The following is a 72,089-nucleotide window of genomic DNA, read 5'->3' on the forward strand; positions in this document are numbered from 1 at the left end:
CCACATTGCTAGTTTAGAGGGAGTTGGACCTCTATAAGGGAGGCTCTTTCTCCACATGTATAAGGATGAGAATAAGAGAGACATCCATGTGCGCTCCCTCCTCCACCGTCCGCCGCGTCGCAGGTTGCAGCGCTATTTATGCAACCTGTTCTACTATCTGCTTTAGACATGTTTGGTTGCAGTTCATATATTAGTCATGTTTTATCTAATATTTCTATTAATAAAATCATTTAGTAAATACAAGCTTTTTAGAAAATGGATACTCTGTTTAAGGCTGCTCTCTTGAGTGTTCTTGGTGAGAACATGTTGATACTTATGCGTCAATTGATAATGAAAAAGATATGTGCTAGAGAACTTGAACACTTCAATTGTATGCTATCGGACAAGTTTGTTGCCGAAGGTATCGTCACTAAGTTTCCTCCTTCGTGGAGGAACTTTGCTACCTTACTGAAGCATAAGAGGCAGGAGTGGCACTCTTGATGTGGAAGAAAATGCGAGAGCAAAGCACACACGTGCTCGAGGTATTGAGGAAGGATCTAGTGCCAATTTGGTACAGAAGAAGAACTTTCAGCCCCACAAGTTCAAGAATAAGGGCAAGTTTGATGGTAAAGCAAAGTTTGATGAAAAGAACAAGGTTGTGCAACACACGAACTTCAAAAAGAAGAATGACAAGAAGAAAGGTGTTTGTCATGTGTGTGGGGATCCTGATCATTGGGCTCCTAGTTGCCCTAATCGCTATGACAAGGTCATCCTGGGAAAGGCGGCAAGACCGCTAATGTTGTCGTTGGAGACATTGACATGAAGGATGCTGGGTATGGTATATTTCCCACTATTCTTTCAGTATGTCATTCTCCTGATTGGTTGATTGACACGGGTGCTAATGTGTATGTATGCGGTGATATTTTCATATTTTCGTCTTATCAGACCGCAGGGACTTCAACCGTGCTGATGGGCAACGGTTCAAGTGCTTCTGTTCGTGGTGTTGGCACGGTCGATCTGAAGTTTACTTCGGGGAAGATCGTGCGGCCGAAGAACGTGCATTATGTCCCCTCCGTCAATAAAAATCTTGTTAGCGGATCTCTTCTGTGTAGAGATGGCTACAAGCTTGTCTTTGAGTTGAATAAATTTGTAATATCCAAGTATGGAACCTTTGTTGGTAAAGGCTATGAGTCAGCAGGCCTGTTTCGTTTATCCTTATCAGACGTTTGCAATAAAGTTGTTAATCATATTTGCAACAATAGTGAATCAAATGTGTGGCATTCACGTCTTTGTCATGTTAATTTTGGTTGCATGTCGCGACTAGCGAAGTTGAACTTAATACCTAATTTCACCACTGTCAAGGGATCCAAGTGTCAAGTGTGTGTGCAAGCTAAGCAACCTCGTAAGTCTCATGTGACTGCAGAAACGAGAAATCTTGCACCACTAGAACTCATACATTCAGATCTATATGAAATGAATGGTGTTTTGACAAATATTTCATGACGTTAATTGACGACTTCACTAGATACTGTCGTGTGTATCTTCAGAAATCTAAGTATGAGGCTTTAAACTTTTTTTAAGATCTATAAAGCTGAAGTGGAAAACCAACTTGATCGAAAAATCAAGAGGCTTAGGTCCGATCGTGGTGGAGAGTATTTTTTCAATGAATTTGATGCTTTTTGTGCGGAACATGGTATAATCCATGAGAGGACGCCTCCCTATTCACCTCAGTCAAATGGGGTGGCCAAAAGAAAGAACCGTACTCTAACAAATTTGGTTAACGCCATGATAGACACATCATGTCTCTCCAAGGCATGGTGGGGGGAAGCGATATTGACTGCATGTCATGTTCTAAACCGAGTTCCCACAAAGAATAAAGAGATAAATACATTCAAGGAATGGGAGAAGAAAAAATTTAAAACTCTCTTATCTACGAACCTGGGGTTGTTTGGCGAAAGTCAATGTACCAATTTCAAAGAAGCGCAAGCTTGAACCAAAGACCGTGGATTGTGTTTTCCTGGAATATGCTTTTCATAGCATTGGTTGTAGATTCTTGGTTGTAAAATCTGAGGTATCTGACATGCATGTCGGTATGATCATGGAGTCGAATGATGCGACTTTCTTTGAAGATATCTTTCTCATGAAGGATATGGCTACCTCATCCAATCAGGAGATGTCTAGTTCATCAAATCAGGAACCAGTTACAATTACCAAACCTGCCATTTCGATAGAACACTTTGAAAGTCCTGTGGAGGAGAACAATGAAGTTCCTACTATGAGCAAGAGACAGAGGAGTGCAAAGTTCTTTGGTGATGATTTCCTTGTGTATCTCATAGATGATACTCTCAATTCTATTTTAGAGGTCTATGTATTTGAAGATGCTGATTACTGGAAGAAAGCGGTTCGCAGCGAGATGAATTTCATCTGTGACGCCCAAATAATTAGGCTACAGTAATCCTGCGTTAATGATGCCTCGTCACCTCGGTTACTATTGATAATCTCGCGTTAGTTTGAAACGAATTTAAATTCAAAATTTGAATTAAAGTTAAAACAATTAAAGTTTTCAAAAGTCAAAACTAAAATGTTCGATGTGCTGAAAATATTTCCTAACTATTTATCATGTAGAAACCATATTTTTATATAAGGCCTATAAATATAAATTAGCAAAAACAAAAAAAGAGAGAAAGAAAAATAAAACAGAAAAAAATGAGGGAGACCTCATGGCCAACTGGGCCAAACGGCCCAGCCGGCCCACCCCACCGCCTTAACCCCCACTCCCCCCGAAACCCTAGCACTCCCTCCTACCACTCGCTCTCCCCCCACTCCCCCAATCCAGGTCGGGATCGGGGCGACCACACCCCGCCCCCGACGACCACGCCGCCCGGATCGACTGCACCGTGCCGCATCGACCACTTCTCCTCGCTGGACGCCATCGCCGTCGTCTCCGTTAACGTGGCCGTCCCCGGCTTCCTCCCCGAGCACTGCGGCCACGATCCCTACGCCTAGAGTGAGCCCCCGCCGCGCTCGTCATCGCCGCTCCCTACTACTCTGTTGCTGCTGCGCGACCTCGCCGACGCCGTGGCCGCCGGTGCGCCTCGCCCCTGCTCCTCTGCACCCCCGCGCGCCCCTGTGCTCACTTGCGTGCCCGCGCGTGCGCGCCCGCACCCGCTCTCGCCCGCCCTTGCCCGCTCATCTGCCCCGCTGCTCTGCCACTACAGTCGGCCGCCCGTTGCGCCCTGGCCACGAGGCCTGCCGCGCCCGGACACGCCCCGCGCCCTCCACGCCCGTGCGCGTCCTGCGCCCGCGCTCGTGGCGCCCCACCCGGGCGAACCCCGCCCCGCTCGCCAGCCCCGCTGCTCTGCCGGCCGCCGCTCCCTGCTGTGCGCCGCCCCCGCTCGCCCTCGCCCGCGCTGCCCCGTGCCGCCGTTCGTCGCCGCGCCCGTGGTCCCCTCGCGCACCCCGTGCCCGTGCCGTCTTCTCCGGCCTGGTCCAGGCACCACCACCTCTGCTGGACCTCGCCCGTCGCGCCCCAACCTCGTCGCGCCTGCCACCACCGCGCCCTCCCCCGCTGCTGGCCGCGCGTCTCGCGCCGCGCGCCTCGCCTTGCCGCTGGCCTCGCCCCGGCCTCTCGCAGCCCTCCTCGCTCCGCCGCCCCCACCGCCCACTCGCACCATCCACCGGCGCTGCCGGACGCAGCTCCGGCCGGCCTAGCCACGGCCGGACCACCCAGCGCTGGCTGCCCGAGTTCGTTCGCCCCGGCACCCCACGCCCGCAACCGCGCCCGTTTGCCCACTATGCCCCTTGGGCCAATGACACGAGGGGCCCACCCAGAACAAAAAAATAAAATAAAAATAAGAATTAAAATAATTAATTAATTAATTAATTAATTAATTAACTAAATAATTAAGTTAATTAATTAACTAAATAATTAAGTTAATTAATTCTATTTAGATTAACTAATTAAGATTAATTAACCTAATAACTAGTTAACCTAATTAACTACTGTTAATTAGTCAAACAGTTGCTGACAGGTGGGACCCACATGTCAGGTTGACCAGGTCAACTGCTGATGTCATGCTGATGCCATGCTGACGTCAGCGTGCACTATTCTAGATAATGTTGAATTAAATAATTAAATAAATGTTAAAATGATTTAAATCTTTTAAAATTAATATAAAATAAACCGTAGCTCGGATGGAAAACTTTGTACATGAAAGTTGCTCAGAACGACAAGACGAATCCAGATACGCAGCTGGTTCATCCGCCACACATCCCTAGGATAGCAAACACGCAACTTTTCCCCTCCGATTCATCTGTCCGAAAACGCGAAACCCCGGGGATATTTTCTCGGATGTTTCCCCCTTCACCGGTACCACCTCATACCGTGTTAGGGCACCCCTAGCACCGATACTTGTCATGTCATGCATCGCTATGCATCTGTTTGCTTAATATTTATTGTTTCTTCGCCCTCTTCTCTCGTTAGACACGAGACCGACGTCGCTGCTACCCAATACGACTACGGTGTTGACGACCCCTCTCTCTTGCCAGAGCAACCAGGCAAGCCCCCCCCTTGATCACCAGATATCACCTACTCTTCTCTCTACTGCTTGCATTAGAGTAGTGTAGCATGTTACTGCTTTCCGTTAATCATATTCTGATGCATAGCCTGTCATTGTTGCTATAACTGTTGATACCTTACCTGCAATCCTAAATGCTTAGTATAGGATGCTAGTTTATCATCAGTGGCCCTACATTCTTGTGTGTCTGCCATGCTATACTATCGGGTCGTGATCATGTCGGGTGTTGATCACGGGTATATATTATACCTACTACACATGATATATGTTGTGACTAAAGTCGGATCGGCTCATTGAGTACCCGCGGTTGATTCACGAATTGGGGGCTGGAAGGACATACTTTCCCGATGGCCCTCTGTGTGGATCTTTGTGGCGGAGCGACAGGGCAGGTTGAGACCACCCAGGTGAGAGGTGGGCCTGGCCCTGGTCGGCGTTCGCGGTTACTTCAAGATAACACGCTTAACGAGATCTTGGTATTTGATCTGAGTCTGGACACTGGCCTATACGCACTAACCAACTATGCGGGAACAGTTATGGGCACTCGATGTCGTGGTATCAGCCGAAGCCTTCGTGACGTCAGCGACTGAGCGGCGCGCGCCGGGTTGGACTAGAACGCCTGCTCTTGTATAAGGGAGGCTAGGTCTGCTCACCGGCCGCGTTCGCAACGTGCAGGTGTGCAATGGGCGATGGGCCCAGACCCCTACCATAGAATCTAGACCGGCGTGCTGACCTCTCTGTTGTGCCTAGGTAGGGCTGCGACATTTTGATCTTCCGAGGCCAGGCATGACCAGAAAGTGTGTCCGGACAAAGGGGATCGAGCGTGTTGGGAAATGTGGTGCACCCCTGCAGGGAAGTTAATCTATTCGAATAGCCGTGATCTTCGGTAACAGGACGACTTGGAGTTTTACCTTGACCTTATGACAACTAGAACCGGATACTTCATAAAACACACCGTTCCAAGTGCCAGATACAACCGGTGATCACTCTCTCACAGGGCGACGAGGGGAGGATCATCGGTTAGGATTATGCTATGCGATGTTACTTGGTGAACTTACCATCTACTCTCTTCTTCTGCTGCAAGATGTAGGTTACCAGAAGCGTAGTCTTCGAAAGGACTAGCTATCCCCCTCTTATTCCGGCATTCTGCAGTTCAGTCCACATATGATACCCCCCTTTCCATTTGATACCAATGCATACATATGTAGTGTAGCTCCTTGCTTGCGAGTACTTTGGATGAGTACTCATGGTTGCTTTGCTCCCCATTTTCCCCCTTTCTATACTCGATTGTTGCGACCAGACGATGGAGCCCAGGAGCCAGACGCCACTGTCAATGATGACTACTACTACTCGGGAGGTGCCTACTACTACGTGCAGCCCGCTGACGACGACCAGGAGTAGTCTAGGAGGATCCCAGGTAGGAGGCCTGTGCCTCTTTCGATCTGTATCCCAGTTTGTGTTAGCCTTCTTAAGGCAGACTTGTTTAACTTATGTCTGTAGTCAGATATTGTTGCTTCCGCTGACTCGTCTATGATCGAGCTCTTGTATTCGAGCCCTCGAGGCCCCTGGCTTGTAATATGATGCTTGTATGACTTATTTTATTTGTAGAGTTGTGTTGTGATATCTTCTCGTGAGTCCCTGATCTTGATCGTACATGTTTGCGTGTATGATTAGTGTACGGTCGAATCGGGGGCGTCACAAGTTGGTATCAGAGCCGACTGCATGTAGGAATCTCCCTTCCACACTCCTTGGCCGAAGTCGAGTCTAGACATTACAAAACTTTTACTAACATGGTTGTGTGCCTTACGGGCCCACGTCGCCATCTGGGTGGTATTAGGATCTTTTACTCCTTGATCCTTACTCTCGGACTCTGGACTCTCTTCTACTCGGGTCAAATGAATTTTGCTAACTCTAACACTAGGATCTCGTGATCACTTCCACCCGGAGAACCCCTTATTACCGATGACCGCCTGCTGCACTAGCAGATGCCGAAGATACTCTCCGATGTTCTCTCGAGACGTTATGCCCGTTGCTCTTGCAATTCCTGACTACCAATAAATCCTTATGGATGTCATTCATACCTTCGTTCCCAATTTCCCTCGTTATTATTTGATACCCTGAAAAATTCTCCGATATTCCGAGAATCCTTTCAGCTTACTACAATGTTGTTGTTTGCCACATGAATACCCCTACGGATAATTTCTAACACTTATCGGGGATTCGTTCATCCCTAGTTGTTCAGGTGTTTTCACAAAATCTTTAAAAATACCATTCGATCTTCTGAAAATCCTCAGCAGCTTATTGCTCTTGAAATTCTTGCTTGCTTGCATTATGGTTAATCCCATAAGTATAGCAATCTTATTGTCATCCTTTGTAACTGTCATTTTGAGTACATTGATTCAATAAGTTGCGAATGCTCGCAATCCTAAATCAGATCCTATGATTCATCCTTTCGTCTCAGGCGTTGTTTGAACAGGAGCTGGTTCTCGACCAATCAAATAAAATTGCCATCGATTGTACCCCTAAGCCTACTCAACTTATTTGTCCTTGCTCAGAGTGTCAGCTTCTGACCCCTTGATTGTGGAATCATAATTCCTTTGCATTTGAGCTTTGAGTTAGTCGGTTGTTTCTATTATCTGATCTCCTTGCATTCTTTCTTCCTCTGGTCGAGTACCGATACTCACATCAGATCCCTTGTGGACCACCAGACCCTTCATCCGATTTTATCCAACAATGTCCTCCATATTCAATAAGCTTGTGAGCTTTCCCTTGGATACATAATGCCTTTGGTAAATTTTACCCTTTGCTTTCTCAAGCCTCCTCTACTATCGAGATTGTATAAATTACTCCTAAAAGTTTGTGGTATATGTTCCTAAGAGGCCCTGATGGGTTGAACCTATGCCTTTTCTAATCTGTGTGAACCCGGAAACTACTACGGGCCATACTCTACTGTTGATATGGCAGATAAAACTTCAACACTACAACTTCGTCGAAGGCGAGAAGTGAATGAAAGGTTATGCATTACAGAAGTGGGAGTCGACCTTGAACTTTGTGTTCATGCCCATGGACACGATATAGATCCTATCATGGACGCTTCTTGTAATAATAACCATTTTATTGACATAATATCCATTGGTATCGGTGAATTGATCCTTTACAATTGTGGTTTCGACCATATGTTCTTCTTTGATCCCATTTCTCGGGCAAGTTTAAGCACTTGTCTTGTGTGGGTCAATACACCAATCCAACCTTTACTTTGATCTACCGTCGAGTATTACACCCTAGTATCTCAAGAATATCATGGAACATCATAACTTCTAATGGGTTCTTCATCAACTGTTATTTCTCACCGGATCCAATTGTTCCTAGGTTCTGGGTTGTCGTCAATCGAGAACACTGAATAGTGAATCGAGTTCGCACTCTGATTCAATAACTCTAAATAATTTTCGTTACTTACGAGTATAATAATCCTTCAAGTCATTCCTAGCCTGATCGGCTGTGTCATTATCGTGCAACTTTTTAACTGTGCTACCTGGTCCTTCTTCCTGGAGCACAATTTTCGACGATGAGCTAAGCTTACGTTGACTTTCCTCGTCATATCATTTTTTGCCTTGAACAACAAGCTTGATTTCGATTTTATGATATATCCATGGTTCCAATAACCTTTTGCTTCTACATTCCTTTGACTTGATGTCGTCGCCAATCGGTTACATCTTCTTGAAACCACTCGACAATTTTGTTGTGATCATTGTCAACAATTTGACTTCTTCCAAGTTGTGCGTCAAAATTCATGATGATAAATGCCATCCTTCTCCCCTCGATGATTTTTATTAACATCGACAACATTCTTGCATTCACTCTGACCCAAAACTTGTTCATGTTTTGTGTTGTACCTTGAGTTCCTTGCTATCCAGCATTTCTTCTTCTTTACATTGGAGTATTACCATCTTTTTATGTCGAGAATGTCGTGAGAATTTCATCACCTCTTAAAGAATTCTTGATACAGGTGATACTTCTTACCATATCCGTTCCTTCCTTGGTCCCCGTGTCGTTTCTAACGGGAAAAACCGACAATTGAACTATGCTGTGCGACTTCAAAACTTTTAGCAACCCTATTGATTTGAAGTGAATGGGCGATTGATTCATTCTAATTCTTTTGTTCATTAAGTCATCGTTCTAACCTTTATTGTACAACCCCTCCCATATTTCGGGTGCACCTGTCAACCAATGTTTAATTGTGTATGTTTTTATCGAGCATACCACATTATATCATTTGATCTGACAAATGTTATCTCCTTGTTCACATAAGTGTGGAAATCCATCTTTTGAAAATCTCGGTGAATTGTTGCTGAGTTCATCAACCACACCTTGTATTTTCCTTGGTTAAATGATGAACTCTTGTTTCGAAACTTGCTTCCATAGTTCAATTCCCGAGAATCTTACAATGTCATCTCGACAATTTGTGTTGCACCTTTCTTCTCAGGCATCCCGAGTTTGAGGTATCCTGACACCAATCAGATCCGAATCTCGGTCAGATGTGATGGTTGGGACATATTTCCAAGAGTTATAACACTGGTCTTTTATGATCCAGTAAGGTGATGTCATGCCTAGCGCACATGGCCGGAGGACCTACTGTTATAGTTTTCCTTTTTAGCAAGGTTAGACATTCTTCCATGAGGAAATTGTAAATCTTATTTTATAAGTTGTTCCTGATGGATCCTTTGTGTATCCAAAGTCTGATCTTTACCCAGAGACCATGTCAATGCTATCTCGAAGCATGTCTGTGGTACTCCCATTTTTAACAAGAACATTGAAGCTCAATGTTAAATGTTTCCTACTCAATTATCCAAACACCGTTGTATGGGTAATGTCATGAAATTTCTCTCCCCTTACCTACAGAATTTTCTACATTATATCATGTCATGGATATCATGCTCCGCTTGTCCTTGGGAAGGATATACCCTTGAAATAGGTGTTTAAACACATTTTCCTTTCCATTGTTCTGTTTAATCTAATGATCATATTTTTCTTTCCGTTGTTTGGTTTAGCCTTTCTTGTGATCTATATGATCTAAGCAGTAATATTCTCCTGCTTATGTAAACACCTCGGTGTACAATTCTGTCAGCAAGACCCTGTTACTATTGTTGATGACATTCCGGTAGCCACCGATGGACGAGAACTTTGCCTATTGGTCTGCCTCGTTCAACGGGCAGGAAAAATGGTTCTCTTTGTCCCTCGCCCTTGGTACCAATGTTGTTGCCGACATAACTGACAGGCTACCCTCTGACATGCCTTGCTATCCTCACCATGCAAGATGTCACCGCTCCTCCTACTTTTAACCCACATGGTGGGCCCATAACCCACAGTTCCACAGGATCGAAACCTGACTCTCTTGTACACCCCAGCTCCTAAAGGTTATTCCTCATGCTTGGCTTCGTATGTAATTCACGAGCCACCTTCCAAGAGATCATCAATTCTAGTATCAGACATAATACTTATTTCCGTTGCTCTAAAACCCTTTCACACTCTGTTTTAGGAAACGAATGATTAACTAGCCACTTGAAACTTCTTACCGTACCTTCTTGCTTGGCTCTCGATGTGTTCCATTTGACCAATTCGAGAGTTACTCATGTGATCATTCATGGGATAACCCCCCAGAAGATTTCCCCTGATAGCATTCTATTGTTGCCGGGCTGTCCCTTTCTTATTGGTAAGTACGATGAAGTTCACCAAGAAAGGCTGATGACTTATCCTGATAACCCGAAGCTAAGGAATGACAATATCAACGGAAGCGGTCAACTTCTTCGAGAAGAGCAACCATGACCGAGAACATTCGTTAGAATTTCGTAACCTAATCCCTTCCCCTTACTCCCCCTCCTAAATCTCGGGACGAGATTTCTTGTAGTGGAGAAGAATTGTGACGCCCGGATAATTAGGCTATAGTAATCCCGCGTTAATGATGCCTCGTCAGCTCGGTTACTGTCGCGTTAGTTTGAAACGGATTCAAATTCAAAATTTGAATTAAAGTTAAAACAATTAAAGTTTTCAAAAGTCAAAACAAAAATGTTTGATGTGTTGAAAATATTCCCTAACTATTTGTCATAAAAAACCATGTTTTTATATAAGGCCTATATATTTAAAATGAGCAAAAACAAAAACAAATAATAAATAAAAAGAGAAAGAAAAACAAAACAGAAAAAACAAATGAGGGAGACCCCCTTGCCAACTGGGCCAAACGGCCCAGCCAGCCCACCTGGCCCAGCCGGCCCACCCCGCCGCCTTAACCCCCGCTCCCCTCGAAACCCTAGCACTCCCTCCCACCACTCGTTCTCCCCCACTCCCCCGATCCAGATCGGGATCGGGGCGACCACACCCCGCCCCCGACGACCACGCCGCCCGGATCGACCGCACCGCGCCGCCTCGACCACTTCTCCTCGCTGGACGCCATCGTCGTCGTCTCCATCAACGCGGCCGTCCCCGGCTTCCTCCCCGAGCACGGCGGCTACGATCCCTACACCCACAGTGAGCCCCGCCGCCGCGCTCGTCTCCGCCGCCCCCTACTACTCTGTTGCTGTCGCGCGACCTCGCCGACGCCGTGGCCGCTGGCGCCGCCTTGCCCCTGCTCCCCTGCACCCTCGCGCGCCCCTGTGCTCGCTTGCGTGCCCGCGCGTGCGCGCCCGCGCCCGCTCTCGCCCGCCCTTGCCCGCTGCCACCGCCCTTGCCCGCTCGTCGGCCCCGCTGCTCTGCCACTGCAGCCGGCCGCCCGTTGTGTCCTGGCCACGAGGCCTGCCGCGCCCGGCCACACCCCGCGCCCTCCACGCCTGTGCGCGTCCTGCGCCCGCGCTCGTGGCGCCCCGCCCCCGCGAACCCCGCCCCGCCGCTCTGCCGGCCGCCGCTCCTTGCTGTGCGCCGCCCCCGCTCGCCCTTGCCTGCGCTGCCCCGTGCCGCCGTTCGTCGCCGCGCTCGTGGTCCCCTCGCGCACCCTGTGCCCGTGTTGTCTTCTCCGGCCTCGTCCAGGCACCACCACCTCCGCCAGACCGCGCCCGTCGCGCCTGCCACCACCGCGCCCTCCCTCGCTGCTGGCCGCGCGTCTCGCGCCACGCGCCTCGCCTTGCCGCTCCCCTGCCCGCGCCGCTGGCCTCGCCCCGGCCTCTCGCAGCCCTCCTCGCTTCGCCGCCCCCCCCACCGCCCGCTCGCGCCGTCCACTGGCGCTGCCGGACGCAGCTCTGGCCGGACCCCCCAACGCTGGCTGCCCGGGTCCGTTCGCCCCGGCACCCCACGCTCGCAACCGCGCCCGAGAACCGCGCCCGTTTGCCCGCTATGCCCCTTGGGCCAATGACACGAGGGGCCCACCCCAGAACAAAAATAATAAATAAATAAAAATAAGAATTAAAATAATTAATTAATTAATAATAAAAACAATTAATTAATTAATTAACTTAATTAATTCTATTTAGATTAACTAATTAAGATTAATTAACCTAACAACTAGTTAACCTAATTAACTACTGTTAATTAGTCAAACAGTCGCTGATAGGTGGGACCCACATGTCAGGTTGACTAGGTCAATTGCTGACGTCAGCGTGCACTGCTCTGGATAATGTTGAATTAAATAATTAAATAAATCCTAAAAATGATTTAAATCTTTTAAAATTAATATAAAATAAACCGTAGCTCAGATGGAAAAACTTTGTACAGGAAAGTTGCTCAGAACGACGAGACAAATCCGGATATGTGGCCCGTTCATCCGCCACGCATCTCTAGCATAGCGAACACGCAACTTTCCCCCTCCGATTCATATGTCTGAAAACGCGAAACCCCGGGGATATTTTCCCGGATGTTTCCCCCCTTCACCGGTACCACCTCATACCGCGTTAGGGCACCCCTAGCACCGATACTTGTCATGTCATGCATCGCTATGCATCTGTTTGCTTAATATTTATTGTTTCTTCCCCCTCTTCTCTCGTTAGACACCGAGACCGACGCCGCTGCTACCCAGTACGACTACGGTGTTGATGACCCCTCTCTCTTGCCAGAGCAACCAGGCAAGCCCTCCCCCCCTTGATCACCAGATATCGCCTACTCTTCTCTCTACTGCTTGCATTAGAGTAGTATAGCATGTTACTACTTTTCGTTAATCCTATTCTGATGCATAGCCTGTCATTGTTGCTACAACTGTTGATACCTTACCTACAATCCTAAATGCTTAGTATAGGATGCTAGTTTATCATCAGTGGCCCTACATTCTTGTCTGTTTGCCATTCTATACTATCAGGCCGTGTTCACGTCAGGTGTTGATCACGGGTATATATTATACCTACTACACATGATATATGTTGTGACTAAAGTCGGGTCGGCTTGTTGAGTACCCGCAGTTGATTCACAAATTGGGGGCTGGAAGGACATACTTTCCCGACGGCCCTCTGTGTGGATCTTTGTGGCGAAGCGACAGGGCAGGTTGAGACCACCCAGGTGATAGGTGGGCCTGGCCCTGGTCGGCGTTCGCGGTTACTTCAAGATAACATGCTTAACGAGATCTTGGTATTTGATCTGAGTCTGGCCACTAGCCTATACGCACTAACCAACTATGCGGGAACAGTTATGGGCACTCGACGTTATGGTATCAGCCGAAGCCTTCGTGACCTCAGCGACTGAGCGGCGCGCTCCGGGTTGGACTGGAATGCCTGCTCTTGTATAAGGGAGGCTAGGTCTGCTCACCGGCCGCGTTCGCAACATGCAGGTGTGCAATGGGCGATGGGCCCAGACCCCTACGCCATAGGATTTAGACCGGCGTGCTGACCTCTCTGTTGTGCCTAGGTAGGGCTGCGACGTGTTGATTTTCCAAGGCCGGGCATGACCCAGAAAGTGTGTCCGGACAAAGGGGATCGAGCGTGTTGGGAAATGTGGTGCACCCCTGCAGGGAAGTTAATCTATTTGAATAGCCGTGATCTTCGGTAACAGGACGACTTGGAGTTGTACCTTGACCTTATGAAAACTAGAACCGGATACTTCATAAAACACACCCTTCCAAGTGCCAGATACAACCGGTGATCGCTCTCTCACAGGGTGACGAGGGGAGGATCATCGGTTAGGATTATGCTATGCGATGTTACTTGGTGAACTTACCATCTACTCTCTTCTTCTGCTATAAGATGGAGGTTACCAGAAGTGTAATCTTCGAAAGGACTAGCTATCCCCCTCTTATTCCGACATTCTGCAGTTCAGTTCACATATGATACCCCCTTTTCCATTTGATACCAATGCATACATATGTAGTGTAGCTCCTTGCTTGCGAGTACTTTGGATGAGTACTCACGGTTGCTTTGCTCCCCCTTTCCCCCCTTTCTATACTCGATTGTTGCGACCATACGATGGAGCCCAGGAGCCAGACGCCACTGTCAATGATGACTACTACTACTCGGGAGGTGCCTACTACTACGTGCAGCCCGCTGACGACGACCAGGAGTAGTCTAGGAGGATCCCAGGTAGGAGGCCTGTGCCTCTTTCGATCTGTATCCCAGTTTGTGTTAGCCTTCTTAAGGCAGACTTGTTTAACTTATGTCTGTACTCAGATATTGTTGCTTCCGCTGACTCTTCTATGATCGAGCTCTTGTATTCGAGCCCTCGAGGCCCCTGGCTTGTAATATGATGCTTGTATGACTTATTTTATTTGTAGAGTTGTGTTGTGATATCTTCCCGTGAGGCCCTGATCTTGATCGTACACGTTTGCGTGTATGATTAGTGTACGGTCGAATCGGGGGCGTCACACCATCTTGTCAAAGAAAACTTGGGAGATAATTGATCGTCCTTATGGGTGCAAACCTATAGGATGCAAATGGGTATTCAAGAAGAAGCTTAGGCCTGATGGTACTATTGAAAAGTACAAGGCTCGGCTCGTGGCTAAGGGTTATACCCAAAAGGAAGGTGAAGACTTCTTTGATACTTACTCACCTGTGGCTCGACTGACCATTCTTCGAGTTCTACTTTCACTAGCTGCCCCACATGGTCTTCTCATTCATCAAATGGATGTTAAGACTGCTTTCCTAAATGGAGAGTTGGACGAGGAAATCTATATGGAACAACCAGATGGGTTTGTACTAGATGGTCAGGAAGGAAAAGTGTGCAAGTTGCTAAAGTCTTTGTATGGACTCAAGCAAGCACCCAAACAGTGGCATGAGAAGTTTGAAAGAACTTTAACAGCTGCAGGCTTTGTTGTAAACGAAGCTGACAAATGTGTGTACTATCGCCATGGTGGGGGCGAGGGAGCTATCCTTTGCTTGTATGTTGATGACATACTGATTTTCGAAACAAATCTGAATGTTATTAAGGAGGTCAAGGATTTCCTATCTCGTTGTTTTGAGATGAAGGATTTAGGAGTGGCTGATGTCATTCTAAACATCAAGTTGTTGAGAGACGATGATGGTGGGATTACATTGCTTCAATCTCACTATGTGGAAAAGATCTTAAGTCGCTTTGGCTATAGTGACTGCAAGCCCTCTCCAACACCATATGATGCGAGTGTGTTACTTCGAAAGAATCAAAGAATTGCTAGAGATCAATTAAAATATTCTCAGATTATTGGCTCGCTTATGTACTTAGCCAATGCTACAAGGCCTGACATCTCTTTTGCTGTTAGCAAACTGAGTCGGTTTGGCTCAAAACCAGGAGATGTGCATTGGAAAGCTCTAGAGAGAGTTTTGCGTTATTTGAAAGGCACTGCGAATTATGGAATTCACTACACCGGGCACCCAAAGGTGCTTGAAGGGTATAGTGACTCAAACTGGATCTCAGATGCTGATGAGATAAAGGCCACGAGCGGTTATGTATTCACTCATGGAGGTGGCGCTGTTTCTTGAAAGTCTTGCAAGCAGACCATCTTAACGAGGTCAATAATGGAAGCAAAACTCACAGCACTAGATACAGCTACGGTCGAAGCAGATTGGCTTCGTCGGCTCTTCAATGACTTACCGGTTGTTGAGAAACTTGTACCGGGTATCCTTATGAACCGCGACAATCAAACTGTGATCACGAAAGTGAGCAGCTCAAAGGATAACATGAAGTCATCAAGACACGTTCAGAGAAGGTTAAAGTCTGTAAGGAAAATGAGAAACTCCAGAGTTATTGCATTGGATTATATCCAGATGTCTAAAAATCTGGCAAATCCTTTCACTAAGGGTCTATCACGTAATGTGATAGATAATGCATCGAGGGAGATGGGTATGAGACCCACAATATGAGTTGTTCACAGTGGTAACCTAGTCTATGTGATCGGAGATCCCGTGAATTAGATGTGGAAGACAAGCTGTTGGTCAACTGAGAGGGGAGTATCCTTACTGTTAACAATACCACTCCATGAAGATGCAATACTCTCCTTAATCTGCATGGCAGGTTGATGTATATCTTAATGTGTTCTAAGTGGCTCATTTAAGCAGAGATGTTGTCCTGCAGAACATCTTTTGAAGAACAAACCTATATGAGTCTGATTGTCAAACGTTGCAATCTATGAGAGTAGGGTTCTCTCTAGTAAACTCATGAAAGGTCTCGGAGTATGACGCATAAGCTCCACCCGCGGGGAAGACCCACGGTAGCCACGTATCGGTCAAGGCTTTACGTGAAGCTAGATTCGCAGAAAACTTGCAGTTCAAGGCCCAGTCCACTGTTCAAGTTGCCTACTAGTGTAGCAGAGAGTTCTAGGTGGAAGTTCAATTTAAAAGTCTCCACTGCAGTACCGGTATATAAAACAGTGTTTTGGAACCAAAGGCAAATTTTGTGTGCCTCTGGGATCTGGTGGGGGATTGCTGGAATTTTGTCTATTTTGGGCCTAGCCCAATAGCAGTTTCAGAAATTCCTAATAAATCCTAGAGGCCCACGCAGTCCATTCGTGCAAGGCAAGAGGTGGAACTAAAGTTTAGTCCCACATTGCTAGTTTAGAGGGAGTTGGACCTCTTTATAAGGGAGGCTCTTTCTCCACATGTATGAGGATGAGAACAAGAGGGACATCCACGCGCGCTCCTCCTCCGCCGCCCGCCTCGCCACGCCACGCCTCGTCACGACGAACCGCGCCGCGGGTTGCGGGAATGAGCCGAGCCGATGTCTAAATTTTTGCCACGCACGACGGGTATACGAAAGGTCATGCGAAAGCTGAAACGTTTTGCTGTAGTGGAGATTGAATACGAACGGCGCACCTCTTCACCTGTTGCCTTTTCGTTTTGTCTCCCTCGTTCTCTTCAGCTCCCAGCACAGCCTCTCACCTCCTTCTCTTGCGCCTATAAAAGGGAGGCCGCTCCTCTCAGAGAGACGCACCAGAACCTCTTCTTTCTCTCGCCACAAGTTCCTGAGCACTGCGCTGCTGCTATGTTCTTCCCCATCCCGGCTTGCGGCGTGCACCGCAGGTCGGGACAGTAGGCCTTCGAAACCGCACATTTTGAGTCATGTACGGGAGAAGGGTGATAAGGTTTTTGGGGAGCGCTCAGCGCGACTACTGACTTCTTCGTCACGGACGCCCCGGACTCCAATGACTACTTCCCCGATGACGACTTCTTCCCTGACGTCGACAACCTTCTCGATGACATGGCTGGCGAGGACACCGACCCCAAGTCCAGTGCTACTGCTGCTGCTGTCCCGTACGTGTTCTTGCTCTTTCTGTTAGAGGTCGTCTCGCAGTTCTTTGCTCTACTGTCTGTCCTACATATGTTAGGTTCTACGCCATTTATGCAACCTGTTCTACTATCTGCTTTAGACTTGTTTGGTTGCAGTTCATATATGAAGATGTTATTTACCTTCTCTCTGTCAGATCGCATGACTACTTTTATCCATGTTATATTAGTCATGCTTTATCTAATATTTCTATTAATAAAATCATTTGGTAAATTGCTCATATTTCCAACAGTTCCGATATATGTGGACGGTTTGAGAGTCCGCATTGGAGATGCCTTAGAGCATCTCCAGTAGATCCTGTATAGCGGCACGGCCCGTATAATTCCGGTGACTATACGGGTTTGGCCTATTTTTTGGGTCAGGTCAGGCCTTGTATAGTCGCCCCGGCCTGTAAAAAGTTAACAGCGGCCAGGAACCCTCCCTCTCTCCCGAGTAGCATATATTCGGGTTCGCGGCCGGGATACGGGTCAACCCCCCCTCCCGCGATGATTCTCCATTCCCCCCTCTGATTCTCACTGCCGGCAACCTAAATCTACCTTCCCGCCGATCGATCCGCCACGATGTGGGGTGGGATGTGGAGCTCTAGCCAGCTAGGTGGCGACGACCCCGAGCGAAAGCACCGCGTCGCCGCCGGCGCGGCGAGGAAGTGGTCCGCCCAGCGGTACACCAACCAAGTCCTTAAGCCGTCGGCGTCCCTCTTCCTCCGCGAGACAGAGAAGTACGACCAGCGGCTGACTCGGCTCGCCTACAGCGGGGATAGCTCCTACATCACAGGTAGCTCCTCCGACTCGCGCATCCCGATTGTGAATAGGGAGGCGAAGGACAAGCCGCGGGCCGTCAAGGTGGAGGGGGGAGGATGCGCCCCCACTCCACATCGTCAAGACGGAGCCGGGGGAGGAGCGTCTGCACGGCCACGGCGTCATCGGCCCGGAGGACTACCTCGTTGGGCCCGAGGCGGACGCCTTCGAAACGGTGCTTGCCGAGCGCACTGTGCGTGAACATGAGGAGGAGGAGGAGGTGTGTCGCCAGCAGGACGAGGAGATCAACGCGTTCCTCTACGAGCAGGCGCTCGCCGCCGCGTGCGAGTTCGACGCCAAACAGGCGGGATGGCGCCACGAAGCCGACAAGCAAGCCAAGATCTACATCAATCTTGTCTCCGACGATGACGAGGAGTGAGCACCGCCGCAACCGCAGCGTCGCCGCTCCACCCGGAGAGCTCCAGTGAGCTCCATTTTTGGCTAGTTTGGGGTAGGGCAGCATCGCGACGTAAAATATCTTTGCAATGCATCCATGATCAAACTATCTATGTAGTACTGTGTTTTTCTGTCGCGCATCCGTCTCTGCCATTTTGAAGGAGCGGCGGAAGACTAACACGAGGAGCGCGTCCTTGGGATCCACCGCACGTGCGTGCCCGGCGCGTGGCCATCCCCTTTCCCGTTGTCGCCCTCTCCTTCGCATGTTGCCACTCGCGGCGTGCTGCCCGTGTCTCAGATTCAGATGTCCTCGTCTGTGCCGGCACCAAGACCCAACAGTGTTGCGGTAGGCCATTCGAAGCAGATTGATCTTGCAGTGGCGGGCGGCGTACGCGGAACTGCGTGACGGGCGGGAAGGCTGGGCAACATGGGAGGGCGTGGAACCAAAGCGGTCGCTCCCGCCCTAGACCACTCGCGACCATCTCAAAGCAATGCAGGAGGGAGATCTCCTCCACGTCGGCCCGCTCCGCATCGCGCCGCAGGCTTGCCCACTCGTCGGAGCCAACGCTGCTGCCTTTGCTGGGCAACATTGGAAGTGGGGGTATTGGGTAAGAAGGAGAGAGAGAGTGGAGTGAACTAATTGCCTTCGGTCTAGAACTCGTTCAAAGGTGGTTGTTTGTGGGGGATAGACCGATGACAAACGCGCCCGAGCATGCCCATACCTGCCCTAGATTTGGTCTAAATATGAGATGGGTCGGTCAGTCTGGACGTATAGGGTTGATGTGAAGAGCCCGTGTGGGTCATGGTTGACCGGACCGTCCGCTCGGTCAATTTGGCTGCAGATGCGCTTACCGAAAGTGTTATGACCGGCATATTAGCGGCTTAGCCCAATTAGTTGTGGCCCAGTTTATCTTATCGTTATTAGGAGCTTAGCTCATTATCTTATTAAGAGGATTATATAAACTCGTGTAAGGACATGTTTGGATATTAAGAAAGAAGCAATCATATTTGCTTGGCTTCCTTAGGGAGCCGGGAGACCTAACCCTAGCCGCCGCCCCTGCACCCTTTCTCTCTCTCTCTCCCTCTCTCGCGCGCGCGCACGCAACGACGACGTCCCAGCGCCGCGACCACGCCTTCCTCCACGCCGTCCCTCCTTTCACCTCTACAACCTAAAACCACGCTCTGGTAGGGATCCGGTTCCTACCAATTCGGTATCAGATAGCTTCGGTGCGATCATGTCCTCGCCGCCGCCCACCCCGACCCTTCCGCTGCCGACCGCGACGACCGCCCATCAGACCACCACAGCCAGTGCCCCGCCCTTGCCGGTGCCGGCCACCTTTGTTGTGCCCGTCCCCGCCGTCTTCATCCCGAAGGAGATGACGGCTGCCATCCGGGATCTCACCCAGGCGGTCACGAGCATCTACACGTTCCTCGCGAGATCCTATGGGCCGCAACCGTCTTTGCCCTTAGCCACCCCCCCGGCGCCCTCCCTCTCTCTCGCGCGCACGCAATGACGGCGCCCCAACACCGGCGACCAAGCCATCCCTCCTTCCACCCCTACAACATGAGACCACGCCCTGGTAAGGATTCGGTTCCTAGCAGAAAGGGGATTACGCGTGTTCAAGGACCCTTGAGTGAGCTTCCTTACATTGATCAGCGGACAAGCAAGGCTCTACCGACAAGCAAAGCATGCCGGTACAACAGAACTGGGAACAATACGGTTATATCTTTGGCTTTTCCCCTGCATTCCAAGGGGCAAGGGATCCTACCTTCCGTTCATTCGTAGGGTGGGCGAAGGAGCACGAAGTACTTCTCTTCCCAATGGTCGAATCTGGCCAGATAGGTGTCTAGGTTCCGATTTCTTCTCTTCCCTGCCAAATATCGCCTCTTGGATTCGTGACAGCGAAACACAGAGTACGATGTCTGACACCAGCTCAGCTCGTAACCCTTAATCAAAGGAACCGTCTTCGCACACTCTTCAATCAACTCAGAAACGCATCAAAAAAACAATTCGCTGTGAGAAACACGCATCAAACACTGTTCTGATTCTGTATTCTACAATTTCCTCCCGGACGACACCAAACATCTGCAATCCCCCAAATCAATTTGTACACCATCTTATTACCCCACCTGCGTTGTACAACATCAAGTAATCATCACACCTTGGGGGCAAGCCGGCGACCCGCCCCTCGTCCGATTCTCTACGCGCAGGCGCAGGGGTTGTCGACCACGACGAGGTCGTCCCCGCCCACGTCGCCGCTGCGGAACGCCAGGTACCCGGCCGCGAGCCCGAGCACCACGGCGATGAACACCCCGCCGTTGAACGACATGACGGCGAGCATGAGGAGGTACCCTATGCCCGCGTTGACCCCGAAGAGCGCCGCCGTGGCCACCCGCGCCGGCCAGCGCCCGCCCAAGAAGGCGGCGGAGCCCGGCGCGAGCAGCGGGGCCCGCGCGTCGGAGCCGGCGGGCGGGGGCAGGGGGTCCGCCTTGGCGCCGGCGAGGAGCTTGACGCGGATCCGGAAGGCCTCGAGGTACTGGTAGAAGGCGGCGGCGAGGAAGAGCGCCAGGAGGGAGAGGAGGTAGCCCGTCCACGCGGACGTGCGCCAGCCGTCGAACAGGATCGTCGCGGACGTGCCCCAGTAGAAGGTCATGTGCATCATCGTGGCCGGCGGGCGGCGACCGAGGGAGGGTGGGGTGGGGTTTGGGATTTCGACGCGGTGGGGGAGGAGAGACGCCGCCGGACGGGGAAGGGGCGGGCGGAAAGGGAAAGGAAGGACGAGGATTTCCGGCGAAGCGACCGGTGGGATTTTAAAGGGGCGGCCTTTGTTGACGAGCCGCGGCTTTGGGGCACGGGGTTTCGATGTATTTACGTTCCGTGCCATTGGAATGAATGTAACGGAGGTTGAGCTTCCCGGCACGTTACATCTTGTCTCGCTGGGGTTTTACTTTTTACTGGAGTAAAACTTCTTTACAGGAGATCCTTAGCAGCAAGCAATGCCTAACGACCGATAATTTTTGTCTCGTTTCTTCAAATTTTCAACGCATTTATTGTTAAGATACTACAAGTAATTTAACATACTATAAGTAATTTTCTGCTACGTTTAATTCAAATTCATCACGACTTTATTGCCACGCTAAAATCACACACAATAGACTTTGCATATGCCCCGAAACACATGCCAGTTCCATGGTGGTCAGTGGCGGAGGCAGGGGGGTGCTGGCAGGGGCCAAGGCCCCCCCTATGCTCTCACAAATACATCTATATGTACTCCTAATCTTTCATTTTTCAGACAAAATTAGCTAGGTTTAGGTGATTTGGCCCCCTCTAACATTATATAACATGTTTTGGCCCTCTCTATATTTAGTTTCTGGCTCCGCCACTGATGGTGGTGAAAATGGCGTAGCCCTTCACCCTAAGGGAGCAGATGGCCGGTAGTCGAGCTTGAACGAGCAATCATGCTTCTCAACAACCTTATCATCTCCCACCTAGTGCAGGTCATCAATTGACCCGTCTTTCATGAGCATGCTCTTCGGTATGGCTATGTACATTACTATTTTCTCAATTAGAGAGAAATGAGGCGATGAAACTGGCATCCGGTGAAAGAAATCTTTTTTAGAGAAAAGACGTTGACCGAGCCTGAGAGAAGGCTCAAATCTAGCCCGATTTTGAATTAACAAAGCCGTCAACCGGCCAGGATCACATTGATCATTGGTGAAAGAATCTTTGAAAGCGGAAAAATGTGTCTACAATGAGCTTGAGTATTTTCACGTACACCTTTAAGGACTCATTTGATTCAAAGAAATTTCATAAGGTTTTTGGAGGATTTTGATCCTTAGGAATTTTTTCTGTGATGATGGTTTGATTTGTAGGATTGGAATTCTTATGAATTTTTTCATAGGATCCACTTGTACTACATTTTGGAGGAAATTTTTCATCCACTCAAAGCTCTTTGTAGAATTTTTTTGTTTTTTCTATGCTATCAAACATTCTTTCAAATCATGAAGGGCGGTATAGGATATGCCACCTTATTCCTGCTTTTTCCCCTATTCCTATGTTTTGAAAATCATGCGAATCAAAGAGGCCCTAAACATTATTCACGCAATGCACAGAGTGAATGTGTGAGTGAGTGGGTGAGGTGTGTGTTGTTACTCTTATTTGATGCTACAAGGACCTTATATGTTGGTGTTTTCTATAGGGATGTCAACCGGGTCCCGTTTAATTCCGATTAAAGTTCACTAATAGTATGATAGTTCAAAAGAGTTTTTGTTTTTTGAGGAAAATGAACTAACGAGCTAGCAAAAACTAACTAGATGAGATTGGCGGATGTCGTTTATTTGCCACTTACATCCCTAGTTTTCTACTCAACCATCAATGCGGAACTAAAAGTTATACACATGCCATGTACAATTTGAATGGGCCTTCAAAAACTTTTACAGTACCATGCTCAGACATAGTAAGATTTAATGAGAAAATACTCACAAAAATCTACTTATGTACATTAATGTAAGACATTTTTACCATTTAATTAGTGTACAGAGTAACATTTCTCCCTCCTCGGAAGAAGTATCAAGTCTTGAGATTTCCCCCTACCACGTCCATTGTTTTTTCTAAATGGACCACGTTCATTGTTGAAATACTGTGTCACGTTCGTGCTTTTTAATTGCAAATGGCTTGACTTCTGGGATATATGCTCTATTAAAACATCTTTTAATGATGCTAAAAAAACATTTTTTAATGTAACATGGCGGGTCAAAATTGCAAAACCCCGGACCGGCTGGCAGTAGGCGCGAAACTTGCCTTCCGCGCGTCGTGACGTGACAACGTGCGGACGGAATCGTGGGCAAGCGACGGAAAAGGGCGCCCAAAAGTCTACACTAGCGGATGAGACCGGTAGGCGTCGGCCACAGGGGCAGAAACGTAATTAGCCGGCAAGGCCTGCCCAAAGAAACACCCCACCGGGGTAGTACTCGCGCGGCAGGGGCGCAGGCAGTACATGCGCGCGACCTGTACTGCAGTTGTACTCCCTCCCCGGCAAGGGCATGGCAGGCGCGCGCGCGCTCGGCCGGCTGCGCGGTGGGTGTGGAGGTGGCGTGCCCACAACCGGCCAACGATTCGTTTTTTCCGTTTACCACGTCGCAGTGCGCCGTTTTCTTCCGTCCATGTTTATACTCTGAAAAAATAAAAAGAACTCGGATCAAATAGCATACGTGCACATAAGAGCTGGCACCTCCGAAATGAATCTTTGTTTCGCAAGATTGTAAGGACACAATAATAGGGAAAACATAGGATTAGCATACTTTTGAGTCTTTTGATTGTAGAAAGTGTGGAGGCTGGTAAATATTTAGGGATCACTTACTCACTGGTTAAAAAGGAAAAAGAAGTTCAGAAAAATGACTTACAGTGGCGTGCAAGTATATAGCGCACACCGATGGTAAGTTCTGGCATGACATAGCGGCATGGTCCCCCCCCTCTCTCTCTCTCTCTCTCTCTCTCTCTCTCTCGGCCTCCCCCCCTCCCGCTCGACGATGTGTTGATCCCACAACATCTATCCTCGCTGGCACTATCGTCGGATCCCATCGCCTCGAGAAACTAGGGTTTCAATCGTAGTGCCGATGTCTCCATGACGTCCAGCTCAATACCCAATGATGCTACTCTCTACTAGAGGCCGCCTTGGGCTCCCATGCTCGCGGAGTGGAGGTTAGGGTCCAACTCGTTGGCAGGATGACACACATGTGCAACTTCGGTGAGCCGAGCTCCGACATCAGTTACAATAAACTAGGCGAGCTCTTCTCTTGTCCCTTCTTCCTGCTTTGCCCCTTCCTTCGTGATCTGGGCTCATGGACTTTGAGTCATGTCTAAGCTTTGATCTAGTTCAAATGTCTACCCTTGAGTGCTATTGGCTTGGATGATCTAAATGGCTACCAATCTAGGTCATGGGATTTTTTATATATGATTCTTGGTGCTTGCCATGGTCTCTGTACTCTACTTGCACACAATTACTTGGATAAGTTTTTTTAGAAGAACAGGGAGCATCCTCCCCAGTTCCATTACTAGAATGAAACCACGAAACACCAGTCTGATACATCATCTCAAAAGAGCAGTTCTGAAAAGCAAAAAAGGAAAGGAGCTAAGAATCTAGTAGCATTATTACAAGGCAACCCGGGCGGGGCCAAAACATACTAAGGAACTGAGCAGAGGAGTTTTAAAGGACACGGGAAGGATCCATCGATGCCTTCATGGCCTTCAGACGAGGAGCAGTGTCTGCCTGCGGTAACCAGCAGGCGAGAAGAGGAGACACCGAGCTGGATGGAACAGCGTTGTGGATGTCTCTCTTTTTTGGCGACAGGAGTCCATCATCATCCTCAGAGATCTTGAATTTTTCCCAAGGGTCCAGTCCCAGAGCAGGTCGAGGTTTGCTCAGCCACTTGTGATCTCCAAAGGTTTCTGGAGGGACTTTGTGAGGAACTCCATGAAGGACATCAACTTTTCCTTGTCTGGTCCGGAGGAGAGGATCGCCCAGTTCCTCACTGTGTTCATGATCAATCTCAAGACCCGAGGGACCGAAATCCAGGTGGTGTTACTGAGAATCATAACATTTCTATATTTCCAGAGACACCGAAGGACAGCTGAGCTAACAGTATTTAAGACAGAGCACTTTTTGTTAGCAATCCAGAACCTAGCTACAGATTCAAAGGAAAAGCCAACCTGAGAAGAGAAAAAGTTTCTAACAGAGACCCAGAGGTGTTCGACAACAATTTCTACTCCTATAAAAAGTTGAGTTGGTGGTGATGGTGTGCCTGCCATCCTTCATTTACAACCGTTCGATTTACATCCAACGCATATGAGGAAAACTATGTCAGTTTTGCAAAAAGACCCCCACACTCCACTCCTTGTTTGTAGATAACCCCCTGCATCTCACCTTATCTAGCCATCTCATGAAAAATAAGAAGGATCTGAAGAGCTCGCTTCTCTTGGTGTCGTCTGCCCCCAACGCCTCTCATGCCTTCGCTTAGGCCACATTGCCGACCACCACCACGACCCCCTCCTCCTTGCCATCTCCTCTGCCCCCTTCCAAGTCATCCTGAGTTACATTCATGGCTGTCTAGAAAAAAAATAAACAAAATCAATACGCAAAAAAAATTCTTCATGAAGTTTTGGATGCAGGTTGAACACTTGAACGCTTTTGTTTGCAAAAGATATTTTTAATCTATTTTTCCTACATTTACTATTCACCCGGATGCTTGTGAGCTCTAGAGAAGAATGAATATCCGAAGAAACCTATCGATATTTGTTAAACATGAGATGACCCGGATCAATGCATTTTGATGTTGCGTGAAACGCACAGGCATCTTACTAGTACAATAAAAAAGAGGTGTGAGCAAGATTCTTGCTCCAAACAGTAAACACACTCAAGGGGTTTGATGATATGTCTCTTTCTAAGATTATCTCTGGTCATCAATTTATTATTAGAGAGGAGCCAGAGAAAAACATGAATTTTGGGGGGAACTCTTAATTTCCAGACTACTGGGATAAAAATAGGCTGGATCCCCCTAAAATTGATAATATGGTAGAGGGAGCTAAAAGAGTACTGCCCCTTGTTTTCTAGTTGCTAGATCAGAGAATCTGGTTCATTAGTAAATACAATGCTCCTAGCAATTTCCTCCAGTTGGAACCATTGTTCCATAAGGCTGTCACTAAAGTTTGTCCTGAATGAGAGCTTTAGACATTGCCCATCGCAAACCTCATTCACACATTTGTTTTATTCATTGCAGACTAAATAGATAGGCCAAAATTGCACTGCTAGGGGTGATGTGCCAAACCAAGTATCTTCCCAGAACCTAGTTCTGTTGCCATTCCCTATGCTCCATCTATAGCCAAATTTCACAGGATGGATAATATGTTTTAACCCTTTCCAGAACCTAGAGGTTTTCTGGTTGGAGGAGGGAGCAAATATGTTAGGTTTATTTGCCAAGTATTTATGATTAATAAGCATCTTCCAGGGTTTTTGATCTACATCATAGTATCTCTTGATCCAAGACCTTAACAGACAGATATTAATTTCTTGAAGGTTAGGTATACCCAAACCTCCAAAGTCCTTTTTCATTGAGACCAGCCCCCAGTTAGCTAGGTGAAGTTTCCTATGGCCTTCAAAGTCATTCCACAAGCAGTGAGCCATCTGCGAGTTGATGAGGTTCATTTCCCATTTAGGGAATTTGAAGAAGGAAAGGAGGTACACAGGGATGCGAGCCAAACAGGCTTGAATGAGGATCAAGCTCCCTCTATAAGATAGGAGTTTACCCCGCCACCCTGCAATCCTTTTAATGATTTTATCTAAAAGGGGTTGGATATCTTCTCTCCGTAGTTTATCATAATGGAGAGGGATGCCTAAATACTTAATGGGGAAGCTACCTTTACTACAAACTAGAATAGAAAGAAAGCCAACTAGTTCTTGATCATCCATATTTATAGGGATGAGCTCACTTTTGGAGTAGTTAATTCTCATGCCCGAAACTTGTTCAAAATAGGTTAAAATAGTTTTCAGGTTGCTAGCATGAGTTGGGTCATTGTCTAGGAAGAGGATTGTATCATCTGCATATTGCAGACAAATGATTCCACCGGGACAAACCTCAGGGCAGAGCCCAGCAATCAAGTTGTGGTCAACAGCTTTGCACAACATTTTGGTGAGGACATCAACTACTAAATTAAACAAGAGAGGCGATATAGGGTCACCTTGCCTAAGACCTTTACCATCAAGGAAAAATTCACTCTCACAACCGTTTAGCTTGACCCCAACAAACCTCCCATGGGTGAGTTGATGAATCCAGCTAGTCCATTTCCCCCCAAAACCCCTAAGCTCAAGGAGTTCCATAAGGAATTTGAGATCTACTTTATCAAAGGCCTTTTCATAGTCTAGTTTAAGAACTAGGCCTTTATCACCACCAGAGTGAACTGAGTGGAGTACTTCATGAGCAGTAACCACACTTTCAAGGATATATCTCCGTTTAAGGAATGTAGATTGGTTGCTGGCAATAAACCTCTGTAAAACTTTAGAGAGCCTAGTAGTGAGAATTTCAGAGAAAATCTTAAAACTACAGTTAATCAGGCTGATGAGCCTGAATTTTTTCATAGAGGTGGCTTTAGGCTCTTTAGGGATAAGGGATAGCAAAGCAAAATTCAGTCTGAATATATCTAGTTCCCCTCTATGAAAGGCTTGGAATAGATCCATGAGATCCTTTTTAATCAAGTCCCAAAAGTGTTGGTAAAACAAGAAAGGAATTCCATCAGGACCAGGGGACCCATCAGGATAGGAGCTGAAAATAACTTCTTTCACCTCTGCTTTCGAAAAAGGTGCTTCAAGCATCTCATTTTCAGCAAGTGAGACTTTCTCAGAAGTAGAGAAGAAGTTGTTTTGTAGAGAGAAACATGAAGGGTTTTCTTTCTTAAAAAGGTCTTTATAAAAGTCACTAGCCACTTTCAGCATATCATTAACATCAGTAACAGGGCCATTGGGCCATCTAGGGAGTGAATGAGGGTTTTCCTCCTCCTCCTCTGATTAGCAACTGCATGAAAATAAGCAGCTTTCCTATCCTCCTCCTTAATATTCCTATCTCTAGATCTTTGTTTGGCTTTAATTTCTTCCTGGAGCCAGATCGTCTTAAGCTCCCCATGAACAAAAGTTCAATCTACTAGTCTCAGCCTCAGAGAGGTCAGATGTTTCAGCCTTAATATCTAGAGAATCAAACTCAAGGAGAAGAATCCTTTTATATCTCCTAAGGTTGGCTTCTTCACTGGAGTTCCATCCTTTGGTAGTTTTGCTAAATCTCCTAATTTTAATCTGCCAGTTTTCTAGTGGGCAGCAACTCCCAGTGGGTTCAGACCAGATTTTTCTGACTAACTCAGTGAAATCCTCTCCAAGGAGCCACCACTTATCAAACTTAAAACTGCTACTTTTAGGGGCTTGGTTAATCCCAGAGTCCCAGAGTAGGGGGGTGTGATCACTACCACATCTGGGCAGGGCTCTATAGCTAGGAAGAGGGAAAAGACCATCTAACTTTGTGTCACAGAAGATTCTGTCAATGGTGGACCTAATCAAATCTACTTGATTATTGGCCCATGTAAATTTTCTAGAGGAGAGCTTAATTTCAAGTAAGCTCCAGATCTCAATCCAGGCATTGAAATTGTCACTCCACTTATGATTGATAGAGCCATTGCTTTTATCCTTAACATTTCTGACTAAATTGAAATCACCTCCAATCAGAGTGGGTGTGTGATTATCCAAAAATAAAGAATGAAGTTCAGAAATAAAGGCTTCTTTCCCATAAGGAGAGCCATAAACAGTAATAATCGTAAAGGTGTGCCCAGTAGATTTCAAATTAACTAGACAACTAATAGAAAAATCTAGGTGAGACCAAGCAACAACATCAAAAAATGCTTAAATCTATTTCCATCAGGATGCCTCCAGCAAATCCTTTAGATGGAAGAGTATGCTAGTCAAAGTCCCTGTTACCAATGAGGGATTTAGGATAAGAATGAGAGAAAACCTCCTTCTTGGTTTCCTGAAACCCTAGGGCTGTAGCATGAGTTTTGTTAATGGTGTCAATTATGAGGGTTTTCCTCCCAGGGGATGCAATACCTCTAATGTTCCAAAACAATGCATTCATGGAGAAATGGTGTTCCTGGGGTGCTTGACCTGTCTATGCTTGCAAATAAGAGACTAGAGTCCCTCACTAGACTCAGCAGGAGGATCTATGCAATCTAAGCTAGCTTTGCTAACTAAAGAAATACTCCGAGAAGCAGAACCTTCAGTTCTGCTTTGAAGGGTATCATTAGTAGAAGAGCACTCAATGTCATCATTAAGAGAGGTAATATCTACACCAATCTTAGAGGCAATGGCATTGAAAGAAGGATCATTAAAACAAGAAAAGGATTTGTGTTTCATACCCAGGGATTTTTGAACTTCGAGATTCTGAACCTCTTTGAGTTGTTTTGCTTTTTCAATGATGGTTCTCTTGTCACCAGCCATCCTAGAGCTGGCTCTAGTGGCATGAACAGGGCCCCATCTAGGAGGATTCATGTCTTTAGGAAGAGCAGGGAAGTCATTGTCACACTGAGAGTCCAAATTGTTAGGGAGATCAGCATCTTGATAAAGAGTGTCTTGACCCTCTTGTAGATCTACAGATCCTTCTAATTCCAGCAGGTCATCATCTTCCAGGAGCTCCATTTCTCTGAGTAAGTTAAACCCATCATCCTCTCCATGCACAGAGCTCAGGATTCTCTCAAGGTTGCTAATTTGAGGGGAGTATGGTGAATCAGGCAGACGACTCTTCAGGACTGATGTGGGGGTAACATCTCCAAGAACATGACTGTGGCCCAAAGACCGCCCTCTGATATTTGGTGGCCCTGAGTTAGCTGCATGGCCTTTGTCTGAATCAGCCCTAGAACTCCTGTTGGATTCAGCATCTTCAGAGAGATTATTGCCAGGCCCAACAGCTGATACATATGTCCCAGAGGAAGAGTTGGTATAGGTGCCAGTACCAGTGGCAGTCAAGGGAGGTTCCACTTCAATCAACAACTTGTAGATTTTTCCATCAACACCAAAAAGCATTTCAGCAGGGATTTTGGAGGGATCTTTGCAGGAGATTTTGACCCTGACAGTTTCATAGAATGACTTGAAGTTATGCTGCCAATCCACATCTAGAATCACTCCCAAAGTGGAAGTAATTTGGTCAAGCATAGACCAGTCACACCATTTTGGGTTCATCTTCCTAATTTTGATCCAAGTTTCCTGGAGATCATCTTCAGCCTCAATCCTGCCTTTCCAGACTTCAACATTAACTACAACATTGTATTTTTTGAGACCAAAATATGGGTATCCAACAACTTGCACTACATCTATTTCAGGGGGGAATTTAACCAGAAATGTCCATTCATCCAGGGCATTGATTGGCCAGGGCCAGTTGGTTTTGTAAATGTCTGCAAACTCAGTGGCAAGTTCTTGCTTTGGTCACGTCACCAGGCTCAACTAGAACTGAGGGAGTCCTGGATTAGGGGGTCTTCGGACAGCCGGACTATATCCTTTGGCCGGACTGTTGGACTATGAAGAAACAAGATTGAAGACTTTGTCCCGTGTCCGGATGGGACTCTCCTTGGCGTGGAAGGCAAGCTTGGCAATACGAATATGTAGATCTCCTCCCTTGTAATCGACTCTATGTAACCCTAGCCCCCTCCGGTGTCTATATAAACCGGAGGGTTTAGTCCGTAGGACAATATACAATCATACCATAGACTAGCTTCTAGGGTTTAGCCTCTACGATCTCGTGGTAGATCAACTCTTGTAATACTCATATCATCAAGATCAATCAAGTAGGATGTAGGGTATTACCTCCATCGAGAGGGCCCGAACCTGGGTAAACATCGTGTCCCCCGCCTCCTGTTACCATCCGCCTTAGACGCACAGTTCGGGACCCCCTACCCGAGATCCGCCGGTTTTGACACCGACATTGGTGTTTTCATTGAGAGTTCCACTGTGCCGTCATCATAAGGCTTGATGGCTCCTTCGATCATCGGTAACGATGCGGTCCAGGGCGAGGTTTTCCTCCCCGGACAGATCTTCGTATTCGGTGGCTTTGCACTGCGGGCCAACTCGCTTGGCCATCTGGAGCAGATCAAGAGCTACGCCCCTAGCCATCAGGTCAGGTTCGGAAACTTGAATTACATTGCCGATATCCGCGGAGACTTGATCTTCGACGGATTTGAGCCCATGTCATGTGCGCCGCACGATCATGACGAGCATGATTTAGCTCTGCCGACGGACGGTGTTCGGGAGATCACACCTGCAACTACTCCGGCCCTCAATCCGGAGCAAATTGCGCCATCCGAGGACGGGTGGATAGACCCCGCCATGGAGGCCGCACTCTCAGTGGTGATAGAGCCGGATACTGACTTCACCCCTTACGAGAGCCGTGTTGCCGAACCATTGGATTTGTCCCCGGCCACGGGCTCCGAACCGCCTGCATCCATGCCCATCGAATCCGATTGGGCACCGATCATGGAGTTTACCTCCGCGGATATCTTTCAGCACTCGCCTTTCGGCGATGTGCTAAATTCATTAAGGTCCCTCTCTTTGTCAGGAGAACCTTGGCCGAACTATGTCCGGCTAGGATGGGATGCAGACGACGAAGAAATTCGTTGCCCACCCACCACCCACTTAGTAGCCTCTGTTGACGATTTAACCGACATGCTCGATTTCGACTCCGAAGACATCGATGGCATGGACGACGATGCAGGAGAGGAACAGGAACCAGTACCCACAGGGCGCTGGACAGCCACTTCATCACATGACATATACATGGTGGATACACCCAAAGAAGGCAATGGCGACAAGACAGCGGATGATGACCCCTCCAAGAAGCAAACAAAGCGTCGGCGTAGGCGCCGCCCCAAATCCCGCTTCGGCAAAAACAGCGATAACAGCGCAAGAGAAAATAACACCCCAGTTGACTCCAGAGGAAACAACGACCACATTGACCCAGCGGCAGAGCATGATGAAACTGCAAACGGCGAACATAGCACGGATCCGATATCCGAACACGGTGACACCGAGGATAAAGCTCATCAACCCCCCTCTGGGGAGGAAAACAGTCCGGACGAAGATGCACACATCATCCAGGAAACGCACTTGGAACAAGAGAACACCCGCAGAAGGCTTATTGCCACACCGAGGAGTCTGAAGAAGCAGAAGCAAAGGCTTAATGGCGCACAAAATACGCTCAACAACAGGTGGAACAAAGTGCTCGACAACAAAGAAAAGTATGGTGGAAGTTACCACACAAAGAGCTATCCAAAGCGCAAGCTATTATCTGAATTCGACGATGAGGCCGTAGAGCCCACATAGCCGAAAAATAAAACGGCCAACCGGCCGGATCAACCACCTTGTGGCCGCGATAGAGCGGCTAACAAGGCCGCACATAAGTCAACACATGATCTACGTGAGGACTTGCGCCCAAAATCCAGTATGACCAGATCCATCTATGGACCTAGGAAGCGCGCTCCGGCACAAAATCAAAACCGAATACTACAACCGTCTGAACGCCATGATACATCCAAATACAGGCGTGCCGCACACCCCCTATGTTTCACCGATGAGGTGCTGGACCACGAATTTCTAGAAGGATTCAAACCAGAACATAGAGGCGTACGACGGGACCACAGACCCTCACTACAAAAAAAAGACACATCCGTGACATTTTGGGCCGAACGAAAAAAATTTCTGTCATACATATGACACTTCTATGACGATAATTGTGACAAAACCCGGTATTATCATAGATGTGGTGGGCTCCTACTTCTATGACAAAAAATCATGACAGAAAATGGGCTTTTCGTCCTGGGCGGGCCGGAGACGCAGCTGCATGATATTCTTTGGGCCGTCCATGATGGAAAAAACCGTGGTAGAAGCGAGGGGGAGGAAAATTTCAGGGAGTTCCCGGTTACGGTGGGAGGTCGGGGGTCGAGCGATGCACGTTTCTCTCATATACGTACGCGCGTGTGTGCGAGGCGTTGGCTCTAACTGAACCCGAGCGAGGCATTGGGCTCTAACTGAACCCGAGCGATTGCATTGCAGGCTACGCGTTACTAAACCCGAGCGATCGATCGATGGCTGTTAACTGAACCCGATCGAGCGATTCCTTCGCTACTGCTGCTAACTAAAGCCGACCGATGCTGCCTCTGGATGAACAGTGAGCGTTGGGGGGGGGGTGGTGGTTGGATGAACAGTTCCCGGTGGGGGTGGATGAACAGGACCCCGTGGTGTTGCCTCTGGATGAACAGGACCCCGATCGATCGAGTCGGTTGGGGCTGGATGAACAGGACCCCATGGAGGGCTGGATGAACAGGACCACCCCGTGGAGGGCAGGATGAACAGTAGACGGTGGAGGGCAGGATGAACAGTGGCCTGTGGAGGGGTGGTTGAACAGGAGCCTGTGGAGAGGGCTGGTTGAACAGTAGCCGGTGGAGTAGTGCGCGGTGGAGGCTGGATGAACAGGAGCCCGTGGATGAACAGTCGCAGGTGGAGGCTGGAGGAGGTCGACGGTGGATGAACAGTAGCTCGTGGAGGCCGGAGGGGGTCGACGGTGGAGATGAACAATATCCCGTGGAGTCCCGTTTTGCGGTACGCCACACCCCTCCCGATGAACAGGACCCCCGTTTCGACCATAGCGCTCCAACACAAGTCCGTTTCATCCGTTTTGCGGTACGCCACACCCCTCCCGATCAACAGGACCCCCGTTTCGACCGTAGGAGGTCCGTTTCCTCCGTTTTGCAGTATGCCAGACCCCTCCCGATCAACAGGACCCTGTTTTGAACGTAGGAGGTCCGTTTCCTCCGTTGTGCGGTACGCCAAGCCTTGTTTCCATCGCCTGTTCCGTCCAAGCCCTCCCGATGAACACGACCACGCATTCCATTCTGATCCAGCCGGTTGGCTCCCATGCGTTCCGTTGCCTCCCCATGAACACGACGGATTCCGTTGCCTCCCCATGAACACGACGCATTCCATTGCCTCCCCATGAACACGACAACGACGCTGTTTCTCCGTTTCGACCTAGCCATGTACACGAGCCCTGGCCCTACGTATGCGTGAGTAGGCGTTCGAGACCCCACCCGTATGTACACATATGTGGCCGTATTTTCTTTCTTGTGCCCTGGCCGCTGTACATACGTGTACATGCTACGTGCGCGCCTCTACTGCGACACCTGCGCACCACTACTATGACACGTGCGCGCCTCTACATCGACCAGTATGTACATACACGTTCACGACCAGAATGACAATGCTACGTACGCTTCGACCTGGTGGGTCCTGACTGTCAGGAACTTCCTTGCCTGCAAAGATGTAGCTGGTGGGTCCCAGCAATTAGGGGGCGAATCGTTTTTTTGCCCGGACGCACTTCCTTGCGTGCGAAGATGTAGCTGGTGGGTCCCAACAGTCATGGGGAAACGTTTTTTTCGCGAAATATAGTGGCTCGTCCGGTTGGTCCCAGCTGTCAGGTGGAGGAATCATTATTTTCCGCGTAATAAGGAGGCACTTCCTTGCTGCGGCCATAGACCCAGCTGTCAGCCTCTCCACATACAGTCCACGTCCGATGGAAGTCGTTCCTTGACCACGTTGACCACGCCGCACTGAGAGCACTAGGGCGGTGGACGACGGCGAGGCCTAGGAAGGGGACGACACGGAGGCAGGGAAGACTCGGCAGTTGTTTCCCACGCGGAGGGGAGTACGACTGTACGAGGGTTTACTGGTTCGTCTGCCGTCGCGAAGATTAACAGCAGGTGTGGGTGAGTAGAGGGATGGCTAGGCCAGCGATGGGAGTACGGTCGGGCGGTGAGGCCTGCGCGGCAGCATAGCCGGCCGCGAGGAGGAGGGAGCAGACAGTCCCGCCGGCGCTTGTTTGAGCGGCTGGAGTAGGAAGAGCAGAGATTAAAGAAGCACGACAGCCGTTGGATGGACATCCAACAGTCAGTGCTTGTGCATCAACCTTTTTTTAGGAAAGCCTCAAATTTGTGGAAAACAGCATACAACCCATCTGCCATTATTTCTAATAATTTACAACCCATTTGCTAATTCTTAAGGTTTTTTTTGGAGCCCATATTTTTTTTGTTAGCATTACAACCCATATTGTGGCACCAGTTAAAAAATTATACGAAATTTTGCATATTTCGGTGCGGTCCGAACTATTTTTAATCCCGAAATTTCGACTCACATTCAAACTGATTTTAAAAATAAATGTATATCAATATAAAATCCAACAAATTCTCCACGCATAAAAATTAATGTAATTTAAAATCTTGAAATGAAAAAAAAGATATTTGAAACTAATTGCCGGTTTGATGTGTTTTAAAAATGTACAACCCATTTCTAATTACTGATGGGCCATTTTCTCGGCCAGCCGAATGAAAGCTCTCCTCGTCTTGAAAGATTTGCAGCCCAACAGGACTGACAAAGCGACTTACTTGGAAAATCACAAAAACACTAGGCTGTGGCCGTGGACCCAGCTGTCAGCCTCTCCACGTACAGTACTCTTCCGATGGAAGTCGTTCCTTGACCATGTTGACCACGCCGCGCGGAGAGCACCACGGTGGTGGACGACGGCGAGGCCTAGGAAGGGGACAACGCGGCAGTGGAAGCCCGCGCGGAGAGGACTATGAGGGTTCACTGGTTCGGCTGCGGTGTGAGGCTGCCGTCGTCGCATGGCCTGGCCAGCGGTGGGAATAGTAGGGGGCGGTGAGGCCTCTGTGGCAGCACAGCCGGCCACGGGAGGCAGGAGCATGCAGCACGACCGGCGCTGCTTTGGGCGGCTGGAGCAAGAAGATCAGAGGTTGAAGAAGCACTACGGCCGTTGGATGGACATCGTACGGTCACTAGAGCTAGAATCATTCATATTGACTAAGTTGACAAAGCCCTTCGTCCCCGTCAACTTAGTAGGCCCACAAGTCATCCTCCCAGCAAGGTGGGTCCCAGCTAGCCGGGGGAGTATTCATTTTTTGTGTGTAATAAGGAGGCACTTCCGGTGGGTCCGAGCTGACAGTGTGGGGAACGTTTTTTTCATGAAATACGGTGGCCCGTCCGCTGGGTCCCAGCAGTCAGGGGGAAACGATTTTTTCCGCAAAATACTGGTGGCCCGTCTGGTGGGTCCCCGCTGTCAGGTGGAGGAATAATTATTTTCCGCGTAATAAGGAGGCACTTCCTTGCGCCTGCCGTGGACCCAGCTGTCAGCCTCTCCACGTACACTACTCTTCCGATGGAAGTCGGTCGTTGACCACATTGACCACGCCGCGCCGAGAGCACCACAGCGGTGGACGACGGCGAGGCCTAGGAAGGGGACGACGCGGAGCCGTGCAAGACGCGGCAGTGGATGCCCATGCGGAGAGGAGTATGAGCGTTCACTGGTTCGGCTGCGGTGTGAGGCTGCCGTCACCGCAGAATAACAGGGGGTGTGGGTGAGTGGAGGGATGGCCTGGCCAGTGGTGGGAGTAGTATGGGGGCGGTGAGGCCTCCGCGGTAGCACAGCCGGCCACGGGAGGCAGGAGCAGGCGGCACGACCGGCGCTGCTTTGGGCGGCTGGAGCAAGAAGACCAGAGGTTGAAGAAGCACTATGGTCGTTGGATGGACATCATACGGTCACTGGAGTATTGACTAAGTTGACAAAGCTCTCCGTCCCTGTCAACTTAGTAGGCCCACAAGTCAGCCCAACAATATGGTGGGTCCCAGCTAGCAGGGGGTATTCATTTTTTTGGGCGTAATAAGGAGGCACTTCCTTGCGTGCGAAGATATAGCTGGTGGGACCGACCTGTCAGCGGGGGGAACGTTTTTTTCGCGAAATACAGAGGCCCTTCCTGTGGGTCCTAGCTGTCAGGTGGAGGAATCATTATTTTGCGCGTAATAAGGAGGCATTTCCTTGCGTGCGGCCGTGGACCCAGCTGTCAGCCTCTCCACGTATAGTCCACTTCCGATGGATGTCGTTCATTGACCACGTTGACTAGGCCGCGCCGAGAGCACCAGGGCGGTGGACGACGGCGAGGCCTAGGAAGGGAACGACACGGAGCCAGGGAATACTCGGCAGTTGTTTCCCACGCGGAGGAGTACGAGGGTTTACTGGTTCATCTGCCGTCGCCGGAGAATAACATCATGTGTGGGTAAGTAGAGGGATGGCTAGGCCAGCGATGGGAGTACGGTGGGGCCGTGAGGCCTATGCGGCATCATAGCCGGCCGCGGGAGGAGGGAGCAGGCAGTCCCGTCGGCACTTGTTTGAGCGGCTTGAGCATGAAGAGCGGAGATTGAAGAAGCACGGCAGCCGTTGGATGGACATCCAACAGTCACTGCTCTCATGTGTTGACTAAGTTGACAGGGCGTTGCGTGTGCGTCAACCTTTTTTTATGAAAGCATACGCGTCAACCTGTAGTAGGCGCACAAGTCAGCATCACACCCCATCTTCTTTTTGTTAGCATCACACCCCATATTGTGGCCACGGTTAAAAAGTATACGAAATTTTGCATATTTCGGTGTGGTCAACTGTTTTTAATCTAGAAATATCGATTCACATTCAAACTATTTTGAAAAATAATTTATATAAATATAAAATCCAAATAATTGTCCATGCATAAAAATCAATGGAATTTAAGATCTTGTAATGAAAAAATTGAAACTAATTCCCGGTTTGATGTGTTTTAAAAATGTACAACCCATTTCTGGGAAAACCGAATGAAACTCTCCTCGTCTTGAAAGATTTGCAGCCCAGCAGGGCCGATAAAGCAAGTAGGCCTTGTTTGGGTATTTCTTTAAAAAAATAAAACTGGGCTAGCCATTTTCAGCAAGAAAAAAACACAATTGGGCTCATGATGTGGTAAACATAAATAAAACTCTGGCTAGACGGGCCACAACCCCCGCACAGCCCCATTGTTACCCTGATCCGTCGCTAAAACTAGTATAAATAACAACTCCTTATTCCTCAAAAAATGAATTGATTGTTTTTTCTAAGTGAATTGCCATTATTTGTTTTTTACTTTATGATTTACTCCCTCTGTCCCAAAATAGATGACCCAACTTTGCACTAACTTTGGGAGTACAATGCACAACCCCATGAATCTTAACATTTTTATAGAACTTATTGGTTTTGAATGAGATGAACTATAAGAACTAAACGAACATCTACATCATGCATATATGACTCAAAGCTTTACATGCTATAGTCTGTATTTATTCATAATTTGGTTTCAAAATCTCATGCGTTCAATACATGTGTACCTTACTAGTTTTGAGTAGAGTAGCAAATTTCATGCGGCCCCGGGTATATCAAAATGCAGGGCCCATGCATCATTGCCTTTCGGTCGAAGCTACGTCCACAATTTTTTGTACGTACTATATCTCCACTGGTCCCCGAACCCAAAATGCTGCCTCGTTCCCGTAAAACCAAGCGACCCACACATATTTAAGGCGTCGGCTCGAACCCGTTTACTACGACGTGGCCTTGCATGCCGTAGAACTCCTACAAATCCTACCGCCGCACTCATCATTGGTTTTCTTCAAGAGGACGAGGGAGAAGCCAATTTGTAGTGGAGGCGCTTTAAAAAAAAATGATCTGTAGTGGAGACCCCTACCCTAGGGTGCCCTAGGTAGTTGCCACACGCATCATTGTTTTCTCTTTTCTTTATGCTCTTGCACCCTAGAATGAAATGATGGTTGCTTCGTCCGTCCAACTTAATGCGGGAAAGGTGGGGCTTTGTGATTTGACCCCTCGTTGCTCATTTTCTACTACTGCGGCGCTACGACCGGGGTGCCTCCAATTCCAACCGCTGCTCTGAACTGTAATTTGGTGCATCGCACGTGGAACAAGACGGTGGATGCGCCACATGTCGGCTAAAGGGGTCCTGTTAAGTGTGTCACCATTTCGTGTGCGGACTGACCCTGCTTGAGTTGCTACGCCAACACGACAGGAGCAGCCTACCACTTGGTTTTGCTCCTTGGTGAATCCCGACTATATTGATCTAAAAAGATACGTGCTGAACTACCCTCTCCGTATCGGTTTTTTTATTTTTAGGCGTCTCGGTTTATAGGGCCTGCACGTAGTTCTAGGTCATCCATTTGACTAACTAAATATGAGTTACTATGTCACAAAAAGTATATCATTGGATTCTTAAGCGGATGTAGTTGTATTTAAAAGTCGAGGGCGGGGCTTTTCCTGCGCGGTAGGCGGTGGGGCAGTTCCGCCTAGTCGGTTCGACAGAGACGCGAGAAGACGAGGGAGTAGGCTGCTGCAAACGTAGGGCTGTGTGATTTGACAGCGAGTTACTGCTGGACAGGTGGGGCCCCGTGATTTGACTTGCCATTATCATTTTAACTGTGGCTCTACGACCGGCGTGAGTCTCCCAGATTCCTGACCACCTCCATACAGGTGCCTCTCCCAATGCTCCACCATGTAGCAGAGGCTGGCTCTTGCATGAGAGCCCACTTCTCCACTTTTTCCTTGCCTCTCTTTCCTCCACATATGCAAAAATGCCATGTAAAGCGCACTATTGTACTTACTTTTACTTGCTCCTACAGGTGCTTAAGCTTGCCACATAGGCATAAAGTCTGATGTGGCAAGTTAATCAAGAAGAGAGAGACTAGTTTGGTGACCCAAGGAAGAAACGGTGCTAAGCGCGTGTACCTAGGTGAAAAGACAATTTCGAGTCTATAAATAATTAAACGAAGCAAACTTGACAACACCATTTCATTGGAAGAGGTCACTCCTTGGCAAATGCAATAAATACACGCGCTTAGCACCGTTTCTTCCTTGAGTACGAAGAAAGAGATAGAGAGGAGTAAAAAATACACTTATAACCAACCTTGTTGTAGTATGAGTGACTAAGTGATGACTATGTATGACATGCCAACATCAGATAGCCTAACGCACCGTGTTAAATCTCCAAGGGCGCGACCGCGCGAGCGACGCGACGGTCGTGGTTGGCGCAACCATGATACGGGCTGCTGGCAGTCCTTGGATCTGAGATCAAATGGTCGCATGCTAAGTTGCTGAAAATTTGCAGAATAACCCTCCAGGATAGGATATTCACCCATAGGTCTAGAATCACGCCATGCAACCGTTCAATCTCAGATCCAAGGGCTCTCGGAAGCCCGTATCATGGGAGAATGGAAAGCCACTACCCTGCCGTTCGCACGCTGGCAGTTTGCTCCTACTCGTCCCCGCATGTCCTTCAATACTACGACGGTTCGCTCCTAGTCGTCCCGTCCATTCACATTACGGCAGTTCCACTAATCCTAACCCTCCTCCCAAATCCATGGCGTCCCAAATCTCCACGATCGGCGGTGAGTACAAGGTTAGAACCATCACCGGCGATGAGTTCGACGTCATCTACAGCCGTTCTTCCGCGACGGTGAAAGGATGCCTTTCTCGCTTCAGACGCATGTTCGAAAACTCAGATGATGAGTGGGTCGCTGGGCTAGATGTTGAGTACACCACAGTCCTGGGACGAGAGAAGGATCTAAAGGACGAAGAGAGGAAGAAGCCCGCCCTGATCCAGGTTTGCGTACATAACGTTTGCTTGGTCTACCACATATGCCATGCCGACGTTGAGTGCCAGGATTTTAAGAACTTCCTGAAGGACAAAACAGTGAAATTCATTACTGTAGACTTTGGTAACGATAAAGAAGTCCTGCGTCAGATAGGCCTCGTTGTAGGAAACACCTTCGACCTCCAGAAAAATCGGCTGGTGTCCTCTCGTCAACCTTCAATGCTGACCCTGGCAGGAGCCATGGTTCATCCTTCGTATGGTAAACTGGAGAAACCTCATTACACGTTTCATCGCCATGCATGGCAGCGGAATGTACTAGATATAGACCACATCCACTACGCTGCAATGGATGGCTACCTTTGCTTCAATATCTACAAGGGTTGGATGAAGAGCAACAGCCAAGTGTGCGGTTCAAGCAAAGAAGTATCGGCCAAGAGGAAGAGGGACAAGGACGAAGTCGAGGACGTGGACGAGGACTCTGAGTAAGGTGGCAGTGTTGTTGCTCATGATGGTTCTAAACTTCTAATGCAGTGTCTACCGGATTAGTTGCATAGTTTATTTTCAGGTGTGCTTAGTTTAATTTGAGGGGTGTGTTGTGCTGAGCCCCCGGCAGAACTATGTTATGTTTCTTCTCGTTACTTGAACTCTTCAGTATGTACATACTACTAGTATTACTTTAATAGAACTTAACACCCCAATTAAGCATGTACTAGCTTTTTTAATAGTACTATATGTATAATTTGGCGACGAGCGCTCTCTATATGTACCATTTTTAGTTTCAATTTTTGCTCCATGGCGCAATCCATCGATAGTACTAATGTACAAAAGTATACATTTTTTAAAAGGCTAGAGTACTGTTCATCACATATATAGCCAGTTAAATTCTCAACCTAGAATGACGTGCATGCCATGTAGTAAACCGATACAGAGGAAGTATAGTAAAAATGAGGTGATTTTACCGAGCGATCGGCGGGGGAGCATGGCCTGTCATGCGGTCCCACGTGTCATGATGTACCAAGGCGATGCGCGTGTCCCTCTTGAGGCAGAAGCAATACTAGTATGTGGTTTGAGATGATGGCGAACCGAAGTGTGAAATAATGGTTGCTTCATCCGTCTGGGAAAGTGCGGCATTGTGATTTGACGTCTCATTGCTCATTACTACTACTGGGCCGGTACGAGTGGGGTGCGTCCCCCCTGCTGTTCCGCACTGTTATTTGGTGCTTGACACGTTGACCCGGTTGCTATATGTCCCACATGTCGGCGACAGGAAGTACATAATTCATGAAAGGGAGCGTCGACGGAGGAGTATACTACAGAATTCATGAAAGGGAGCGACTTAGTTTTGGAAAAAACTGTTTTTACGGAGTACGTACCCACTAGGTTTTATAGGGCTCATCTAAAAAACATTCGTTTTTCCGTTTGATAAGTCTCAATTCTACTATACTAGTAGTAGTACCATTACATGTTGGATTTCGAGGTGCGTTAGATCACCTGACGCAAGCAGTGTCAAGAGGAAACTAACCAATGCATGTACAAGTTCATGGAAATTTAGTGGTCATTCATGCATTCGTTCTAATTAATGCCTCGGTAAACATAACTTCTTGAGAAAAATGAGCGTACTAATTACTTGTGCAAACTACGAAATTAATTCAACCACTCACCATCTACCTTGGTTGGAGAGATTTTGAAATTGAGCCATAAACTGGAAAGGAGGGAGTAGTAACTTTTGTCTCGATTACTATTTGTGGCCTTGTATAGATGCAAAATGTATTTTTTATAGTGGCCTTGTATAAGTAAATGGAGGGAGTACTAACCAAAGTACGTAGTAGGGATGAGGAGTAAACAGAGGGAGTAGTAAAATTTTCTCCTCGTGCTGCGAGCCACCGCGCGCATGGGCGAGGGAGCGGGAGTAAGGCGTAGTAAGCAAGGTTCACCTCATCCTGCGAGCCACCACGCCCATGGGCGGGGGAGACGGCGTACTAAGCAAGCTTCTCCTCGTTCTGCGAGTTGACGAGACACATCAAAAGTACTCTAGTGTATAGAGCCTTGCCTCTAAGGTAGGCCCCACATGGTTTGCCTCTTTTTTTAATTTAACATAACGCGTCAAGTCGCAATTTGTTTGTTCACCCGTGGTAGACGATCCTCCCCCCCCACCAAGTGGACAACCAGTACACGTGCCAAATTACCACGTGGGCTGCCTTTTTCATACAGAAATGAGCTCCACCGTGTACCCACGCGGGTGTGGTTGGGAAAGAGACGGGAGTACGTGCGCCATGCGTGCACCTCTTCTCTTCATGCACGTCCCCCACCTACGTGGGTGTGTGTGAGAGAGATACAAACCTAGACATAATGCGCTGTCCATCCCCATGCCTCCGCCCAGTCCGACCACCAGTCACCACCACGCCCCACTCCTCCTCACCTTATCTCTCATCTTTCTTCCTCCATTTTTATATACAAGGGGCCACTATCAAAATTATAATTTGTAGATATACAAGGCCACTAACACTAATCGATGCAATATTAATGGTGTTTGCCTCGTGGTACTAGCAAAGGAGGACATTAATTATCCCTTGCATGCATGCGGGAGTTTGTAAAAAAATGCATCTTGATGTTCCTGCAATGCACGGGCATCTTGCTAGTCCATGAAAACAACACATGGCAAAATTCCACGACGAACGAGGGATTTGAATCTATTGGGAGGGGCTGTTTGGATCTTGCCCGGGGTAGCCAAAATATTGGCGACCCTTTTGTCCACCGATGCCATTGCCACCGATGAACGAGGAATGGCTCGGGTGCTCATGCTGTCATGCATCCTCCAGCGCGCACGTTGGAGACGAGCTCGCATGAGCTATGTTTTTTTGTCCCACAACGCCGCCCGAGCCGCCCACAGACCGACCGGTGACCCGCAAATTACGCCATCCAACCGTAGCCGCACACATTATGACAGCAACTCAACCAACCGGACGAAATTCACGCAAACACGTAGACAAACTGATATTTCATATAAACAACGACGAAAATCATATAAAATACCAGATTTTCATACAAACATGACGGATTTCATTACATTCAAATGAACTACGTGGTGCTAGTTCTGGACAGCACAGGTATATAATACCTGGCCTAAATGGTCGTCCGCCGATCGATTTGTGTTCCTCATGTCCGCAGCACGATCACCGGACTGTCGGGAGCCCCGGAGGTATATGCTTCAGCGTAAAGGACGGCTCGCTTCCCCATTGCCCAACTGATATCATTGGCTGGTGCTGAAGATGATGGTGGCCGACACCGGTTCGAGTTCATCACCGGCCACTACTTCTCCATGGCCGTCACCGGCTCGAGTTCATCCTAACATTCCCCTCTTCCGTGGAGCCCATGCGGGGTCGACGAAGGTCCTCGCAAAAAAGGAACCGGCAAGACACCTGCTGTTGGAAATATGAGCAAGTTACTACGAGATTTAATCTGAATAATTAGAGGATAAATCATGACTACAGTAGCAGAGATTAAACTAATCATGCGAACTAGCATAGCAGATGAACAGATCACATCTAGGGCACATACTAGAAACATGAATTCTACCACGATCTCGAACAGGAAGGATAGAATCACATACGGCGCAGCTGGAGCAGCACCACCGGCGTTGACGTTGTCGCCCATGTCGTCGAGGATGAGGTTGCCGAGGTCGGGGAAGAAGTCGTCGTTCGCGAAGTCGTCGCTGCCAGCAGTCACGCGAGTGCGCTCCCCAAAAACCTGATCGCCCCTGTCCCGTACAGGATCACGAGAGGCGGGGTTCCGGAGGCATGCTGTCCCTTCTCCCGGTGCACGCCGAAAGGAGGGATGGAGAAGAATTGCTTGGCAGCGCAATGATCTGGAACGGTGGTGAGAAACCATACGAAGCGGCGGTGGCTAGGGTAGACGTCTGCCTGACTATATAGTGCGGGCCGGGTAGGTCGTGGGAGTAAACCCCACGTCCGAGTCGTCACGATCCAAAAGAATCAGAAATGTTTCAGTAATTAACGCGTCCGTTAATTATTAATTAATGACTCTTTAATTTTTCCCGAGCAGCAAAAATATAGACAACGTGCATAGCTCTGTCCTCGGCTCGGCTCAATCCCGCAACCCGCGGCGCGTCGTGACGAGGCGTGGCGTGGCATGGCGAGGCGAGCAAGGAGGAGGAGCGCGCGTGTAGGTCTCCTCTTCTCATGCTCATACAAGTGGTAGAAGAGCTCACCTTATAAAGAGGTGCAACTCTCTCTCAACTTCCGGGGTGGGACTAAACTTTAGCCTCACTCACTCCACTCACATGTGTCCATGAATGGGCCAAGAGATTTCAGAATTTTAGTTGGTGTTTGGGCCAAAGGCCTACTAGCAAAATTCCAACAATCCCCCACAAAGTCTCATTGGTACATCTCATCATTTAGTTCCAAAACATAGTTTATATACCGGTGCTTAGTGGAGACTGTGAAGTTGGACTTCCACTTAGAGATTTATGCTACACTAGATCACAACTTGAATAGTTTACTATGCCTTGAACTACAAGTTTTCTGTGAGACTAGTTTCACACAAATTCTTGACCGATATTGGGCTGCCGCAAGGCTTCCCCGCGGGTGGAGCGTATACGTCATACTCCAGGGCCTTTTCATGAATTTATTAGAGAACACCCAATTCTCACAGACTGCGACGTTAACAGTGAAATTCATATAGGTGTGTTCCTCAGAAGATGTTCTGCAGGACCACATCTCTGCTTACCCGAATAAGCCACTTGGAGCACATTAAGATAAGTATCAACCTGCCATGCAGATCAGGAGAGTATTGCATCTTCATGGAGTGGGATAGGTAATATAGGGATACTCTCCTCCTAGCTGACCAACAGCTTGTCTCCCACTTCTACTTCACGGGATCTCCGATCACATAGAGTGGGTTACCACTATGGACAACTCATGCGGTGGGTCTGGGACCCATCTCCATCGATGCATTATCTATCACATTACGTGATAGACCCTTTGTGAAGGGATCTGCCAAATTTTTCGACGTTTGGATATAATCCAACGTAATAACTCTGGAGTTCCTCAATTTTCTGATAGATTTCAGTCTCCTCTTCACATGCCTTGAGGACTTCATATTGTCCTTTGAACTGTTTATTTTGATGATCACAGTTCATCAAGATAGGGGGTATTGGTTTTTCAACCATAGGTAAGTCCATCAAGAGTTCACGAAGCCACTCTGCTTCAACAGTGGCAGTGTCTAATGCTGTGAGTTATGCTTCCATAGTTGACCTCATTAAGATGGTCTGCTTGCAAGACTTCCAGGAAACAGCGCCACCATCAAGTGTGAAAACATAACCACTTGTGGCCTTAATCTCATCAGCATTAGATATCCAGTTTGAGTCACTATAACCCTCTAGTACCCTTGGATACCCGGTGTAGTGAATCCCAAAGCTCGCGGTGCCTTTCAAATAGCGCATAACTCTCTCAAGCGCATGACAATGATCATCTCCCGGTTTTGACACAAACCGACTCAGCTTGCTCACAGCAAAAGAGATGTCAGGCCTCGTGGCACTCGCCAAATACATAAGCGAGCCAATAATCTGAGAATACCTCAGTTGATCTCTAGCAATCCGTCAGTTCTTTCGAAGCAACACACTAGCATCATATGGAGTTGGAGAAGGCATGCAGTCGCTATACCCAAAACGACTCAAGACCTTTTCCACATAGTGAGACTGAAGCAGTGTGATCCCACCATTCTCATCTCTCAACAGCTTGATGTTTAAGATAACATCAGCTACTCCTAGATCCTTCATCTCAAAACAGCGAGATAAGAAATCCTTAACCTCCTTGATTAAATCAAGTTTGGTTCCAAAGATCAGTATGTCGTCAACATACAGACAAACAATAACTCCTTCGCCCCCACCATAGCGATAGTACACGCACTTGTCACTATCGTTTACTACAAAGCCGGCAGCAGTTAATGTTCTTTCGAACTTCTCATGCCACTCCTTAGGAGCTTGTTTATGGCCATATAAAGACTTTAATAACTTTCGCACCTTTCCTTCCTGACCAGGTACTACAAAACCATCTGGCTGATCCATGTAAATTTCCTCCTTCAACTCTCCATTGAGGAAAGCTGTCTTAACGTCCATTTGATGAACAAGAAGACCATGTGAGGCAGCCAGTGATAGTAGCACCCGAATTGTGGTCAGTCTAGCCACGGGTGAGTAAGTGCCAAAGAAGTCTTCACCTTCTTTCTGGGTATAACCCTTGGCCACAAGCCGTGCCTTGTACTTTTCAATCGTACCATCAGGTCTAAGCTTCTTCTTGAACACCCACTTACATCCTACAGGTTTGCACCCATAAGGACGGTCAGTGATCTCCCAGGTACCATTAGCTAAGATGGAATCCATCTCTCTACGTACAACTTCCTTCCAGTAGTCAGCATCAGGAGATGCATAGGCTTCTGAAATAGTCCTGGGTGTGTCATCCACGAGGTACACAATGAAATCATCACCAAAGGACTTTGCAGTCCTCTGTCTCTTACTCCTCACAGGAGTTCCATTGTCACCCTCAATAGGATTCTCAACGTGTTCCATCGCAATGGTGGGTTCAGGAATTACTATGAATTCCTCACTAGATGGAGTAGGTATCTCCTGATTTGATGAACTCGACATATCCTTCATAGGAAATATGTCCTCAAAGAAAGTTGCATCATTCGAATCCATAATCATACCAACATGCATGTCGGATACCTCAGATTTTATTATCAAAAATCTATAGCCGATGCTATGAAAAGCATAGCCCAGAAGAACACAATCCACGGTTTTTGGTCCAAGCTTGCGCTTCTTGGGAATTGGTATATTGACTTTCGCCAAACAACCCTAAGTACATAGGTAAGAGAGTTTCGATCTTTTCCTTTCCCATTCCTCAAATGGAGTCATGGTCTTATGCTTTGTGGGAACTCGGTTTAGGACATGACACACAGTCATTAGCGCCTCCCCCACCATTCCTTGGAAAGACCCGATGTGTCTAACATGGTGTTAACCATATCAGTTAGAGTTCGGTTCTTTCTTTCGGCTACCCCATTTGACTGAGGTGAGTAGGGAGGCATCCTATCATGGATTATACCATGTTTCGCACAAAACAGATCAAATTCATTGGAAAAATACTCTCCACCATGATCGGAGCTAAGCCGTTTAATTTTTCGATCAAGTTGGTTCTCTGCCTTAGCTTTATAGTTTTTGAAGAAAGTTAAAGCCTCATCTTTTGATTTCAGGAGATACACATAACAATATCTAGTGGAGTCATCAATCAACGTCATGAAGTATCTCTTTCCACCTTTTGTCAACACGCCATTCATCTCACAAATATCAGAATGTATAAGCTCTAGTGGTGCCAAGTCTCTTGCCTCTGCAGTCTTATGGGACTTGCGAGGTTGCTTAGCTTGCACACATACTTGGCACTTAGAGCCTTTGACAGTAGAGATTTTCGGAATTAAATTCATATTAGCTAGCCGCGTCATGCAACCAAAGTTAATGTGACAAAGTCGTGAATGCCAAATATCAGACTCATTGTTGTGGCAAACATTATTAATAACTTTAGTGCAAATATCTGACAAAGACAGGCAGAACAAGCCTCCGCTCTCATAGCCTTTTCCAACAAATTGTCCATACTTAGAAATTACAACTTTATTGGATTCGAAAGCCAACTTAAAACCATCTCGACATAAACAGGAACCGCTAACGAGATTTTTATTTATGGACGGCACATGATGAACGCTCTTCAGATGCATAGTCTTCCCCGATGTAAACTTAAGATCGACCGTACCAACACCTCGAACGATGGCATGTGACCCGTTCCCCATCAGCACGGGTGAAGTCCCTGTTGCCCTGATTCCTTCATATCAATATCACCGATGACAACATTAGCGGACTTGCCGCTCTTCTCATGTTCGCGCTCCTCAAAGCGGTTAGGACACTTCGGAGCCTAGTGATTAGGATCACCGCAGACATGGCAAAGTCCCTTCCCCTTCTTATGAGAATTCTTCTTGAAGTTGGTAGAATGTGATGGCTTGTTCTTTGTATCAAACTTGCCTTTGCCCTGAGTTTTGTTCTTATTGTTTTTGAACTTGTTGGGCTGGGAGTTCTTCTTCTGTACCATGTGGGCACTAGAACCTCCCTCGGCAACTCGAGCACGTGTGTCCTTTGCTCTCGCCTTCTCTTCAACATCAAGAGTACCAATGAGATCCGCAACGGAAAACTCCTGTCTCTTGTGTTTCAGGGAAGTAGCAAAATTGTTCCACGACGATGGAAGCTTGGCAATGATGCCTCCGGCAACAAATTTGTCCGGCAACACACACTTGAAGTACTCAAGTTCTTTTGCGAGCTACTGTATCTCATGAGCCTGCTGTACAACAGGGTGCTCATTAGTCATCTTGTAGTCATAGAATTGTTCCATGACGTACAACTCGCTGCCTGCATCCGAGGCACCAAACTTGGCCTCGAGCGCAGCCCACATGCCCTTGCCGTTGTCAAACGACATATATGAATCCATAATGGAGTCATCAAGAACACTCAGAAGAGCGCCTTTAAATAGGGTATCGATCTTCTCGAAAGCTTCTAGTTGTGCTGGATTAAGATCGCCCTCAGGCTTGCCCTTGGTGGCGTCATAGCAGCCCATGGTCTGAAACCAGTAGACTGCTCTCGTGCGCCACCTCTTATATTGCGCCCCCTTAAAGGCAGGCGGCTTTAGATGCGCAGCAAAACCACTCGGAGTAAATTGCGTATAATCAGGTTTTTGGATTGTTGGAAATATGAGCAAGTTACTACAAGATTTAATCCGAATAATTAGAGGATAAATCATGACTACAGTAGCAGAGATTAAACTAATCATGCGAACTAGCATAGCAGATGAACATATCACATCTAGGGCACATACTAGAAACATGAATTCTACCACGATCTCGAACAGGAAGGATAGAATCACATACGGTGCAACGGGAGTAGCACCACCGGCGTTGATGTTGTCGCCCATGTCATCGAGGATGAGGTTGACGAGGTCGGGGAAGAAGTCGTCATTCGCGAAGTCCTCGCTGCCAGCAGTCGCGCGAGTGTGCTCCCCAAAAACCTGGTCACCCCTCTCCCGTACAGGATCACAAGAGGCGGGGTTCCGGAGGCCTGCTGTCCCTTCTCCCGGTGCACGCCGAAAGGAGGGATGGAGAAGACTTGCTTGGCGGCACAATGATCTGTAACGGTGGTGAGAAACCATACGAAGCGGCGGCGGCTAGGGTAGACATCTGCCTGACTATATAGTGTGGGCCGGGTAGGTCGTGGGAGTAAACCCCACATCCGAGTCGTCACGATCCAAAAGAATCAGAAACAGTTCAGTAATTAACCCGTCTGTAATTATTAATTAATGACTCATTAATTTTTCCCGAGCAGCAAAAATATAGACAACGTGCATAGCTCTGTCCTCGGCTCGGCTCAATCCCGCAACCTGCGGTGCGTCGTGACGAGGCGTGGCGTGGCGTGGCGAGGCGAGCGAGGAGGAGCGCGCGTGTAGGTCTCCTCTTCTCATGCTCATACAAGTGGTAGAAGAGCTCACCTTATAAAGAGGTGCAACTCTCTCTCAACTTCCGGGGTGGGACTAAACTTTAGCCTCACTCACTCCACTCACATGTGTGCATGAATGGGCCAAGAGATTTTTAGAATTTTAGTTGGGCTTTGGGCCAAAGGCCTACTAGCAAAATTCCAACACCTTCTGTGTACGCCGGCGTCGCCTCCGCGGTGGCCTTCATGGGACCCAAGCGGCGGCGGCCTCCCGTGTTCTACTTCTCCTCGATGATGGCGGCAGACGCGGAGGCGCTTGCCACCGACTCGTCGCTCTCCGCGCACCCGGCTTCTGTCGCTGCTTGCATGGCGCGGCCGCCGGCATGGGAGTCTCGGCCACAGAAACGGGAGACACGGTACGAGGCGGTGGCGTGGACGGCAGCAACGACGCCCGTGCGCCGCTCCTTGTCGAGCTGGCCTGGAGCGGCGAGTTGCTGAACCGCGCGCCGGCTTGGGGCAGCAACTGGCTCCATCGGGCGAGGGGAGGGAGGTGGATCAGCGAGCTGCATAGCTCGTATCCGGCGGGCTACCCAGCCGGCTTGAATGCGGAATAACTACTCTTCGTAAGCCATTGTAAGAGTGGACAAAATGGTGGAGGAGATAGGGGAGCGGCGGAGGTGTGCGATTCTTGGCCGGCGTTTGGCCTCGTTTAAATAGGAGATTAAATATATGGCGGACGGGAGGATCTCGGCCGGCGTTGCGTTTAACGCCGGCCCGATCATGAACGGACGTGTGTCCAGAGTTGGTTTCTTGGCTTCCACATGGGCGGGTTTCATGGAGGCGTTTGAATGCGGCACGGAGGCGTGTTCAGCCGGGCGTGCCGCGAGTGGCGCCCTCGACTCTGACCTAGGACACCGCGTCGTTCTTCCACTGACATGTGGGCTCTTTGGGTGCATGACATGCATGTCAGTGACCCAACACAGGCAGCGCATAGCAGAGGAACCTTTGGTGGGCTAGGGCGGTCAGAAGCGGGTATTTCATAAACCGATGATTGTTCATTGAGTGTGACGTCATCTTTTTCATGTAGATAAGCCTACTATGTTGATAGCCCGTTCGATACATTGTGATTCATAAAGACCGCTGCAAACACCAATGTTCTGCTTATCACAGATAAGATTGATTAATACCTGTAACAATCCATGTCCTTAACAAAGGGTGCGTGCACGTATAGGTTGAACGTGTGTCTTGCGTCGTGTGCTGTGTGCATGCAGGCGTGCGAGTGTTGCGTGCGTGCAAGGGTATGTTTCAGTGTTGCATGCATGGGTGCGTACGTGCGTGTGTTCGTGAGTGCATGTGTACGTGTCAGTGTTGCACGCCATCATGCGTGCGTGTGTACGTGTCAGTGTTGCACGCCTACATGCGTGCATGTCTTGCGTGCGTGCATGTGTATGTGCGGGGTGAGGCTACACGTCAGTCGACTGACTTTTTCATCTCTGGTCATTAGATTTTCCAGCCGTTGGATACGAAGTCAAGGGCCTCCAGTTTATCATCAAACTCCACCCCCCTGAGCCGCCAGCCACCACCGGCCGAACCGCCAGCCCCCGCCGCCCGCGGCCGGCCCGTCCTCCCCGAAACCACTCCCCACCGCCGGCCCGCCGCCGCACCGGCCATCCCTCTAGCCCCCCCCGCCCTAGCTTTTTCTCCGGGGATCCCCACCCCACCGCCCAATGAACGCCCCCCAACCGCCGGTGACTGCCAACCAGAGGTCTCACAACTTCGAATACCCACCGACCACTAATTTATTACCATTTCTGTCCTTCATATACGCGCTGATGGGTGGGCCCTATGGTAATGTGCGCTGCTGAATGTGGACCGTTTGACTGGTCAATTGATCGTGTTATCAACAAATTACGGAGCTGTATGGTGAGCCAGTGACCGTATGATCACCCTAAAATGTACTCCTATTTTATTAACACAGTACAGACTCAAACTAGCATTTCTTTCTTTCATATACGGGCTGACAGGTGGGCCCCACGGTTACGCGCCCCGATGGTGCAACACCAGTTGCGCCGCGTGGAACGTTTGACTGGTCAATTGATTGTGTCATCAACAAAATACAGAGTTGTACGAATGAGCCAGTGACCATATAATCATGATATGTATTTGTTTAACACGGTACAGACGCAAGGGCTCATATATACGCGCAAGCACTCACCGCTATAAGCGCACACACGTGAACCCTACCCCTATGAGCACCTTCGAGAGAGTGGGCCAGCATATATGATCTTGAGATTTTACGAAGTCACCATAGGTGCCTCATAGTCGAGTGGAACGTCTCCTCCCACTGAACGTACGTCGCCGGAAAATACTGAAATTAACACAAGATAAATGCGAGCACCGGGACTTTAACCTTGGTGGGCTCAAGAAACCACTGTCCTCTAACCATCCAACCACATGTTGGTTAGCACGACAAAATGTATGTGGTGACCGTGATGAGCTTATTCTGAAGTCCAGTGACCATATCGTGCTTTCGCTTCAAATACAATGACCGTAAGTGTCGTCAACAAAACACCGAGCACGCATCAAATGCAAAGTCCGTCAGTGTTATCAACAAAATATGGAGACGTATCGTGAGCTAGATACCGTTGTACTATTGTATATGCTTATTTTCTTAGTGGCCGATTGCGTGTGTGGTGTGGTGGGCACATCATTTCTAGATGTGGTGGGTCAACATGAAGACTCATGGGTCGGTTCCATCCTGTGCCACATATAGGTTGGACCGAGACGTGTTATACGAAGACCCATGTGGAGGACTCGGCGTACAACACGAAGCTACCAGAGTCACGGAGGACTCTATCCCCACTGGTGATAAGCCGACTATATATGATTTGTAACCCTAGGCCCTTAGTATGTTATACAAGCTTGGGGGCTAGTTCGTCGATAGTATACACACGCACAATGCCTGGTATTTGATAACCCACAAGTATAGGGGATTGCAACAGTTTTCGAGGGTAGAGTATTCAACCCAAATTTGTTGATTCGACACAAGGGGAGCCAAAGAATATTCTCAAGTATTAGCAGCCGAGTTGTCAATTCAACCACACCTGGAAACTTAGTATCTGTAGCAAAGTGTTTAGTAGCAAAGTAATATGATAGTGGTGATAACGGTAACAAAGTAAAGACAACAAAAGTAATGTTTTTGGTATTTTTGTAGTGATTGTAACAGTAGCAACGAAAAAGTAAATAAGCGTAAACCAGTATATGGAAAACTCATAGGCACCGGATCAATGATGGATAATTATGCCAGATGTGGTTCATCATGTAACAGTCATAACATAGGGTGGCACAAAACTAGCTCTAGTTCATCAATATAATGTAGGCATGTATTCCGTAAATAGTCATACGTGCTTATGGAAAAGAACTTGCATGACATCTTTTGTCCTACCCTCCCGTGGCAGCGGGGTCCTATTGGAAACTAAGGGATATTAAGGCCTCCTTTTAATAGAGAACCGGAACAAAGCATTAACACATAGTGAATACATGAACTCCTCAAACTATGGTCATCACCGGGAGTGGTCCCGATTATTGTCACTCCGGGGTTGCCGGATCATAACACATAGTAGGTGACTATAGACTTGCAAGATAGGATCTAGAACTCACATATATTCATGAAAACATAATAGGTTCAGATCTGAATCATGGCACTCGGGCCCTAGTGACAAGCATTAAGCTTAGCAAAGTCATAGCAACATCAATCTCAGAACATAGTGGATACTAGGGATCAAACCCTAACAAAACTAACTCGATTACATGATAAATCTCATCCAACCCATCACCGTCCAGCAAGCCTACGATGCAATTACTCACGCACGGCGGTGAGCATCATGAAATTGGTGATGGAGGATGGTTGATGATGACGACGGCGACGAATCCCCCTCTCCGGAGCCCCAAACGGACTCCAGATCAGCCCCCCCGAGAGAGATTAGGGCTTGACGGCGGCTCCGTATCATAAAACGTGATGAAACTTCCTCTCTGATTTTTTTCTCCTCAAAAGCCAATATATGGAGTTGGAGTTGGCATCGGAGGGCGACCAGGGGGCCCACGAGGTAGGGGGGCGCGCCCAGGGGGGGGGGCGCCCCCACCCTCGTGGACATGGTGTGGGCCCCCTGGTCTTCATCTTTGGCGAGGATTTTTTATTATTTATTCTAAGATATTCCGTGGAGTTTCAGGTCATTCCGAGAACTTTTGTTTTCTGCACATAAAACAACACCATGGCAATTCTGCTGAAAACAGCGTCAGTCCGGGTTAGTTCCATTCAAATCATACAAGTTAGAGTCCAAAACAAGGGCAAAAGTGTTTGGAAAAGTAGATACGACGGGGACGTATCAACTCCCCCAAGCTTAAACCCTTGCTTGTCCTCAAGCAATTCAGTTGACAAACTGAAAGAGAAAAAGAAAAACTTTTACAAAATCTGTTTGCTCTTGGTGTTGTAAACATGAAAAGCCAGCATTCAAGTTTCAGCAATTATTATGAACTAACCATACTCACAATAACACGTAGGTCTCACAATTACTCATATCAATAGCATAATCAGCTAGCGAGCCATAATAATAAAACTTGGATGACAACACTTTCTCAAAATAATCATAACATGATATAACAAAATGGTATCTCGCTAGCCCTTTCTGAGACCGCAAAACATAAATGCAGAGCACCTTTAAAGATCATGGACTGACTAAACATTGTAATTCATGGTAAAAGAGATCCAGTCAAGTCATACCCAATATAAACCAATCATAATGAATGCAAACGACAGTGTGCTCTCGAGCGGGTGCTTTTTAATAAGAAGGGTGATGACTCAACATAAAAGTAAATAGATAGGCCCTTCGCAGAGGGAAGCAGGGATTTGTAGAGGTGCCAGAGCTCGATTTTTGAAATAGAGATAAATAATATTTTGAGCGGCATACTTTCACTATCAACGTAACAACTATGAGATGGCTATATCTTCCATACTACATGCATTATAGGCAGTTCCCAAACAGAATGGTAAAGGTTTATACTCCCCCTCCTCCACAAGCATCAATCCATGGCTTGCTCGAAACAACGAGTGCTTCCAACATTCAACAGGTCCCAGGGGGAGTTTTGTTTAATTATTTTGATTTGCTTTGATCTTTTTGGATCATGGGACTGGGCATCCCGGTTACCGGCCCCTTCTTGTGAATGAGGAGCGGAGTCCACTCCTCTTGAGAATAACCCACCTAGCATGGAAGATATAGGCAGCCATAGTTGCACATGAGCTGCTCGAGCATACAAAGCAGAATTTCATTGGAAGGTTTGGAGTTTGGCACATACAAATTTACTTGGAACGGCAGGTAGATACCGCATATAGGAAGGTATAGTGGACTCATATGGAACAACTTTGGGGTTTAAGGAGTTTGGATGCACAAGCAGTATTCCCGCTTAGTACAGGTGAAGGCTAGCAAAAGACTGGGAAGCGACCAACTGAGAGAGCGACAACAGTCGTAAACATGCATTAAAATTAATTCACACCGAATATAAGCATGAGTAGGATATAATCCACCATGAACATAAATATCATTAAGGCTATGTTGATTTGATTCAACTACATGCGTGAACATGTGCCAAGTCGAGTCACTCAATTCATTTAAAGGAGGATTCCATCCTATCATACCACATCATAATCATCTCAATAGCATGTTGGCGCGCAAGGTTAACCATTATAACTCATAGCTAATCAAGCATGGCACAAGAAACTATAATCTCTAAATGTCATTGCAAATATGTTTACTTCATAATAGCTGAATCAGGAACGATGAATCATCATACTTACAAAAACAAGAGAGGTCGAGTTCATACCAGCTTTTCTCATCCCAATGAGTCCATCATATATCATCATTATTGCCTTTCACTTGCACGACCGAGCGGTGTGTATAATAATAGGAGTGCACGTGCATTGGACTAAGCTGGAATCTGCAAGCATTCAACTCAAGAGAGAAGACAAGTAATATGGGCTCTAAGTTAAATAAACAATCATGCATATAAGAGCCACTAAGCATTTTCAATATAGTCTTCTCGACCCCCAAAGAAAAGAAAAGAAAAATAAAAACTATTTACACGGGAAAGCTCCCAACAAGCAAAAGAAGGATGGGAAATATTTTTGGGTTTTCTTTTTAATTCTACTACAAGCATGGAAAGTAGACTAACTAATTTTTTTTTGTTTTTTTTCTTAAGGTTTATCAAACACACAAGAAGAAAGATAGAAAAATAAATTTAAACTAACATGGATATTACAATGAAAGAGTATGAGCACCGACATCTAGCAATGAGTGTGTGTGAACATGAATGTAATGTCGGTGGGAAATACATACTCCCCCAAGCTTAGGCTTTTGGCCTAAGTTGGTCTATTGCCAGGGATAACCTGGCTGATATCCGTAGGTGAAGCTGGGGTCGTACTACGATGAAGAATAGTTGGGATCATAATGTGATGAAGAGGACTCTGACTGCCACTGGCTGGCAACCGCCTCAGGATCCCAAGAATAAACAGACATTCGTGGAGGCTCCGGTTCCGAGGCTGGTGCAAGATTCCGATAGGCTTGAACAGCCGCCCACGGAACAATGTAAGTACCTGCAGACAAGTTAAACAAAGAGGGAGCAGGCAAAGTAATAGTCTCAGGGTGATGTTTATCAAAGTACAATTTATATTTCAGCACCCTTTTGCTTTTCTTAACAAGAAAATCATGCGCTACCATACTCTTATAATCTAAATAAGCACGGGGCAGCGTTGTTTCTTCTTTCTCCTCATGCCTAATAGGTATTTCAAAATGTTCAGCTAGGCGTGAAGCATAAATGCCTCCAAAGATGGGGCCCTTAGTACGGTTCATACTCAACCGTCTAGCAACAATTCCACCCATACTAAAAGAGTTATTGCGGTATAAACCATGGAGCAAAATAATAATATCAGGAATACTAAGGTTCCCACAGTTCCCGCGACCAATCAAGCAACGACTAGCAAATAAGGCAAAGTAGCGTAAAACAGGGAAATATATGCTAGTAATTCTTGCATCAGAAACCTTCCTGGTTTCTCCCACAATGATAGTGTCAATATAAGCTTCCACTTCATTACGGTGTGGTTCATCTAAAGAACCCTCGAAAGGTATTTTGCAAACATCGCAAAATGCAGCTAATGTCATCTCCCTAGCAACATCATATAAATGGAACTCTACTGTTGGAGGTGATTTCTTAGGGAAAAAGTAGAAGTTCTGCACAAAAGTATTTGTGAGTAAGAGATACTGATGACGTTGGTCGCAGAGGAAGTTGGTGAGGCCGGCATTCTCAATCAATAGATAGAAATCTTCATAAATCCCGGCACTCCTCAAGAAGTCATCGGAAGGCCATTCACATGGCCGGACCTCCGCGATACGAGGCAGATTAAATTTGGGCTTCTGTTCTTCTTCCTTTTGTTTCTCCTTAGAACTTCGGCTCGACGAGCCCCTCAAAAGTCTCTTCATTATTTCTGAAACAATCTGAAATTTTTAGTAACTTCAAACAAAGTGAACCAACTTCAATAAGATTGATAGCAACTACTCATACAAGTGCCTAGAGCATATATCAAGCATTAGAACTACTTGGAACCATATATATATTTGACATGCAAGCTCAAGAACATGGTCACCTATGCAGCACAAATTTGCAATGAATAAAGCACTAGAACAAAAACTAATTGGACCAATGGAGGAGTCACATACCAAGGAACAATCTCCCCAAGCAGTTTTGCGAGAGGTGCTTTGAGCAAGGAGATCGAAAATCGCAGCAAAAGTTGCTGGATCATGAGCTTGAGTTGGTTTTTCGGGTTTGTGCGAGACAGAGGAAGAAGATGGGTGCAGGAATAAGTGGAGGAGGGCCACCGGTGGGCCACGAGGTAGGGGCGCGCCGAGGGGGGAGGGGCGCGCCCTCCACCCTCGTGACCAGGTGGCAGCTCCCCCCGCGGTAATTTTTGCACTAAAAATCCTTAAATATTCCCGAAAAAATCATATTAAATTGGCATGGCATTCTGAGGACTTTTATTTTCGGGATATTTTTATATTGCACGGATAAGTCAGGAAACAGACAGAAAAATACTATTTTACTTTATTTCTACTAAAGAACAGAAAATATAAAGAGGGTACAGAAGGTTGTGCTTCTAGTTTCATCCATATCATGCTCATAAAAAAGAATCCACTAACAAGGTTGATCAAGTCTTGTTAACAAACTCATTCCGATAATCATGGAACCGGAGAAATTTCGAATAACACTATGTTACCTCAACGGGGATATGGACATCCCCAACAATAAGTATATCATATTTCTTTTTGACAGTAGGAAGAGGAAATTCAAAACCTCCAAATATAATCGATGGAATTTTTCCAATAGAGTTGACACTATAAACTTGAGGTTGTTTCCTCGGAAAGTGCACCGTATGCTCATTACCATTAACATGAAAAGTGACATTGCCTTTGTTGCAATCAATAACAGCCCCTGCAGTATTAAGGAAAGGTCTTCCAAGAATAATAGACATACTATCATCCTCGGGAATATCAAGAATAACAAAGTCCGTTAAAATAGTAACGTTTGCAACCACAACAGGTACATCCTCACAAATACCGACAGGTATAGCAGTTGATTTATCAGCCATTTGCAAAGATATTTTAGTAGGTGTCAACTTATTCAAGTCAAGTCTACGATATAAAGAGAGAGGCATAACACTAACACCGGCTCCAAGATCACATAAAGCAGTTTTAACATAATTTCTTTTAATGGAGCATGGTATAGTAGGTACTCCTGGATCTCCAAGTTTCTTTGGTATTCCACCCTTAAAAGTGTAATTAGCAAGCATGGTGGAAATTTCAGCCTCCGGTATCTTTCTTTTATCAGTAATGATATCCTTCATATACTTAGCATAAGGATTTGTTTTGAGCACATCAGTCAATCGCATACACAAAAAGATAGGTCTAATCATTTTAGCAAAGCGCTCAAAATCCTCATCATCCTTTTTCTTGGATGGTTTTAGAGGAAAAGGACTGGATTTCTGAACCCATGGTTCTCCTTCTTTACCATGTTTCCTAGCAATGAAGTCTCTTTTATCATAACGTTGATTCTTTGGTTGTGGGTTATCAAGATCAACAACAGGTTCAACTTCTACATCATTATCATTACTAGGTTGAGCATCATCATGAACATCATCATTAACATTTTCACTAGGTTCATGTTCATTACCAGATTGTGTTTCAGCATCAGACATAGAGATATCATTTGGATTATCAGGTGGTTCAGCAATAGGTTCACTAGAAGTTTGCACAGTTCTATCATTTTTCTTTTTATTCCTTTTAGAAGAACTAGGTGCATCAATATTATTTCTTTGAGAATCTTTCTCGATTCTCTTAGGGTGGCCTTCAGGATACAAAGTTCCTGAGTCATTCTACCAGTTCTAGTAGCCACTCTAACAGCATAATCATTTTTCTTACTATTCATTTCATCAAGCATTTCTTTCTGAGCTTTAAGTACTTGTTCTACTTGAGTGGTAACCATAGAAGCATGTTTGCTAACAAGTTTAAGTTCACCTCTAATATTATCCATATAATCACTCAAGCGTTTAATCATAAAGGTATTCTGCTTTAATTGTCTACCAAAATAAGCATTAAAGTCATCTTGCTTAAACATAAAGTCATCAAACTCATCCAAGCGCCGACTAGCAATTTTAGTAGGAGGGACTTCAACTTTATCATATCTATAGAGAGAATTTACCTTTACTACCTGTGTCGGGATATCAGGAGGTTCTTCAGTAAATAAGTAATTGAGATGATATACTTCTTCAACAGGCGGTAAATTAAGACCATGTATTTCTTCAATAGGAGGTAAATTCTTAACATCTTCAGCTTTAATACCTTTTTCTTTCATAGATTTCTTTGCCTCTTGCATATCTTCGGGACTGAGAAATAGAACACCTCTCTTCTTCGGAGTTGGTTTAGGAATATGCTTAGTAATTGGCTCAGGAGCTGGCTCAGGAGTTGGCTCGGGAGGTGGCTCGGGAGGTGCCCAATTATTTTCATTTGCCAACATATTAGTCAATAAAATTTCAGCGTCATCCGGTGTTCTTTCCCTGAAAAGAGAACCAGCACAACTATCCAGGTAATCTCTGGAAGCATCAGTTAGTCCATTATAAAAGATATCAAATATTTCAGGTTTCTTAAGAGGATGATCAGGAAAAGCATTAAGTAACTTGAGAAGCCTCCCCCAAGCTTGTGGGAGACTCTCTTCTTCAATTTGCACAAAATTGTATATTTCCCTCAAAGCATCTTGTTTCTTATGAGCAGGGAAATATTTAGCAGAGAAGTAATAAATCATATCCTGGGGACTTTGCACACAGGCAGGATCAAGAGAATTAAACCATTTCTTAGCATCACCCTTTAATGAGAACGGAAATATTTTGAGTATATAAAACTGGCGCGATCTCAGATTATTAGTAAACAGGGCAGCTATTTCATCTAACTTACGAAGATGTGCCACAATAGTTTCAGATTCATAGCCATAAAAAGGATCAGATTCAACCAAAGTAATTATATCTGGATCAACAGTAATATCATAATAATCCTGATCAGGAACACAGATAGGTGAAGTAGCAAAAGTAGGGTCGGGTCTCATCCTACCTCTAAAAGATTCCTTACTCCACTTAATTAGTAACCTCTTACGTTCAGGTTTATCCGGACAAGCAAGAATAGCTTCATAAGATTCATTATTAAAAAGATAACCCTCAGGAATAACAGGCATAGGTTCATCATCACTAACATCATCGTGTTCAGGTTCACTAATTTCTCTTTCTCTAGACTTAGAAATTTGCTCATCTAGAAATTCACCAAGTGGCACAGTAGTATCAAGCATAGAAGTAGTTTCATCATAAGTATCATGCATAGCAGAAGTGGCATCATCAATAACATGCGGCATATCAGAATTCATAGCAGTAGTAGGTTTAGGTGTCGCTAGCTTACTCATAACAGAAGGTGAATCAAGTGCAGAGCTAGATGGCAGTTCCTTACCTCCCCTCGTAGTTGAGGGATAAATTTTTGTCTTAGCGTCTTTCAAGTTCTTCATAGTGTCCAGCAGATATAAATCCCAAGTGACTCAAAGAATAGAGCTATGCTCCCCGGCAACGGTGCCAGAAAAAGGTCTTGATAACCCACAAGTATAGGGGATCGCAGCAGTTTTCGAGGGTAGAGTATTCAACCCAAATTTGTTGATTCGACACAAGGGGAGCCAAAGAATATTCTCAAGTATTAGCAGCTGAGTTGTTAATTCAACCACACCTGGAAACTTAGTATCTGCAGCAAAGTGTTTAGTAGCAAAGTAATATGATAGTGGTGATAACAGTAACAAAGTAAAGACAACAAAAGTAATGTTTTTGGTATTTTTGTAGTGATTGTAACAGTAGCAACGGAAAAGTAAATAAGCGTAAACCAGTATATGGAAAACTCGTAGGCACCAGATCAATGATGGATAATTATGCCGGATGTGGTTCATCATGTAACAGTCATAACATAGGGTGACACAGAACTAGCTCCAGTTCATCAATATAATGTAGGCATGTATTCCGGAAATAGCCATACGTGCTTATGGAAAAGAACTTGCATGACATCTTTTGTCCTACCCTCCCGTGGCAGCGGGGTCCTATTGGAAACTAAGGGATATTAAGGCCTCCTTTTAATAGAGAACCGGAACAAAGCATTAACACATAGTGAATACATGAACTCCTCAAACTATGGTCATCACCGGGAGTGGTCCCGATTATTGTCACTTCGGGGTTGCCGGATCATAACACATAGTAGGTGACTATAGACTTGCAAGATAGGGTCTGGACCTCACATATATTCATGAAAACATAATAGGTTCAGATCTGAAATCATGGCACTCGGGCCCTAGTGACAAGCATTAAGCATAGCAAAGTCATAGCAACATCAATCTCAGAACATAGTGGATACTAGGGATCAAACCCTAACAAAACTAACTTGATTACATGATAAATCTCATCCAATCCATCACCGTCCAGCAAGCCTACGATGCAATTACTCACGCACGGCGGTGAGCATCATGAAATTGGTGATGGAGGATGGTTGATGATGACGACAGCGACGAGTCCCCCTCTCCGGAGCCCCGAACGGACTCCAGATCAGCCCTCCTGAGAGAGATTAGGGCTTGGCGGCGGCTCCGTATCGTAAAACGTGATGAAACTTTCTCTCTGATTTTTTTCTCCTCGAAAGCCAATATATGGAGTTGGAGTTGGCGTTGGAGGGCCACCAAGGGGCCCACGAGGTAGGGGGGCGCGCCCAGGGGGGAGGGGCGCGCCCCCCACCCTCGTGGACAGGGTGTGGGCCCCCTGGTCTTCATCTTTGGCGAGGATTTTTTATTATTTATTCTAAGATATTCCGTGGAGTTTCAGGTCATTCTGAGAACTTTTGTTTTCTGCACATAAAACAACACCATGGCAATTCTGCTGAAAACAGCGTCAGTCCGGGTTAGTTCCATTCAAATCATACAAGTTAGAGTCCAAAACAATGGCAAAAGTGTTTGGAAAAGTAGATACGACGGAGACGTATCAGTATTCACGTGTACTTTGTACACACCCCTATCACTAATATACAGTACCAGGAGTAGGCTCTTTCTTCAACTGCAATTGAATTCTAGCATGTGCATGTGTTTATTTCATATTATCGATCCATAGAGTGAGAGCGGTTTGAAATACAGGCTATGGATGCTTTTGCAATTCATATATAAACATTAATTAGTGCACTCCATGTTGTTAGTGTGAAGCACTTTATACATTTGTCACTTGCATGGATACATTCCAAATTGCTAGCTACGAAATAGAATACATGTCGAATTCAACATAAAGGGGGTTTCGAAGATTCGAATTCATAGGAAGTGCATTCATCTATTTGAACCCGAGATAATGGCATTTGTAAATCAAATGTAAAAGGGGGCATCAATCTTTGTTGTGAGTTTGAACATGCTATATATATTCATACGCATATCTAACTTTTTTTTGCAACCAAGGAGATTATATCTGGAACCATGCATGAACTGAGGCAAGTTGCATATTTTTTAATATATACTCGTGTACAATGTATATTCAAATGTACCCCCTCCATTCCAAAATAATCATAGCTTTATGATTTTCAGGAGTAAAGATTTGTGAAGTTTGACAAATCCTGAAAGTTCAATTCAAGAGAACCGAAAACGTTAATGCTTCTGCTCCCAAATATTGAACGAAGCGCCAAATAGGCCTCTGGTCACCCGAAACCGCGCGAGACTAATGTTTTGGTGGTAGGAAATTACTGTCCTGACTCTGACCCGTGTAGCCTATCAGCCCGATGTCCAAAGGTCTAAACTGGGGTAGGTTTGTAACTTCACCAAGATGCGAGAGAAGCATTCATACGCCATGGGCGCCTACCCATGCACTCGGCCAAAATCTGTCCCGCCCACATTTGGGACACCTGACATGACTGTCCTACCCCCAACCCGCAATATGTCCGAAATTTCAGATGGGGGGAAAGTTTGTAACTTTCCCCAAATTTCAAACAAGCGCGTCTCAAACCGAAACATTGTTCCCCCTTAGTTCCCCGCCTCCCTCCGTTTCCCCATTCATACTCTGTGGGCGCGAAAACGCCCTCTCCACCGGCCGCGAAACCCCAGCCTCCTCCGTCCTCCACCCCATAGCGGCCAATCCACCGCCGCCCTCCTCCATCACGCCGGAGCCGGTACCCCGACGTCGTCGTCCAACGCAACCGCAACCGCAACGCCCTCAAGGACTTAGCAGCTAAAGCCGAGGCAGAGCTGCCTCCATGATGCCGACGCCTACGTGCGCTGTACCAGAACCACTCCGACCACGCCGTCCTACACCTCACTGTTACGGCTCCACTGTTGCAACCGTCCACCGCACCGGAGCTGTTCCCACTACGCCGTCGTTCGCCGCCTCGGATCTGCTACCCCGCCGCCGACAGACGGCCACCGCACCACACTCAACAACTTGGCCATGGGTTCGTCCAAGGTTGCACCGTCCTCCACAACTTCTGGTTTCCGGTGAACAACAGGAAGATCGTCGGAAAAATAGAAGGAGGACATAACACTGCCAGCAGAAAGAGGTACTCCTCTTCCCTTATTCGTGCAAATCTTACGTCTCTGCTCACACCGTATTTATCCCACGAAAGAAACTAGTTGAGCGCTTCTTACTGCATCTTCTTCGTGATACTAAATGCACAAGGTTTCCTCCCTTTTACTATTTAACCTTTGCTAGAGGTCAGTAGCCCGCCTGGATTTCAATTCAGGGTCAGTCGAACCGCAATTAAAAGAAGCAGCACCCGCTTAGGCACGCGGAGCACCTAGTCCACCTGTTCCCCGGGGAAGCGGCGCATCGGTGTCTATCATAGGGGTGTGTGGCGCAGGAGCTGCTTGCGCCCGATCTGGAGGTCGGCGGGGCTTGAATGGATGCCCGGGGGGGGGGGGCGGTGCCAAGCACGGCGGTGCGGTGAGGTCGAGGGGACGGTGCAGGCAGGGGAGGAATACTGGGCCGGTGGTCGCTGGCGCCTCGAGGAAGATCGTCAACACTGACTCGCTGGAGGTAGATGAAGGCGATCTGCCCGTTCTTTGTACATCGGATGGTGCAGAAAAAATGGACTGGCCTATTTGCTTTCAGTCGACTGTTATTTCCATAGAATCCTGTAGTAATTTAGTGTGCCATGCATGTTGTAGAGCTATCATATGTCTCCCGTCATTTATTTCTCACCGACCTGCTACCTGCTACCTTTACACTGTACTAATTGTGCACACACTTCACCCATACTCACACTATTGTTTTTTTATGCATGGGTATTTCAGACTCTGACGCAGTGTTGATGAATGCAGAAAAGAAAAGACAGAAGTCGCTCCATTGTAATTCGAAGATAAGCACTAAGCGTTGTAGCGCTCTAACTGGTGCAGTGTCAGTAGTTGGAGACAGTAAACGTACCTCTGCAGTTGATGATCTCAATTCCCACACACAACCATCCTAGGTGCTTGCTTTAACTTCGCGCTGTCAAATGTGGTTGCATGCTGCATATGGTGTCTAGCTTGTATTGCTTCCAATTTGGTTAAATTGCAGCTGCTTACTTTACACATTATACCTTTGATAATGACATGCCTTCCTGTTTTTGATACATACTACATATGTCTATTAACCATGTTCGTACATCAAACTAATGCTCTTTTGTATCCCTCGTCAATCACTTATGATGAGACAGTTACCCGGGTGGGTTTCTGTGAGACGCCATACTCATTTAAAGACTGCAGTGTCATCCTCCCCACATGATTCTCAAGAAACAGCAAGGCTAAATGAAGATAGTCAACGTAGCTCTCTAGTTGGTCACCGCAATTCCCCCACACCACCATCGCAGGTGCTTGCTCTTACTTGGCAGTGTGATATGTAGTGTTCGTCTTACATGAAAGTAGTGTTCGTCAGTATCATGCATCAACGAGTTCCGAAGAGCAAATTTATTCCTTTTTCTTGTGGGTTTGACTTGACAAGGCAAAATCAAGAAAGAGGAAGGAAAAGAGTAAGGAAGGCGATGATGGTGGTCCTCTGCAGCAACGTAAACGGAGCATCTGTACCGATTCTCCTTGTACTGATAGTGCATTACAAGGTCCAAGTCTCCGCTCCCCTACTCCACCATCCAAGGTGCTTGCTCTAACTTGGCAGTGTGATATCTGGTTGCATGTTGCATATGGTGTCTAGCTCGTATTGCTCCTAATTAGTGTAAACTGCATCTGCTTAGCTTACAGATGATACATGTGAATATGACATGCTTTCCTGTTTTTGGTACATACTATATCTTATGATAAGGCACCTTTAAGTCGCCACTGTGATATTGGTTGTGTCTTGCATATGATTTCTAGCATGTACTGCTTCTAATTTGTTCAAACGCCATACAGTTTGAACTTGGCAGAGTGATATTGGTTGCATCTTTCATATGGTGTCTAGCTTGCAGTGCTTCTAATTTGTTGAAATGCCTCCTGCCTAGTTACCACATCATAGGTGTGAATATGTCACACCATCCTGTTTTTCATACATATTCCATCCTCGCATCATGTGTTTGCCTTTCATCCGAGTAGTGTTCGTCAGTATCATGCATGAATGAGTTCTGAAGAGCGAATTTTATTCCTTTTTCTTATCGGTTTGACTTCACAATGCAAAATCATTACAGCTGAAGGAAATTAGTCCGGCAGTGGATGATGGTGGTCCTTCGGAGCAACTCAAACAGGGGGTCTCTCCAGATTCTACTCCGCCATCCTCCCAACAAGATTCGCAAGACAACACAAGGCTGTTCAGTTAATGTAGCTGTGTAGATGATGAGCACATCTCCCCTACTCCACCATCATAGGTGCTTGCTCTAACTTGACACAATTATACGTGGTTGCATGTTGCGTATGATGTCTAGCTTGTATTGCTTCTAACTTGAATTGCATCTGCTTACTTTACACATAATGCCTGTGAATATGACACATGTTCCTGTTTCTAGAACATACGTGTACATGATGAGCACATATCCCCTACTCCACCATCACAGGTGCTTACTCTTACTTGGAACTGTTATACATGGTTGCGTTTTCCGTATGATGTCTAGTTTGTATTGCTTCTGATTATGTTGAATTGCATCTGCGTAGCTTACAACTTATACCTGCAATGATCACTTACCCATAAGACACATTTGAAAGGATCGATATGGTTGACTACAGGGGGGGTGAATAGGCAACTAACAATTTTTAGCTTTTTTTAACAATTTAAACTTTGCATCAAAGTAGGTTGTCTAGATATGCAACTAGGTGAGCAACCTATATGATGCAACAAGGATAGGAACATAAGCAAGCAAGAGATATGACACAAATAAGCTTGCACAAGTAAAGGCACGAGATAACCACGAGTGGAGACGGTGGAGACGAGGATGTGTTACCGAAGTTCCTTCCCTTTGAGGGGAAGTACGTCTCCGTTGGAGTGGTGTGGAGGCACAATGCTCCCCAAGAAGCCACTAGGGCCACCGTATTCTCCTCACGCCCTCACACAATGCGAGATGCCGTGATTCCACTATTGGTGCCCTTGGAGGCGGCGACTGAACCTTTACAAACAAGGTTGGGGCAATCTCCACAACTCAATTGGAGGCTCCCAACGACACCACGAAGCTTCACCACAATGGACTATGGATCCGCGGTGACCTCAACCGTCTAGGATGCTCAAACACCCAAGAGTAACAAGATCTGCAAGGTATTAGTGGGGGGAATCAAATTTCTCTTGGTGGAAGTGTGGATCGAGGCCTTCTCAACCACTCCCGAGCAAATCAACAAGTTTGATTGGCTAGGGAGTGAGATCGGGCGAAAATGGAGCTTAGAGCAACAATGGAGCTTAGGGTTGGAACAGATAAGTCAACGGGGAAGAAGGGGACCCCTTATATAGTGAGGGACAAAGATCCAACCGTTATCCACCTACCAGCCCGCGGCCAGCGGTACCACCGCTCCAGGCCAGCAGTACTACCGCAGGGCCGCGCGGCACTACCGCTTGCTGCCAAGCGGTACTGCCGCATGGTCATGCGGTACAACCATACAGGCCCGCGGTACTGCCGCAACACCAGCAACGGCAAGGTCAAATCTGAAGCACAAGAGCTGAGGGCGGTACTTCCGCGAGCGCGGTACTACCGCGCTGCCATGCGGTACTACCGCAAGGCAGGAATCCCCTAGCCAGGGGGGAGGAAACATCCGTGCCTACTTCCGCAAAGAAACGGAAGAAGCAAAAACCCGACACAGTACTACTGCAGAGGGGCGGTACTACTTCCTGACAACATATCACGGTACTACCGCGGAACGAAAGCGGTACTACCATGGTAGGCGCGGATGTAAAAAATTACATCCGCCCCTACTACTGCGAGGCAGCGGTACTAGCCTGGTGGGCAACGGTAGTGCAGCTCCAGGGGAGCGGTACTACCGTGGGCACCTGCGGTACTGCCGCGCCGCAGCACGGTAGTACCGCTGGTGCCTACGGTACTACCGCTCACCTGGGAGCAGTACTACCATGAGCCAACACAGCAGCCAGAAACAAGGAGGCGAGAAAGTGGAGGATGCTCCAATGGAAAGGAGGGGACTAGAAAGAGACGTGTACATGATGATTCCGCCCAAACCTTTCCAACGCGGACCCCCTCTTAATAGTACGACTTTCCTACGACTCAAATCCACCAAAAAGAAACGTAGAAAAGATGCCGTCTTCAACAATCTTCGAGGGGCACCCAACCGTCTTGTGCCTAGCGATGAAATGTCTGGGATACTCAAGGCACACGATTAGTCCGCAAACGCATTGTCATCAATCACCAAAACACCTTAGGGATAAATATGCCCTTACAATATCCCCCTTTTTGGTGGATTGATGACAATACGGGATTTGCACAAGGGAAATAATATTAAGCAACCGCAAACCCCTCCTCTCTAGAATATAGACGGGCTCCCCCTAGATGTGTGCCAACTAGATGGGTGCTTTGGACTGCACGACACACATACTAGGATCAAAGCTCCCCCTATATTATAGAGACAAGGCATATCTAGTAATAGGAAGGCTAACACTAGACAAGATAGCACAAACATAAGTTAACTAAGATAGATAGAGTGCATATGTCTTACACCATATGTAGGATAAGTCTCGAAGGCACAAACCAAACAAAAGCAAACGAGGCAAACGAGGTTCAAACGACAAAGCAAACACACCAAGCACGACATAACGCAAATCCCTACACTCTCTCCCCCTTTGGCATCGAGATGCCAAAAAGGCAGAGAGGACACCTACACACACGGGGTGGCTCAGGCAGAGAAGTCGTCCCACTGCTCCTCGTGCTCCTCGTCAGACTCAGCGGCGGGGACGGGCTCCTCGATGTCCTCCTCTGAACTGGTCCACTTGTACCCCTGCTTCGCCATCTAGGCAGCCTCTGGCGTGATGACGTCCTCAGAACCGCCAGACACATCCTCTCCAAAGAGCTTCATAACCTTCTTGTCACGGCGGCGACTCTCCTTGTCTGCCACGTGAGTCCTGTACTGTCCCTTTGCCTGCATGCAGAAGAGAGTCTTAATCTTTTCCTTTAACTTCTTGGCCCACGACGGCTCAGAGGAAGGAGTGGTAGACCTAGCAGCATGGTCCTCAGCAACATTCTCTGCACCAGCCTCCTCCTCACCAATAGCCCTCCTAGCAGAAGAAGCCTCAGCACGGGTAGTAGTGTTGGCCGAGTTGGGCTTGACGCGGAGACTGATGGACTCATGCCGAATCCAGTCTGGAGCAAGGAACTCATCACCAGGGTACATCTTCTCCCAAGCTGTGGAGAGCAACAGAAACATGTACGGTCCATAGATAGGTACCTTGCAAGTGAACACCGCAAACCGAAGCTCACACCACATGATGTGTGAGACATCAAGTGGCTGAGTTTGAGATGAGTGTGCCTCTGCACACAGGAGCAACATGTCCACTAGATAAGCATGAACCTTATCCTTGTCGCCAATGCGTGGGAACAGAGTGTTGCGGAAGATGCGATGCATGATATCCAGAAAGGGGTTCAGCACCCAAGTCGACTTGCCATTGGGGAGCACCTTCTCAACAAGGAATGGCTGAAGCAGGTTCTTGTTGGCAGACTCAGAGTTGGCGTGGGGGCGAACATCAACGGGTGTGTGAAGCCCGTCATCAGGAATGTGAAGTAGATCCATGAACTCCTTCCATGTAGCAGACAGCTGACGGCCGTTGGTCATCCAGGTCATCCTCCGCTCATCCCCGGGATGAAAGTAAACTGAGGCAAAGAACTGACAGATAAGCTCAGGATCATAGTCAAGGTGAAAGGAGATCACAGGCTCAAAAGCAAACTGCTCCACCAAGGCCAGAGCCTCTCCAAAATAGTCACGAAACTTGTCCTTCCGCATGTGATTCATGTCTATCCACTTGACATCCACGAAGGTATTCTGCTTGTTCTTGATCACATCCAAATAGATGAGAGCATGTTGCTTGGTCCAGAACAACTCGGTGCCTCTGAGGACATCCCGAGGATTCACATAGGGATTGATCTTCCGGCGTTCGACATACTCATTGACTGAGATCTCGTCCATGCCCTTAGCAGGTTCCTTTTGCTTGCTGGCAGTGGTCTTGACATTGCGCTTGGGGGCATTGGAGACCTCTGGTGCTTCATCTTGGGGATTGCACAGACGCTTGGAGCCAGTGTCACGACTGGGATTGGAACGGCGAGAGCCACCACCTGAGACACAAAGCGCAAAACACACACGACAAGCAAGAAGGATCAATGCAAAGACCACAACAAAGCAAAAGAAACATGCAGAGAGCACACAAGATAATTGCCATGAGAGAGATTTGACCCCTACGGTAGTACTGCCAAGTGCTGCGGTACTAAGATTGTAGTACTGCTCTTAGTCGCGGTAGTACCGTGTAAGGTCATGGTAGTACCGGGTCTAGGAGTGGTAGTAGGATCTTAGTGCCACAGTTAGCGCGGTAGTACCGCGTCTGATGGGCGGTAGTACCGCACGAGCTAGCGCGGTAGTACCGCACCTGATGGGCGGTAGTACGGCACGAGCGGTAGTACCGCACATGAGACACGGTAGTACCGCACCGCGTCAGATCCGAACAAGTTCAAATCTGAGAAAAGCCCGCGAAACCGCGGCGGTACTACGTTTGGAAAAATCTACCACAAGACAACATATCAAGTATGATTCCTACGCAACACGACTCTCCTACATCCTACTCTTGCACAGATTTGGCCTAAAATCTCAAGAACAACAAGCATCTCCCCAAAAACCTAGAAGCGAGAGAACAACCAAGAAAAAGAGGGATTTGGGGAAAAACCTTGGTCCATGGCAAGAGGAAGTGGTGGGGAACGATCCCACCGGTCGGAATCCGAGGAGAGTGGCCGGAGACGGAGATCCGGCGAGGACCGCCGGCGCCGTTCTTGAGCAAGAGAGAGAGACATGGGGAGAGAGACGAGTGAATGGGTATGGGGAGTTGGAACTCACCTGCCCGAGTCATAACCCCTACGCTCACTCGATGGCGTGGTAGTACCGTGTCTCATCGCGGTAGTACCGCTCGGCGGAAGTACTGCGCTCTGGCGCGGTAGTACCGTGCCTCTCAAAGCAGTAGTACCGCGGCAAGCCGCGGTAGTACCGTGGGCTCAAGAAGATGCACGTTTCAAGCACACGAAAAAGAGGTCTTTGCACGAACACTCCGAGGCAACACGACACCACAAGACCACGCAACACACAAAGGCAGAAAGACAAACGACAAAACGAAACAACCACGAGACACCACCTCTCCAAAGAGAGGGCGGTGGCCGTAGCCACCTATGTTTGAGTCAATTGGTATGGCACCGCGAAGAATTATCCTTGGGCCCATGACCAAAACTCGTCTTTGAACCACAAGTACCATCAAACATGGCTAATGTGAACGACTTGATAAATTTATGCATAATGGGGGGAGGGAGAGTTCATTGAGAGAACAACACTCCCCCTATGTCCATGCCTACATCTAAACAAGACAACAAGTTGAGTATGGTGGGGTGTGCAAGGGTTCAAGCAACATTGCTCGAATCAATGATATTTAGCTCATGCCTTAACTCGCGAAATCTTGCTTCATCCAAGGGCTTTGTGAAAATATCTGCAAGGTTATCATGAGTGTTGACATAGTTGAGCTTGATCATTCCTCGCCTAATGTGATCCCGGATGAAGTGATACCGGATCTCAATATGCTTCGTCTTGAAGTGTTGCACCGGGTTGAGAGAGATCTTGATGGCACTTTCATTGTCACACCAAAGAGGCACTTTGTCACAAATGACACCGTAATCCTTTAAAGTTTGCCTCATCCATAAGAGTTGTGCACAACAACTACCGGCCGCCACATACTCCGCTTCGGTGGACGTGAGACACACACAACTTTGCTTTTTGGAAGACCAACTTACCAAAGAGCAACCAAGGAATTGGCACCCTCC

At 47.4% G+C, this 72,089-nt stretch overlaps 1 protein-coding gene across 1 annotated transcript; it reads right to left on the minus strand.

Annotated features, from left to right (window-relative positions):
• Positions 1-20,418: 20,418 nt before the first annotated feature.
• On the minus strand, positions 20,419-21,179 carry COPT5 (copper transporter 5). The gene has a single exon (XM_048674297.2). The coding sequence runs from the start codon at positions 21,064-21,066 to the stop codon at positions 20,605-20,607; it is 462 nt and encodes a 153-aa protein (XP_048530254.1). The 5' UTR covers positions 21,067-21,179; the 3' UTR covers positions 20,419-20,604.
• Positions 21,180-72,089: the final 50,910 nt, after the last annotated feature.

This window comes from Triticum urartu, chromosome 5A, assembly GCF_056163025.1.
Source record: "Triticum urartu cultivar PI428250 chromosome 5A, HENAU_Tu73, whole genome shotgun sequence".
Classification (NCBI taxonomy): Eukaryota; Viridiplantae; Streptophyta; class Magnoliopsida; order Poales; family Poaceae; genus Triticum; species Triticum urartu.

Excerpts from the sequence above, each read along its gene's own strand:
- COPT5 (XM_048674297.2), bottom strand. The coding sequence starts at position 21,066 with ATGATGCACATGACCTTCTACTGGGGCACGTCCGCGACGATCCTGTTC.